At 37.6% G+C, this 72,089-nt stretch overlaps 1 protein-coding gene and 1 pseudogene across 1 annotated transcript; both read left to right on the top strand.

The window, feature by feature from the left end:
• Positions 1-10,126: 10,126 nt before the first annotated feature.
• On the top strand, positions 10,127-15,622 carry LOC140877526 (uncharacterized; annotated as a pseudogene).
• A 1,256-nt stretch (positions 15,623-16,878) lies between these two features.
• LOC140884900 (protein IQ-DOMAIN 6-like) lies at positions 16,879-19,747 on the top strand. Its single transcript, XM_073291785.1, has 5 exons — positions 16,879-17,078; positions 17,543-17,800; positions 18,385-18,582; positions 18,670-18,783; positions 18,882-19,747. Exons 1-5 carry the CDS (start codon positions 17,013-17,015, stop codon positions 19,515-19,517), a joined length of 1,272 nt encoding a protein of 423 aa, XP_073147886.1. The 5' UTR covers positions 16,879-17,012; the 3' UTR covers positions 19,518-19,747.
• Positions 19,748-72,089: the final 52,342 nt, after the last annotated feature.

The raw sequence follows: 72,089 nt of genomic DNA on the forward strand, positions 1-72,089 counted from the left end.
TAAAATGAAAATATTTAGTTCTTATAATTAAAATAGTCTAAACTTTATCTAGGAAATCAATATTTGAGAAATTTGCAATAAATAAAAATAATCAGGATGTTTTTGATAGCACGCACACAATTTTCAGAAATAATCAATCAGAGAATAATGGTCTAGAGGTATAGATTTCACCTGGTTTCAACAACAGTCAATCCTAATTAATTAATCTTCATGAATTTCAGTCAATTAATAGCCAAGAACACTTAAGTTTATTATTTTCCTCTTCCGAGCAACAAATAATGTTTATCAACTACAATTAAATTCCAATATCCCTATTAAGAATTTATCGCAGTGATCTATAACAAAACAATGTTCTTTTTAAAAGTTCTGTTAAAATTATACACTTTCCCGAGCTGTATAAATAATTAACAGTATATTTTCCAATGGTCCTATTCAAAATCCCCTCTCCCGAGCAATGATTTCAAATAAATATAACAAATCAATTATTGATCAAATAATTGAAAAGACAATCAATTCTAGAAAAAACAATTAATCTAGAAACAAAACTCAATTCAATAAAATCAAGAATTCATGAAAATGTCTACACCAGGTTCCATCCGACCTCTAGACTATAAAAAATTAGTTCATAATAAAATTCTGAATAAAACAATAATTCATAAATCCAAACATATTCAGAATAAAATAAAAGTAAGAAATCAAATCCGTCGTCGACGTCGTGTCCGGTCTATCGATCTTCGTCTTCGTTCTTCAATTAAAACTCAAAATTCCTCAGAAAATCACGATCAAAGTATGTTCTCTGATATGTGTGTGTGATTGTGGCGGCTCCTCCTAAATTGGTCTGATAAGAAATCCTTTTATATTGCATGAAAAAGCCCACTCAAAAGCCCAATAAAATAATTATCCGAAATAATAAAACTTTCCAAATAGCAACGGCGCGGGCGCGCCTTAGTTTCGCTGAATCCACTTTCTCACGTCTTCATAATCTTGCGCGTTAGCTCTTAAAGGAGCGCTAAGTTTTAGCGCTGACTTCTTCAATCAAGGCTCAATTAAGAAAAGCCCATTCCTATTCCTTCTCTTCTTTTCTTCTCTTTTCTTCTCTGTACGTTTCTTTCCTTCTTTTCTTTTTTCCTTTCTTTTATTTTCTTCACAAATTCTCATTTTTCATCACTTTTTCAAATAAATTCAATAATCTCCTACAACCACAAAACAACAAAACACCCACATAAATCTGCTCGAAATAAACAATTAACAAATAAAATCATATATAAATTAAGTGTATAAAATACACTTATCACTACCCCAAGAATCAGCACTGTTATTCCAGTCACCGAGAATTTTCTTCCATGAGGCCTCACAATAACAGATTAAATGACCAAGAGGAAGCACCTGAATATCATAGTCAAGTCAAATATTCCTTGATAATTAAAGCCCCACCAGTTAATCAGTCAAGAACTTTTTAATAACTGCAACTGGAGACCAAGAATTTTAACATCAGAAACTAACCACTATCGACTTACCAATCTCAATTGGTTATGAACTTCATGGTCAACTGGACACAAACTAAGTTTGCAGAATTCTAGAAGGGCACCATGTTGTCAAAGAAAAAATAGCATGTGATGGTGACGGCAAACTAAATAAGGTATAATTTTGATAACACCAAAAGGAATTTTACCCGAACATGAAAAATAGATTGAGGCAAATGTGAAAGAGCATATTTCTGAGCCAGTCCTTCCTTCTGGAATCACCTTGTAATAGTTTTCATAGATTTATTTTTTGAGGGAAAGGGAAAAAGATTGAGAGGTAACTTGTCAAATTTGGAAAATGCGAGTAAAGATATTACATGTTTCGATCCCAAGATCTCCTTATCAGATAAAACCCCAGTAAACTTTTTTTTCTAAAACATGAGGCAGTGGCATAAATCTCTCTAAAACTCAAATTCAAGTAACCTACAACCATAAAACATCAAAATCGATCGGGAAACGGCTGAAAAAACGCAACTAATTCCGAAAACAAAAAAGAAAAATGGGAAATTTTCTTATGGAATGGGTATCGAGAGATAGATTGCGATGAGATCTTACCAAATATGTAGTCAACTTAACATTTCCGTCAAAGAGGTGGAGGTGGAAGGCTGGAGATTCAAATCGGCGGAGCTTGGGCTGAAGAAGAAAGCGGATCGCGATTTTTTTTTCTCCAAGGATAAATGTTAGAAAAGCGAAAGGGAAATTAAATCTAAGGTTACCGGTTGTTCTTTTTTACTTCAGCAATTATAATTATAAATTTTATTTTTTAACTTTTTACTTCGTCAAAATTAATATACCGAAGTAAAATGTTACCAAAAATGATTAGTGAAGCCCGTGTTTTTTGAATTCTGAAGTAAAAACTGCGTTTTTACTTCACTAATATTATTACCGAAGTTGATCGTTTCATTTTACTTCGTAAATAATAATTGCCGAAGTAATAGGTGGCGAAGTAAAAAGCCAAAATTCTACTAGTGAAGGCACAACAATGCTACGATTCTGGTAGCGTTTCGTCACTGCCTAGCTCTCGAATACGATGCCCGAAAACCCTAAAGACTAGCTATGAACGAGATAGAGAGACGGGAGGAATGAGTGAAGCTCTTGGCGCCCCTATTTATAGACCTCGATCGAAAAATTCGATCTCTCGTTCGGAGCTTCCGAACGCACTTCGGAACTTCCGATCGTCCTTCCGAACTCTCTCTATTGAACATGTGTCTCTGAGTGGACAATACACTGCTATCGACACAGTTTGCATCTACCGAACTCTAGTTTGGAGCTTTCGAACTCTCTCAAGTCTAATCATCCAATCAAAACCCATACCCAATTTGATTGACCAGAGATCGGAGCTTCCGATCTACAGTTCGATGCTTTCGATCTGCTCGGTACTTCCGATCACCAACACTAGCTTCCGAACTGCTCTTCGGAGCTTCCGAACTGCTCTTCGGAGCTTCCGAACTATCCCAACACTTGGAACCCTAGGAACCATTAGTGGTCATTGTGAATCCAATTTCCAACTCTTTAAACCCAAATGAGAACTATTTAATCATGTTTAGACAATAGATTAACTTAATTGGGAGTCGGGATACTACAAGTTAATTCTAGGAGTTTCATTTGTAGGCAGTCGGGTAAGTCCTAGCTGAATCGGGGTGTTTAATTCAAATTGCTTTTAATACTCAATGTCTTCCAGTGGATCCTTCTAGTGAGGATGAAAGGGTGACGTAGGAGCAGTTGAGTCTCCGAACATACAGAAACAATATATGTGTCACTTACATTCTAGTCGAGAACACTCACTCACTTACATAGTCACTATGGCAATTTGATATTAAATTTAATTTGTTAGTTGAAATCTTTTCGCACATACATATTTGTTGGTCAATTATCATCGACATACGAGAAAGACAAGAGTCCAGTTGCCAATCCAACTGAACTCAATTTAGTAAAAGCAATACCAGTCGACCCACCCCTAGTTTTCGATCCTATCAAGTGGTATCAAAGCGAGGTTCTTTCTCGTCTCTGAAATTTTTTTAAAATTGATGTTTTTTTGAGATCGCCAAGAACTTCTGGTACGACACTTTGGAAAAATGCACTGTCAAGACTATCGAGACATGTTCTACCGATAAGAATATTTGGCACCATTTGATCAAGCTAGGTGATGAGGATAAGAAAACTGAGGAGAACATGAGTCTATTGATTGAACCTACTGAAGAACCATGTTAATCAGATAGTTCTTATAAAAAACCCTACTGCTCAGATAGTTCATCAAGCTCCACTGATGAAGATGAAGATCAAGATTGCTGCTATATGGCTCATGATGATCAGTCTTCCACCAATGAACAAGTGTGCAACCAGAATTATACGAGTGAACATGTATTTAACTATATCTTATGAATTTACACGAGAAGAGTTAGTCAATGAACTAAATGAAATGAATGATGATTACCAAAGACTGTGCTTAGCATTTGAGAAAGTCAAAGCAAAACAAAACAAAGCAAAGCAAAATGATCTTCCAGACATGTCAACTAAATCTAATTGAGAACAACTAGTTGAGAAGATCAGTCTAGATACAGATATTGCCAAGCTCAATACTGAAAATGATAAGATACAATTTGAAAGTAAGCAATTAAAATCAGAAAATCTTAGGATGAACGAACTAATTCAAACTTGGAATAAGTCCTCAGTTTTGTTAAATGAGAGGCAGGAGGCACAAAATCCTGTTGGATACGATATTGGTCTCGACTTTATTAACAATGAATGCATTGCTAAGTCAAGTACTCACCCAAGACTAAGAAGATACAAGAGTAATTATATACACTTTGTAAAATCCAGTTTGTGATATGAAAATGGAGATCCTAACCCTAAAATTGAAAAAAACCAGTTGAAATTTTGAGTTGGGGGAGGAAATGTTGCACTGTATATGTGCTATAGTGTTCTAATGTGAAGCAAAACTAGAATCCTGGGCAGACCAGTCGAGCTAAATATAACTCGATGAATGACAAGCATAATCAGTACTACAACTCCAAGCCTGTTCAGAAAATATACAAACAACTTAATGATGTGGGAAAGGTGAAACAACACTCTGCAACGCATTCATATCATACACATCACCCCCAAACACATCACCCACACACACGGCACAAGACACAAACTTTGTGGAACACATTCGATGGTCGGCCAGTTAACTTGATCAAATTATGGGTTCCTAAAAGACTAATCTATCCTAGACCCACGTAGATATGGGTACTATATCATATTTTTTTTGTTCTTTCAGATGACAGGTACTGAAGAGATAAATAAGATCAGTTTTGGTACTAAGACAAAGGTGAAATAATGATAGCCAGAGACAGAGCAGAGACCGACTGAGCCTGAGATTGAAAAATTTTCAGTCGAAGTAGAATCTGATGCACTGATATTACAGAAGGGCGAGGAACTTTCACAATCTAAGGATGGAAAGGCAGGCCCCTCGAGAACTGAAGCAAAAGTAACAGATGAGGAGATACATGATAAGGAGTCGGATCATGATCTAGACTCTATGCTAGAAAACATTGAGGCTAGTCTCTCCGTTCTTACTGCAAATTTTTTAGCAGTACGGGGAGTCATTCCCTGATTAATGGATCACATCACTAGTCTCTGTGATTTTTTGATAGCTGAAGTTATGAAACTTCAAATCCAAGTCTCTCATCTTTTTAAGTCCATGGACTCTACTACTGTCTCTGTACCACAACTGCTACAATGCCAACAGGAGATTGGCCATAAAGTCGACGTCCTGTCTACTGATGTTCATTCACTGAGAAACACCATGGCTAATAATTTCATATATCTAACAGCTCAGATTGCACCAATATCCAATTTGGTGAAACATATTTCAATTGTATATATTTACCAAAAAATGATCAGTCGATAGGAGGCCATCCAGGCTCGCAAGGTAGATGCGGTTCAAGTTCGAGGAGATCTAGACAAACAAGTGTTAGATTCATCGAAAAAAACATGTATAGATCAATACAACAAATATAGTTTTTCATAGCACGACATCAACAACGCACGCATTTATGCGCGCTGTTAATATTTTGATATCTATAAAAATTCCAGCATGCAAAGCGTGCCCAAAAAGCACGCTGTTAAAATTTTATCAATAGCGTTCCATTTGTAAGCTGTGGATAGCAATAAATAAAATTATTTCCCTCTTTTCAGGCGTGAAATTCCCAAATATCTTCCCTCCTACAATTCCTTCGGCGCCCTTTCTATCTATCGTCTCCCTCAAATCCCCAAATCTCATTCAACAATTAGATTGCATCGGTGCGCTTTCTATCTCAATCTCCCTTCAATCGATTTAGTCTATGAAATTGGCGAGCCTCGTAAATGATTCGTTTAATTTGCAGATTTGTTCTCTTTTCCCTCCTTCCTCCTAGAGGTGCGTACCCATCTGTGATTGAAACTTTGTTTTTTTTTTTTCACCTGGGTAATTCATTGCTCTATTTTCACGATTAGAATGTTATTTTTAAAAGAATTATTATTCGCTGGCAATATGAACGAATCATTATTCTTAATTTGAACGGATCATTATTCTTAATTTCATTTTAGTATGATAATTTCATTTTTGAAATCATACATATATTGTTCTGATACGAAGTTTAGAGAAAAATCATAACAATGATTTATATATATTTGTATATAATAAAAAAATTCCACCTCCGCGCCACTCCTTTGGGTGCTTCCACTCTTTCGTAGGTATCTTTTTTCTCATTTTTCTGTTTTTGATGATGGGTTTAAACAATAGCTTCTTGCGTGATTTCAGTTTTGTTTGTTTTTCGAGCAGCAAATTGGATTTTTGTTGTACTTTTATGTTTACTACCCTGGAACTTTGTTTTCGAGGCCTTTCATATGGAGAGATCAGTGTATATATCTTGTCTTGAAAATCTTAATGAGAATCTTATATCTATTCTATCTATTTGCCTCCATTGATGCAATGCATCATAGTGAGTATATTTATTCATTATTGATAGTTGAAACTAATCCCCTAATATAATGGTAACTTTTACGATGATTTATTGGATGCAGGGGCTTGAGAATTCCTAATGATTTTACAACAGATCATGTGAGGGCATTATATTCGAAATGTTTCTTGGTGATAAATAAGTGATATTGACTATTTATGGGTATATGTCACTTATGCGAATACATGCAAGCTTTTTTCGTGAGTAAATGTAATGATTTAGTAAATTCACTCTAAAGTTTGTAGTCATGTGTTATTTCCTGATTTTTTTTCCTTAAGACGCATTATCTATTGATGCTTTGTGAATATAATATTAGTTGTTGATGCTTCATGACTTTGATTGCTCAATCTTCCTCAAGCTTACATATTCTATTTCAATTCTAAGCCAAATAATATTTGATATATGTTACATATCTGAAATTTTTGGTATTTTACTTCCGTAAAATGAGTTTTACTTCTTTTCTTGGCCTCAACTCTCCAAAACTCTTGATATCTTGGAAGTACTTGAACTTGTCACTCGATTTTTACTCGTAAGTGGGTTGTCAACTCAATGGGTCAAGAGCACATTTTATCTTTTGTTTTCTTCTGATAGAATAGCCTCCAACCATACAGATGAACATAGGGATTTTGTGGTTTTTCGTACAAGTATTGCTCTCGTTCAGTTTGAACCTTAGCTTGACAAAATATTGCATAAGCATAGAGTTAAAAATGCGATGCTCAGTCCTGCTTTGTAAATCTAAGGCTCTTGCTAATTTGATCTGGGCAGTCATCCCAGACCAGTTAATTTAGTTTGAACTTTGCTAGGTTGTTGCCAATTGATGATGGGCTTCATTGAGGCAAATTGATGGATTATACCAAGTACTGTGGGCTGTGAGAATTAATAACTAGGCAGAAAGAAAGCACGACCCTATACCAATAGTACTCTGGAAACCTTTCGTGTTTCACGGGGAGGGTGTCTACGGGGGAGGCTACCTTAGTCTAGAGGTTTTTTAACAGTCACATAAGTGTTTTGTTATTTGACGGTCGGATTCTCTTGTGGAGAGATAGTTTGATACCGGATGGTGCGATTAAATGTACGAAGTCAAAAACTGGTTGGATGAAGTGCAACATTGATGCATCGATTTTCCAAAATTCAAATAGGGTGGGCTATGGTTGTGTGTTCCGTAATTCTAATGGTTGATTTGTGAAGGGCATCTGCGGACAGCTTGTCTACCACTCTCAAGCGGTAATGGCCGAGGCTATGAGTTTTAGAGAAGTGCATAGCTGGATCAAGAAATATTTTCAGATTGTTCGTGTTGTCCTTGAGTCGAATGTGTTGGTAGTAATTCAAGCAATCAAAGGTCGCTTAATGGATAATACATATCTTAAGGATGTGATCACTGATTGCATCTCTAGTTTTAAAGAATTATCGAACGTGTCTTGTCTATTTATTTGGAGGTCAGCGAATTGTGTCCCCCAAATCTTGCTCGAGCTTCCGATTCCATGTCTGGCATCGAAGTGTGGGATAATAATCCTCGTGATTTCATGTGCTCTTTTGATGCGATCATGGATGGCTCGCATGCTGATCAAGTGACTAAGGATCCATTGGAGATACCACGAGGACCAGTTACGAGAGGCTGAGCTCAGAAGTTTAAGGAAGCACTTCAATCTTTGTTGTTGAAGACACAAGAGGGCGTTGGATTTCTTGATATTCAATTTGGAGGAAGTTATAATCTTATTGAGGTCAAAAAAGGTCAAGAAAGTGAAGAAATTGAAGACCCTGCTCGAAGCCAAGGCGTGCCCGCGCCATTATTTTGCGAAGAAGAAGCGCGCCCGCGCCTCATGATCGCGCGCCCGCGCTTACGGATGCCAAATTGACGATGTTTTGCGAGCTCTCGGCGCGCCCGCGCTACCTTATCGCGCACCCGTGCCATTGTCTGCGCAACTTCGGCGCACCCGCACCTCTCTCTAGCGCGCCCGCGCCATGCCCTTTTACATGCACCGAAGGTGTTTGTGTGTGTGTTCGGGATTTTTAATATTTTGGATTTACTTTGTTTATTTTAGGTCTTTTATTCCTACTAGAAAACTTTAGGAGATATCTTTGATATCTTTTTGATTTATTTTGCGTTATCTTTCAATATTTTGGGTTGTAATATAAATACTACAACATTCATTATTTTAATGATAGCTAAGATTTTCAAATTATTGATTATTCAATACAAAAATTCTCTTTAGAATTTTATCAAAACTTTTGCTTTACCCAAAATCAAACTTATCAAAGTTTCATAGCTTTGTGGCGTTTGTCAATCGATTTTCAATTGGGTTGTCAAAGATAGGTTCCTTTGAAGGTCTAATTAAATCTTTGATTGTTTTCTATCGTGAATTCTCTGTTGCTAGTTATAGGTTCAACTAGAGGTGGAGATTCCAAAATCTGTTACTTGTTTCAAAGTCGGGACAACATTATTGAATTCTTTTGTTATCGAATTGAGGTGCGATTCGTTGAAATCGTGTTGCCTTTCATACATAAGATTCATATCATTTGGTATCAAAGCTTAAGGTTTTGACTCAAGTAAGTCGTATCCTTCTTTAATCTATATTCTTTCTTCATTCTTCATTCTTCGTTCATCGTTCGTCGTTCTTCGTTCTTCATCTATTTCATCTCAAATTTCTGTGTCATTCTTTCAAAATTGTTATCCAAGTCTCGTGTCTTGTGCTACAAGTTATAAATTCAAAAAAAAAAAAAAAGAGATTTGAAATTGGTAAAAAAAAAAAAAAAGTAGAGACCGAAAAAGCTTTAAAAAAAAAATATAGAAGAAGCAAGATAACTTGTGGGCAATTTTCGTTCTTGTTCATCCTTGGGTGCAAGTTAAAATTCGAGCATCCATAAATTTCTTCTTCTTGTTTTTTTTTGTCGATCTTCGAGAGTCGATCCTCAAGCGTCTAAAAGTTGTGAACTTGAGAGTTTGATTCACTTTTACACAAAGCAAAAGCCTACATAAATTGAGTGGAAAGAAAAAGAGTGTTGGAGTGATTCGTTTGGAGTGATCTGTGAGAACTTGTGTGAGGAATTTTACTACTAACCTTTTTCTTGCAGGTACCATAAATCCTAATAAAGATGCTAGTGAAAGTGTGAACCAAGGAATTTCCAAGGTTCAAATGGATGTGGTGATGGGTCAATTTACTAGGGTGATGAGGTCGGAGTTGGAACCTCTTCATGAGCGGATGAGTAGATTGGAGGAGAGTAGTGATAGTGGAAAAAAAAATTAAAGATAGGAGGGGGAATAATTTTGAAGGAGATGAGGAGAGTTTTGATGAGAATTGGGATGGATAGAGAGGAGTACATGGGGGTAGACATAGGCGAGAAGCAGTACGAGGAAAACATACGGAGTGCAGTAAGGAGGATGGAAATATTAGTAGTATTAAGATGAAAATTCCAGCGTTTCATGGGAAGTCTGACCCGGAGGCGTATTTGGAATGGGAGAAGCGTGTGGAGTTTGTGTTTGATTGCCATCACTATTCTGACCTTAAGAAAGTGAGGTTGGCAGTGGTTGAGTTTGTAGACTATGCGTTAATTTGGTGGGATCAATTAGTGACCACTAGAAGGAGGTGTGGAGAGCCGCCTATTGAGACGTGGGAGGATATGAAGCGTGTCATGAAGAAGCGGTTTGTGCCTAACTATTATTATCGTGACATGTACAGGCGATTACAAACTCTGAAGCAAGGTCCAAGAAGCGTGGAGGATTACTACAAGGAGTTGGAAATCACGATGATCCGGGCCAACATTGAGGAGGATAATGAAGCTACAATGGCCAGATTTTTGTGCGGTTTGAATAGAGAAATCCAAGATCAAGTGGAGCTTCGCCACTGTTTTGATTTGGATGAGATGGTGCAGACAGCCATGAAGGTGGAGCAGCAGCTCAAGAGGAGAGGAGCTGGTCGACTTCCTACCGGTGGAGGATCGTCAACTCCTTGGCTTCCAAGCGTTGCAAAACGGGAGGACAACAAGTCGGTGTCCAAGCCAAAATTTGACACCAAATTGGAGGCACCAAAACAAGTGGGTAAAGGTACACCTGAAACTACTAATACTCGTTCTAGGGATATTAAATGTTTTAGATGTCAAGGACTTGGTCATATTGCCAGTCAGTGTCCTAATAAAAAAATTATGATTATGAATGCTGGTGGTGAGATTGAATCGGAGAGTGAGGATGAGAAATATGATAGTATGCCTGCGTTGGAGGATCCTGATGAAGAGGGATATGATGCGGTGGTTGGAGAATTGCTAGTGACCAGGAGAGTGTTGAATGTACAACAGAAAGAGGAGGAAGAAACTCAAAGGGAGAATTTATTCCATACTATATGCTTTGTGAATAACAAAGTATGTAGTGTTATTATTGATAGTGAGAGTTGCACTAATGTAGCAAGTTATGAGCTGGTGGAAAAGTTGAGTTTGCCTGTTATAAAGCATCCTAAACCTTATAAATTGCAGTGGTTTAATGATAGCTCGGAGGTGAGAGTGCATAAGCAGGTGGTAGTACCGTTTTCCATTGGTAAATATGTAGATGAAGTGTTGTATGATGTCGTGCCTATGCAAGCTTGTCATATTTTGTTGGATAGGCCGTGGCAATTTGATAGAAAGGTGATACATGACGGTTTTAAAAATCGTTATTCTTTTACCTTGAAAAAGGAGCCTATTGTATTGTTACCGATGACTCCAAAGCAAGTGTTGGAGGACCATTTAAAAAAGAAAAAGAAAGAAGAGGCCGAAAAAAAGAGTGAACAAAAAAGTGAGATGGCCTTAGAAAAAAATATTGAGAGAAAAAAATATGAAAAAACAATTGAGAGGAAATAGGCCGATAAAAAAATAATTATGGCCCAAAAAAATGAGTTGCGAGAGATTTTACATGTGCATACTCCACTTGTGTTGATTTTCTATAAGGATTTTCTCCTTAACACAAGTGATATAGCCGAAAATCTTCCGAGCACTGTTGTTTCTCTTTTGCAGGAATTTGAAGATTTATTTCCGGAGGATTTGCCTCAAGGCTTACCACCTTTGAGGGGGATTGAACATCAAATTGATTTTGTGCCCGGAAGTGCGTTGCCAAACCGTCCAGCGTATAGGAGCAACCCGGAGGAAACAAAAGAGATGCAAAGATAGGTAAGTGAACTTTTAGATAAAGGTTTTGTGCGTGAGTCCATGTCACCGTGTGCTGTGCCTGTTTTGTTAGTTCCTAAGAAAGACGGTTCATGGAGAATGTGTGTGGATTGTAGAGCCATTAATAGCATTACCATCAAGTATAGGCATCCTATTCCTAGACTAGATGATACGTTGGATGAGTTGCATGGTTCTAGCGTCTTTAGTAAAATTGATTTAAAAAGTGGTTACCATCAAATTAGGATGAGAGAAGGTGATGAGTGGAAAACTGCTTTTAAAACCAAATACGGCTTGTATGAGTGGTTGGTTATGCCCTTTGGACTAACTAATGCACCTATCACTTTTATGAGATTGATGAATCATGTATTGCGTGCTTATATTGGAAAATTTGTTGTGGTATATTTTGATGATATCTTGGTATATAGCAAAAATTTGGATGAGCATGTCGAACATTTGAGAATTGTGCTAATCACACTAAAAGCTGAACAATTGTATGCTAACTTGAAGAAGTGTGTGTTTTGTACAAAAGAACTTGTGTTTCTTGGTTTTGTTGTGAGTTCCCAAGGTGTCAGAGTTGATGAGGACAAGGTAAGTGCAATTCGAGATTGGCCAACGCCTACTTCTATTGGTCAAGTTCGAAGTTTTCATGGTCTTGCAAGTTTCTATAGGAGATTTGTGAAAGATTTCAGTACTTTGGCGGCACCTATGACTGTAGTGATCAAGAAGAACGTTCCATTCCATTGGGGCGAGGAGCAAGAGAAGTCTTTTAATATTGTCAAGCATAAATTAATTAATGCTCCTTTACTTGTATTACCTGATTTTACTAACACTTTTGAAATTGAATGTGATGCGTCAGGTGTAGGAATTGGAGGTGTCTTGATGCAAGGTGGGCGACCGATTGCTTACTTCAGTGAGAAGCTTAGTGGGGCATCCTTGAATTATCCTACCTACGACAAGGAGTTTTATGCGTTGGTAAGGGTACTTGAGACATGACAACACTATTTGAGGCCAAAGAAATTTGTGATTCATACGATCATGAATCATTGAAGCATCTCAAAGGACAACAAAATCTAAACAAGTGGCATGCTAAGTGGGTGGCGTTTGTGGAAACTTTTTCCTACGTTATCAAATACAAGCAAGGGAAGGAAAATGTGGTAGCGGATGCTCTATCACGAAGGTATGTACTTTTATCTACTCTAGATTCTAAATTCTTAGGATTTGAGTATGTGAAAGAGTTATATACTAGTGATCTTGATTTTGGTGAGATATATGCGTCATGTTTGCATGGTCCGAAAGATAAATTCTTCATGCATGATGGGTATTTGTTTAAGGAGGATAAGTTATGTATTCCTAAGTCGTCTATTCATGAATTACTTGTGAGGGAATCACATGGGGGTGGCTTAATGGGACATTTTGGAGTGACTAAAACTTATGAAACTTTGCATGAACATTTTTATTGGCCACATATGAAGCATGATGTTGAGAAAATTTGTGAAAGATGTGTGACTTGTAAGAAAGCAAAGTCTAGACAACATCCACATGGTTTGTATACTCCACTTCCCGTTCCTAGTGAACCGTGGGTAGATATCTCTATGGATTTTGTTTTAGGACTACCGAGGTCTAAGAAGGGGAGGGATTCAATTTTTGTTGTGGTTGATAGATTTTCTAAGATGACTCATTTTATTGCTTGTCATAAATCTGATGATGCTTCTCATGTTGCTGAATTGTTCTTTAATGAAATTGTTAGATTGCATGGCATGCCTAGGAGTAATGTGTCTGATAGAGATACTCGTTTCTTGAGCTACTTTTGGAAAACATTATGGTGCAAACTTGGTACTAAACTACTGTTTTCGACTACATGTCATCCTCAAACGAATGGTCAAACTGAAGTTGTTAATAGAACGTTAGGAACTTTGTTGCGTGCTATAATCAAAAAGAATTTGAAGAGTTGGGAATAATGTTTGCCATTTGTTGAGTTTGCATATAATCGTAGTGTGCATTCTACTACAAATTTTTCACCCTTTGAAATTGTGTATGGTTTTAATCCTTTAACCCCATTGGATTTGATGTCTTTGCCTATGAGTGAAAGGGTTAACATGGATGGTAAGAAAAAGGCGGAATTTGTGAGAAATTTGCATGAAAAAGTGAAGGCGAACATTGAGAAAAAGAATTTGCAGTATACAAAGCAAGAAAATAAGGGAAAGAAGAGAGTTGTGTTTGAACCAGGAGATTGGGTGTGGTTGTATTTGAGAAAAGAGCGGTTTCCTGAAAAACGGCGCTCAAAGCTTCTACCTAGAGGCGATGGACCATTTCAAGTATTGGAGCGCATCAACGACAACGCTTACAAATTAGATTTGCCAGGTGAGTATAATGTCAGTGCTACTTTTAATGTTTCTGATTTATCTCCGTTTGATGTAGGTGATGATCAAGATTTGAGGACAAATCCTTTTCAAGAAGGGAAGGATGATGCGATCATGGATGGCTCGCATGCTGATCAAGTGACTAAGGATCCGTTGGAGATACCACGAGGACCGGTTACGAGAGGCCGAGCTCAGAAGTTTAAGGAAGCACTTCAATCTTTGTTGTTGAAGACACAAGAGGGCGTTGGATTTTTTGATATTCAATTTGGAGGAAGTTATAATCTTATTGAGGTCAAAAGAGGTCAAGAAAGTGAAGAAATTGAAGACCCTGCTCGAAGCCAAGGCGCGCCCGCGCCCCAGACTCGCGCGCCCGCGCCATTATTTTGCGAAGAAGATGCGCGCCCGCGCTTACGGATGCCAAATTGACGATGTTTTGCGAGCTCTCGGCGTGCCCGCGCTACCTTATCGCGCGCCCGCGCCATTGTCTGCGCAACTTCGGCGCGCCCGCGCCATGCCCTTTTACATGCACTGAAGGTGTTTGTGTGCGTGTTCGGGATTTTTAATATTTTGGATTTACTTTGTTTATTTTAGGTCTTTTATTCCTACTAGAAAACTTTAGGAGATATCTTTGATATCTTTTTGATTTATTTTGCGTTATCTTTCAATATTTTGGGTTGTAATATAAATACTACAACATTCATTATTTTAATGATAACTAAGATTTTCAAATTATTGATTATTCAATACAAAAATTCTCTTTATAATTTTATCAAAGCTTTTGCTTTACCCAAAATCAAACTTATCAAAGTTTCATAGCTTTGTGGCGTTTGTCAATCGATTTTCAATTGGGTTGTCAAAGATAGGTTCCTTTGAAGGTCTAATTGAATCTTTGATTGTTTTCTATCGTGAATTCTCTGTTGCTAGTTATAGGTTCAACTAGAGGTGGAGATTCCAAAATCTGTTACTTGTTTCAAAGTCGGGACAACATTATTGAATTCTTTTGTTATCGAATTGAGATGTGATTCGTTGAAATCGTGTTGCCTTTCATACATAAGATTCATATCATCTTTGTTACAACATGATTTAATTATTTACTCCGATTAATAAAATTTCAATTTCTCAAAATAAAAAAGTCAAAACAGTCTTTTTCCAGTTTGCGTTTATCAATAACTTATCAAACACAAGTTTCCATTAACTCTTGCACATTATATATTACTTTTAATATCATAAAACTATCTCAAATTAACATTTTTTTTAGAACTCACTCCTGGCCTTGTCAGGATGCTTTGCCATCCCAATAGTGTCTTCAGCATCCGGGGATACAAGGTACTGGTATTATGATCTGAAGGGGAAATACTCAGTGAAACATGGCTATAAGGTGGAAACTGGATTTTATGACCCCCTAGATAATAGCTCAGAACTGCAGTCGAAATCGTGGTGGAAGTTTCTTTGGTCTTTTTCACTTTCGCCAAAAGTCCGAATATTTTGGTGGAGGGCACTGCATAACATTATCCCAACCAGGGGAAATCTAAATCACATCATGTCCCGAATGTTGGAAACTTCCAGGTTTGCAAATTTGACAGTGACTCCACGTGCCATGCTCTTTATTGGTGTCCGGTCATGAAGGCGTGTTGGAAAGAGATGGTTTTTAAACTTTTCCTTCAGCAGGTTTGAAACTTGGACATTTTGGATATGTTTCTATGGATGAAAGAGTCTTTGTGCAAGTGAAACTTTGAACTCTTTGCGATTCGATCTTGGGCATCTTGGCAAGAGAGAATGCAAATCATACATGCATTGGACCGACAGCCCTCTAGGATTTCTGCTGATTGGAGCAGCACCTTGCTACAGGACTTTCATGAAGCACGAGAATCATTGAAGATAGGCCAAACTCATATGATTGCCACCCCCACAGAAACACTGGTGCAGGCCGCCGAGAAACACACTAAGAATGGACGTCGATGTTGCGGTTAATGACATGACTGGAAAGTACTCAATCGGTGGAGTGGTGCGAGATCACGATGGATATATTGTGCTAGATTTTGGACAGAATATTGCCAACCCCTTCGGTCACCTATGCGGAACTCACAACGATTAAAGAGGGCTTGAAGCTGGCGCAGGAACGGAACCTGGTGATACATGAGTTACACACAGATTTTTTTTGGTGGTGCAATCAATCACTAACCCAGAAAAGGATTCAAGTTACATGGATGCCATTGCTTCTGAAATCAGCAATCTTTGCAACTGCCGACAACGAACATTAGTGATTCACAGTCGAGAAACGACGAATGTGGTTGCTCACAATCTTGCTTCTTTTGCTTCTTCTTTCCCCTCCCTCTTTGTTCAAGAGAATGTGATTTTTTTTTTTTTGATTGGTGATTCTTGTAACAGATGACATTTCTTATTTGCAATAAATTAAGTTTCGCTGTAAAAAAAAAAAAAGAAGAGTTTTTTAAAGTCTATTTAATATAGTTTTATAATTTCAGAAATAATTTAAAATCGTATCTTATCCTTCATTACACGTGTGTATCTTTAAAATATATTTCTCTATTATATGTGTGTGAGAAATTTGAACCCACAAATAAATAAATAATTTAATAAACCCCAACAACGACTTACCGTTTCCGCCAAGCCGAAGTTCGAACATTTGAAAAAAAGGGAAGTCCAAAGTAGAATACTATCCGTTACACTCTTTCTTTCTTCCTTCCTTTGTTTGTTTCCCCTCTTTTTTCTGCGACACTTTCCGTTTCTTCTTTATTTCAAAATTTTAAAATTTCAAAATTAAACTCCGATTCAGACAATTAATAAACCTTAATATTTCAAAATTAGACCCCCTCAAATTCCGAGAATCCCATTTGTTCTTTTCATCATCCCTAAGTTTTTGGTATATCCGTCTAATTTTGTCTTCACGTAGCAGAGTTCCAAGATTTTCCGAAGCACTGTCCTTGTAAAAAGCAAGAAAAAATAACAGAGTTGATTTATTTCGTCTGTTTGATCTTTTCTAAGTTGTTCATGAAATGGGTTCTTCAGGGAAGTGGATTAAAGCATTGATTGGTCTCAAGAAGCCCTCTGTAAATGACCCCGTAAGTTTTAAAAATGAAATAGATATACAGTTTTTTCAGCTAGATTATGTTATGTTGTGTTCTATACAGTTTGTGTTTTGATTCATGGGATCTAATTTTTAGAATAACTGGTGCTCGAATAATAAGTTGAAAAATGATTGCTGAGTTTTCCAGCCTATGGAAGACAATGAATATTTGACATTGTTTCACAAATTTGATTTGTATTTGTTTTCTGCACTGTTTACCACATAATCTTATATTCCTATTATTTCGCTTCCCTGCTCATATTTTTGCAGCAAAATTCGGTTCTAGGTGTGATTTGAAATCCTTTCCGATTGTTAGCTTGTGGATTTCTTATATATTGGAGTAGCAGACAAATGTAAAAATAAAAATAAATAAATGTTTTTGCATAAAAATATGAGCTTCTCCGCCAAATCCATTAACACGTCTCAGTTCTTGGATCGAAATCTTATATTTTGTTGCAGGAAAAAGAGAGTGGAAAGGGGAGGAAGTGGAGGCTATGGGGGAATGGATCTGTGGGGTTTGTTGATGCCAGAAAGGGAAGAAAAGGCTGCGGTGGAGCGAGAGAGGCTGAGGGATCAGAGTCTTCTTCCTCATTCGTTATAGATGGGGAAATGGCTGCGGCTGTGGCTGCTTTAGCCAAAGCATCACCCAAAGATTTCATGGTGGTCCGGCGAGAATGGGCTGCTGTTCGAATTCAGACCATTTTCCGAGCTTTTCTTGTAATGATCCCTATTTTACTTAAGTTAATGCTAACATAATCATATGTTCTATGTTTCTTTTTTGCTATTTTGTTTGTGCTTGGGTGTGAGAATGTTTGGTTGGGTTGTAGTGGGTTGGGATTACCCTACCTGAATATTTAGGTTTACGGTTGGGTCATTTCACACGAGTCGAACTCGAGCTCCTCTAAAGTAGTCGAGTGCTCTGGTTCATGCAAGTCACGCTCTAGTGTTCATCAAGCTACTCAAGATTGGTTCAATTGTAGCTTGATTGGAGTCAGACTGTCTAAATTGCCTCATCTTATGAAAGATAAGATGAAACTTATAAATCAAGGACAATAATAATTGAGATTCATTGTTAAGAAATGCGAGCGATATGAAGCTGTCACACAATTTCACTAAAGTTTTTTCTTTAAGATTTATTATTAAGAACTGCTGAAATAATGAAGCTGTTATGCAACTTCACGGAAGTATAATTTCTTGAATTGTGTTGAGAAATAAGCAAAATTCTGCTATTCTGCTAAATTTGTCCTCCCTTCTGGAATTGACATTTTTTGCTAATATACTCTTGAAACAAATGCTTAAAGGCAAGGCGTGCTTTACGGGCCTTGAAAGCATTGGTTAGACTACAAGCTATAGTTCGAGGACGACTGGTAAGAAAGCAAGCCGCCGTAACACTTAGGTGCATGCAGTCACTTGTTCGAGCTCAAGCTCGAGTTAGAGCTCATTGCACTCAATCATCTGCTCAGAATAAACTTAAGGCTGATCCTGTAAAACAAGCAGAGGTACGATATTTCACATCCTATATATCATTATACTTAAATTTATATGCAACTTTCATAATCTTAAAGTCGATGACTCATTGATTGCAGAATGGGTGGTGTGACAGCCGAGGCACAGCTGATGAGGTGAAGTCTAAGATACAGATGAAACAAGAAGGAGCCTTGAAACGGGAAAGGGCGATATCATACGCCTTTTCTCAACGGGTATTGGATACGATCGATAGTTACCAAATTTTAATTTTTTTCCTACTAATTTGTCAATTGGTTTGTCCTGATAAAAACAATGATTTCTTATATCTCAGCAATCAAGGAACAACATGTCATATTCGAGACCTAACAAGACAGCTACCCCAAGTAAAGTGGACAAGAATAGCTCGGGACAGAACTGGTTTGATCGTTGGGGGACAACTAAGCCATGGGATGCCAGGTCCATGGAAGAATTCTATACCGACTCTTCTGACATGACACCGACTTCTAGACGAAATGAAGGCTACTCGGTCACGTCTTTATCAAATTCATCCGACTATGATACCGTGAGGGTACGGCGTAACGTGACAACAAGAATATCATCAAAAATCCCAAGAAGTTGTCAAATTATGCGTTCCTCCTCTGATCCATGCTCTGAGTTTTCCTATGATGAGAGCACGACCTCAAATTCCTCAACTACCACGTCTGGGACGCCTGGCTCAAGTGATACAACTGTAGATCAAAATGGAACCAAGCCAAACTACATGAACATGACCAAGTCCATCAAGGCGAAGCTGAAACCGTGTTCTTATATGTCTCCGTCTCGATCTGTGCAGAGGCATTCGGTTGAAGGGTCACTGCATTGTAGGAAGCCGAGTCCACTTTCGAGGGGGACTGGGAGGAGGAGTGCTGATATTGATCTTTATTCAGTTGATCTATGCAAGGATCTTTACCCGCCAATACTTATTTGATGAGAAATTTAGTGGGACATATTCCATGGAGGGCGAGCAACTGGAATTGTATCCCTCCTCGACTAAATTTTCGGTTTTGTCATTGAAGAATAGCTACTTGATTTAGGTACTTTCGAATGTTTCCTTGATGAGTTCAACAGCTTGTTGCTCTTTTGATTCATAACAATTTCAATGTTGAAGTTCTTATGCACTGAACTTACTATTGTTAGGCATTTTAAAGTTTGTTTTGAGAGTGCACTTTGTGATTTTACTAATCAAGATGTATAAGAAATTACTGGATTTAATTTTTTGATGTATCTGGATGTACTATGTTGTTATAGATAATAGTTGTTGAATATTTCATGTGCTTAAGTTCTTTGCATTACACTTTACGTAATGAAATAGTTCAAATCTGATATCTATTATCAAGCTATTTTCTACATAAAAGCGGTGAATGGAACGGTAATGTTTTTCAATTGTCAAGGGACAACTTGGTCATTTGATTGTGTATAAAAAAATGAGAGGAAGGATTAGTTTTTGCAAAATTTGATTTTGGGGAAGGGATCTTACTGGGAAATTGTTGGAGTATAAATTTAAATTTTTGTGTTTAATAAATAATTAAAAAAATTAAAATACTGAACGAGTAACTCAAGTGGACAAAGATGGAAAACTCATCGGAGTTTCTCAACTGGATAGTTCAGTTCGTAGTGAAAAATCAGACTTAACCTTATTGGATATCTATACGACTGAATTAAGGCGACTGAATTTATCAGAAAAATATTCAACTGAACTTAGCAAAATATTTGAAGACTGAAGTTGACGGCTGAACTCAGTACCTTGACTGAACAACGACTGGATGTTTGTCTTTATCAGTCAAGGGTACTCAACTGAAGACTGGGCATCTGACAGTTATCAAGGAATATTCAAGAAAGTCAGTTACAGTCAACCAGACATTCCCTGAACTATCAGGGTCCGAATTATTTGAATTGCTACCATTTATGGAAAAAGACAAAAAAAACTCCAACAGACGCTGCAACAGTGGTAGTGTATAGGGTTGTACTATCTTCAGATTTGTCTACAAGACTTACAATTCAAGCAATGGAAAATTAATGTAAAGAACGAAAAAAATTGTAAGTATTTATGACCGTTGCATATTGCTGTCTATAATAGGCATGAAGAACATTTTGTGGACCGCTCTCTCGATCTCTCGAACATTCAAGCATTCTAAACTATATGTGATCAAGTCAGACGAGTTACCAAAATCTCAAAGTGTCATACAACTACTTAAACACACTATTTCAAGTTACTCATTCGATCATTAAGGATCTTTGTAGTAGCCCTATTTCTAATTAAGCAAATCAAGTTTCTAAATATGTTTAATTTGTCAAAACGTGGTTAAGGAATCTTCATTTGGGTTTAATGAATTGAAAATCGGATTCCGGCGAACAAAAATTGTAATGACCCTACCTGAATCACCTACTACTTAAGTATGCAAACAAGATAACTTAACCAAATCAAATATAGCGATTAAAAGCGGAACTAAAAACCAGGTTTACAAACTAAAATGACGGAATACAACCGATAAAAACCAAAGATAATAAAACTGTTATACAACCAAGTCGAAGATACTAAATCAAATCCTCTAAACTAATGAAAACTCACAGAAACAACTGTTCTAGCTCTCAACCATGCCTCGACCCACCAGCGTCATACAACCTGAGACATACCCCGTCGAATAGGGTGTCCAAAAACAAAACACTGAACACGAGCGACTACTCTCAATACGATAAGCACAAGTATACAAACCCAGTATGATGCATGCAAATGACTAGGTACTGGTTATCACAAGTCCTGCTCAGTCTAGGCGTCAATGAGTATGTAGTACCATCTGGAGTCAACTCTGCTGGGTACATCCACACTTATCCAGATCACCGTAGCATCAATCCGGCATATCCCGGTGTCAGACAATATAAACAAGAAACATAGGGATGAGCGACCCTACTACAAAGACTATCTCGAAGAAGACTCAACTCAACATGAATATGCACGTGCAACATAATATATCAAAGCAGTAAAACATGTATCATGACATATAAAATGCAAAATATAAGCATGCATACTCGTTGGCTATCTCATTCAGCACTTATGTACCTCACTAATACAGTCCTAGTAGCACAAGTCTAGTGTCCAAGCCTAAAAGCAGATATTTACCATATTACTAATACTGATCTAAAGCATTTACTAAGCTAGTAAATACCCTCTAATACTATTAGGGATCTAGGATTACACCTGCATCCTTAGTCAGCCCTTTGTTGTCGAAAGCCCTAACTCCTGGGCACAACTCTGTTGCGACTATGTAAACACCTCGATAACATCCGAGCCACGACTGGATGTCTAGAAACCTTCACAAACCACCATGAAGGAGAGGGAAAACAAGTGAATTGGAAAGTGAAATGTGAGCCTCACATGTCATATTTATAGGCAACGTTCGAAAGTTCCGATCCCTCGATCGGAAGCTCTGATCTTTGTATGCATGCCACGTTCCAAACTTTCTAGTTCGGAAGCTCCGATCTCTATGCATGTGTCTGCATGTACAAACGCTGGCAACACATCACTAGTGCGCATGGTCTAATATTTGGAAGCTCCGATCTCATGTTCAGAAGATCTGAACCCACCCTTTGCTTTCGACCTCAGTTGCAATGGTTTGGTGCTTCCGAACACACTGTGGAAGGTCCGATCTCTTCAGTGTTTTCGAAGTCTTGATTCCACATTTTTAATCCGATTAATCTCTTGGCTGATTTAGATAGTATCCTGTAATAGCCCGGTTTTATTTTATAAGATTAATTTGCTAATCATGTTTAGATTTAATAAAACATGGTTAAAGGAATTTAATATAATCTAACGGACCAAGGAATTAGATCCAGAATGCCCAAAAAATGCTTAATGGGTTCATTGGGCTCGGGGCAGTTCAGAGGATCTGAACAAGATCGGAGCCAACGATGGAGTTCGAAAGTTACGAGGCAGATCGGAGCGTCCGAACGTAGATCGAAGCATTCGAACTCAGTGCCATGCACGTGGCCATAAGGCTTGAACACGTAGCTGCATGCAAGGGATCAAAGCCTCCAAATTGGGATCGGAGCGTCCGATCTTACCCGATCGGAACATAGTACTCTTGCACGGATCAGAGCATCCGATCAATGCCTATAAATAGGGATCCGAGGGTTCTCATTTCTTGCTCATTTCTCACCTCTCTTTGGCCCATGTTAGCTCAATTTTAAGAGCTTTTGGGTACTCTTATTTTAAGAGTTGGAGTAGGTAGTACTTTTTATATTACAGATAGTGTCCGTAGTAGTGGACAGGAGTCGGAGCTCTGACGAGGTGTCCAGGGGTCATAGCAAGGGTGTTCCCAAGCTCTGGGGCATTCGACATCAGCGGGCTGACGACGAACAAATGTATAGCTTTGGCTCCTTATAGAAAATATAGAGTATGCTATAGTTTAATTAAGGATTTTACAGCATGTTAGGTGATGTTTGGCATGTTAGCTAATGCTTAGTTATTATGTATTTGTAATGCTGTATGGTAGGCTTGGAACCTAGATGGGAGTGTGAGACCTCGTTTCTAAACAACTAATATCAGACAACAAGCGATAAGTAATCAAGAACCCAATAAATATTATTATTTTTTTTAAAGGAGGCTCGCGCGCCCGCGCTGACATCAGCGCGCCCGCGCCTACGTCCCGCAAATCCCAGTGCGCCCGCGCCAAGGGAAGCGCGCCCGCGCTCATATCTCGCAAAGAGGCCGCGCGCCCGCTCCAAAGGAAGCGCGCCCGCGCCGTCCCCTCGCCCAGAAAAGTTAAGGCATTGTAATAAACTCAAACAAAACCTAAACACTTGCATTAAGAGTATTTGACATTCCAATAACAATACAAGAAAGGTTTAGGGAAGAGCAACATTCAATTCGATAGCACCTACATCGTTTCTTGCTTACAAAACATATACGAGAAGTTCGAATGACTAAACATGATCGTAAAACATAACTAGGTTGACATGCTGATTCGACTTCTAAACGAGTCTCACTTCTATCTCTTGCTCTGGACGCTAGCCAGGTCTATGCTGACTTGATCCTGCCCTTCCTGTTGCCAAGTACACATACAAAACAAAGCAACAGCCGGATAACCGGTGAGAATGATAATCCCAGTAAAAGCAACATATCAAGTAATGAATATACAACATACTGTCAAACCACATATTCAAGTCGAAGTTAATGATATGCATGTCTTTAAAACCAGGATATCAATTCTGATAAACAAGGAAGTATTGCTCTGCTTTTGGGATCCCGAGGATGAGATCACGTAACGACTCACCGACTCTCCCAATCGAGGTGGTTCCACGTATCCCACTCCTCTAGACTTTGAGCAACCATAATGAGTATGCTAGCACTAGGCGAAATACTACAACCTAGGCCACTCAATCATAGTTCCCAAACGTCTAACAAAAAGGGCGGTTCTGCCCGCTGAAATCAAAGTAGGCTCAAGATGAATGCATAACAGAAACATAAACATGAGCCACATAACAAAAACTCAATCAATCAACAAATACAAGTTCCACATGCTAGAACAAGTATCAATGCAATATGTGATTTAAAAAGGGGAAACTCGAGAACCAACAGTCCCGAGTATGCTATCCCGCTACGATGACTGCTTTTACCTTTCAATGCAGTAGTTCCAACTCTGGATAAGCTACAACAAAAGGTTTAATCAACAACTAAACAATCCACAACAAAGGCAACGGTTCAAGGTAATCTCTTTACCGTTCTTCGTCCAATTCTCGACGACCAAATGCTGCTAACATAGGGCTTGACAACTCCAAACGAATCTGTTCAGATACAATCAAAGATCAATTACCATGATCGACTTACAAGCCAAGTTCAACAACTTCAAAAACGGTTCAAATCTCCAAAACTCAAACCGACGGCATAACGGCTATAACTGAACAAACCGACAACGCAGACATCAGTTCAATAGCGATATAACCTCATAAAATTCTAAGACAACCAAAACAAAGCAAACCCATCAATCTCAAAATCCACATTTTCGAAAATGGCTTCCAAAATTCATAACAAATCCGAACGTCGCTCTAATTCAAAACCGACAGAAATAAACGATCAGAACTCTGTAGAGAACAACATACTCAAATCTCAAACGATTCTAACAACATCCAAAAACTAGAATGTATCCGATCGTAGAAAAACTTACGATAAAACGGAGCTCTCGCTGCAGTGATCGCTAAACTGCCTTCAGAAATAAATTCCAACGGCCGGATCGTGCTCGGACTGGAATCCCAAAGCTTGGAAAAGCTTGGAGGCGTGAGAATGGAGGGAGACGGCTTGGAGGGGATGAAGAAGACTTTGTCAACCAATTTCTAAGAGTAGATAATATATAAAATACACAATTTGCGTTTTAGTCCCTGAAAAATCCAATTTTTGCAAAAAGGACCCTGATCAAAATCGAGTCGGCTCGTGAACTCTGTAATCTCCGATTAACTCAAATAAACTCATTTAAGATAAAAATGGGGCGTTACAATTCTCCCCCACTAAGAAGAGATTTCGTCCTCGAAATCAACAAGAACCACAACTCAAGCTAGAATAAAGAACTAAAGACAGTAAGAAGAACTCACGTCAACTGAGTAACTCTGGAAAACGCTGTCTCATGTCAGATTCTGTCTCCCAAGTCGCTTCTGCCGTGACGGCTCCACTGCACTTTCACCAACGGAATCAACTTGGTTCTGAGTTGCTTCTCCTTCCGATCAAGGATCTGAATCGGTCGCTCAAAGTAGCTCAGGGTCTCGTCTAACTCGGCTTCGTCAGGCTGAAGGATATGAGAAATATCTGGTTGATACTTTCGCAGCATAGAGACTTGAAAAACGTCGTGAATACCAGATAAAGACGGAGGAAGTGCAAGTCTGTAGGCAAGATCGCCTATCTTCTCGAGAATCTCGTACGGCCCGATGAATCTCGGAGATAACTTCCCTCTTTTACCGAATCTGACAGTGCCTCTGAAAGGTGAAATCTTCAGAAAGACTCGGTCTCCCTGATCAAAGCTCAGAGGTCTACGCCTGACATTCGCTTACTTCGCCTGTCTATCTTGAGCTGACTTCATTCTGGTCTGAATGATCTTAACCTGCTCTGCCATATCTCTAAGCATCTCCGGTCCCAAATCTGGTGACTCGAATAAATCATCCCAAAACAACGGAGATCGACACTTCTTACCATACAAAGCCTCAAAAGGCGCCATACCGATACTCGCTTGGAAGCTGTTGTTGTAAGAAAACTCGACAAGAGGCAAAGAATCCTGCCAACTAGTGCCAAAGTCTAGCACTACCGCTCGCAGCATATCCTCTAACGTCTGGATAGTCCACTCTGACTGTCCATCGGTCTGAGGATGATAAGCTGTACTCAGGTGCAATCGAGTACCAAGTGCCCCCTGAAGACTGTGCCAGAAGTGAGAAGTGAATCTAGGATCTCTATCTAAAACGATCGACTTCGGCACACCATGCAGTCTCACAACATTGCTAACATACAACTCAGCCATCTGATCATGACGATACGTCATCCTGTACGGAATAAAACACGCAGACTTCGTCAATTGGTCGATCACTACCCAAATGGCATCGCATCCTCGAACGGATCGTGGTAGCTTCGTGACGAAATCCATGGAAAGGTGATCCCACTTCCATTCAGGAACAGATAAACTGTGCAACAGACCTCCTGGTCGCTTCCGTTCTGCTTTCACCTGTTGACAATTCAAACACCGAGATACAAACCTCGCTACGTCGCTCTTCATTCTCTTCCACCAGAACTGGTTCTTCAGATCGTTGTACATCTTACGACCTCCCGGATGAATACTGAACCGACTGCAATGAGCCTCTCGGAGAATACGCTGTCTCAACTCCGGAACATCAGGCACAACAAGACGGTTATTCACAAACAAGACTTCATCTCTAACCTGGAATTCAGACTGATGTCCAGATCTGACTTTCCCTACTGAAACCTGAATGCTCGGCTCAGACTTCTGTGCTTCTCTGATTGCAATAAACAACTCCGGTTTGGCTTGAATAGCAAACACTCTGATAGTCTCCCTATCTGTTTCAAACTCTAAACTAGAAGTGCAACAATCATCGATCAACTGAGAAGCACCAATAGTAGAAAGAGATAAAGAACAAAGCTTTCGGCTCAACGCATCTGCAACTGCATTCGACTTCCCCGGATAATACTTGATCTCACAGTCGAAATCTTTCAACAGATCTAACTACCTTCTCTGTCTCATATTCAGCTCTGCCTGAGAAAACAAGTACTTAAGACTCTTATGATCAGAAAAGATCTCGAAGGACTCACCATAAAGATATTGACGCCAGATCTTCAGAGCAAAGACGATCGCAGCTAGTTCAAGATCATGAACCGGATAACGAGTCTCGTGCGGTTTCAGCTGTCTCGATGCATACGCTACCACATGCTTATGCTGCATAAGAACACAACCCAAGCCTCGGTTAGAAGCATCACAATAGACTGTGAAACCTACAGTACCCTTCGGAATAGAAAGAATTGGAGCACTGGTCAGTCTCCTCTTCAGATCAACAAAGCTAGCCTCACAATCTACAGTCCAGACAAAAGGCACATTCTTCTGAGTTAGCTGAGTAATAGGCTTGGCAATAGACGAGAAACCCTCGATGAAACGACGGTAATAACCAGCTAAACCCATGAAGCTTCGGATCTCCGGCACTAAAGTAGGTCTAGGCCAATTCATAACCGCTTCAATCTTGCTAGGATCGACAGAAATCCCATCTTCAGAAATAATATGACCGAGAAAGACAACTCGATCTAACCAGAATTCACACTTAGACAGCTTGGCAAACAACTGCTCAGCTCGTAAAATCTGGAGTACGTTCCTCAAGTGCTCTGCATGGTCAGTACGGTTCTTCGAGTAGATAAGAATATCATCGATAAAGATAATGACGAACTCATCTAAAAAACGCTGAAAGATACGGTTCATCAAACCCATAAAAACCGCTGGAGCGTTAGTCAAACCGAACGGCATGACTATAAACTCAAAATGACCATACCTCGTTCTGAATGCGGTCTTAGGAATGTCTTCCTCTCGCACTCTCAACTGGTGATAACCTGACCTCATATCAATCTTAGAGTAGACAGAAGAACCCTGCAGTTGATCAAAAAGGTCATCTATTCGGGGTAAAGGATACCTGTTCTTAACTGTAGCCTGATTCAATTGGCGGTAGTCGATACAGAGCCGCATAGAACCATCCTTCTTCCGAACGAATAGAACAGGAGCACCCCAAGGCGACACACTAGGTCTGATGTATCCCTTGGCAATTAAATCCTCAAGCTGCTCCTTCAACTCTCTCAATTCAACAAGTGCCATACGATAAGGAGCTTTTGAAATAGGTTGAGTACCTGGCACTAAGTCAATGCTGAATTCAACCTCTCGAATGGGTGGCAATCCAGGAACATCTTCCGGAAACACATCAGCAAAATCTCTAACCACTGGTAAGTCAACCAAAGCTGGGCTAGATTTCAGTACATCAACCGCATAAACCAAAAATCCTTCTGCACCTCTCTGTAACAAACGAGTCATAGATAACACTGAAACCAAAGGAATTCTAGATCGAGAACCCTTACCAAAGAATTTCCACTCGTCTGCCATTTCAAGTCTGAACCTGACAACTTTCAGAAAACAATCAACTGTTGCCCTGTACTTGGTCAAAGCATCTATACCGACAATACAATCAAAATCTGACAACCCAAGCACAATACAGTCGAATTCTAACAAATTCCCCTCGAAACAAAGTTCACAGTTCCTGACTAGTCGGACAGAAACAATTCCTCCACCCAAAGGTGAAGTAACAGCTACTACTGTAGGCAACAATTCAGTTGGCAAAGCATGCAATAACACATATTTCTCAGAGATAAAGGAATGGGAAGCACCTGTATCTATCAAGACATGAGCAGAATGACCGAAAATCGAACAGTTACCTGCTATGACATCGTCAGGTGCTGCCTGAGCCTGATCCTCTGTCAATGCAAAGACTCGTGCTTGCTGTCTCGGAGGCTGATTTGCACTAGAGCTACCTCCCTGTCTGTTCTGCTGTTGCTGGGGTTGGAAAGAGTGCACTGCCGATGACTGCCTCTCCGGCTGAGCTGCAGGTCTAGACGAACTCCCACTCTGAGCTCTATCTCTATTACGTTGAGGGCACACTTTAGAGAAGTGTCCCGGTTGCTGACATGTGTTACAATTGCCGAAGACTCCCACACACTGATCCGGTGAGTGTCTTCCTCCACACTTGCTACAGTACAAGGATGATGACCCAAAACTCGGTCCTGAACCGAATTGCTTCGAACCACTGGAACTGGACGAACTGTTCCCCTGTCTCTTGAACTGTTTACCTCTTGCCTTGTACTGATCCTTTCTGTTTCCCCCACTGCTTCCACCTTCATACCTCTGCTGCTGGTTCTGATGTTGAGGTGGCTGATTCTGGTACTGAGATGGTTGGTTCTGATACTGCCTCTGCTGCTGAGGTGCCCCCTGATTACCTCTTTGCCTCCACAAGCCTGCTTCTGCTCCCTTTGCGTAATTCATGCCATCCGCAAAGTTGCTAGGCCTGTTGGTGTTAACCAACGTGAAGACATCGGGGTTCAACCCGTTGATGAACTGATCTGCCTTAGTTTCTTCATCTCCGGCAATTAGCGGTGCAAAACGCAACAGACTATCGAACTTAGCCACGTACTCTTCAATGTTCAGATTCCCTTGCCTCAGATTTGCAAACTCTGCTCCCTTATCCTTACGATACGAGATAGGGAAAAACCGCTTATAAAACTCAGATTTAAAAAGAGTCCAAGTAACCTCTGTACCTCTACTCTCAAATGCTTTCTTTGTCATGATCCACCAGCTCTTAGCACCACCACGCAGCTGATGAATTACTAACCTGATTCGGCGGTCATCTGTGTAGTCAATGGAATCAAACAACTGATCCATATCATTCAACCAACTCTCACAGTCAACTGGATTTTTTCTGAACCCATCAACAATGGCGGATTGAACGACTGAAACCTCTTCAGCAAGGTTTCCATAGGAGTCGCTGAAGCATCCAACTGATCAACCTCAGTGCTAGCTTGCTCAGTCGCAGGGATAACTGGTGGTGTGTTTCTGTTTATCACTCGACGAGGACCCATCTGATAATCAAAGGTTAGGACACGAGATATCTCAATCGCTACAATCAGTGCCCTTACAACCGCTTGGAATACCGGATACCAGTCGGTAACAGAAACAGTCATATCTCAAGTAGATCATGCTTTATAAATTAAATCACATAACCATGTAATTCAATAATTCTCAATAATAAATCATGCTCGCATGGAACTAAGTACACAGTTAAAATAATTCAAACACATGCGAGGATTCAATACACGCAGACTTGATCTACCCGCTCACTCTAGTTCGACCAAGAATCTTAAGGTCTCTGATACCACTTAATGTGAGACCTCGTTTCTAAACAACTAATATCAGACAACAAGCGATAAGTAATCAAGAACCCAATAAATAAATATATATTTTTTTTAAAGGAGGCTCGCGCGCCCGCGCTGACATCAGCGCGCCCATGCCAAGGGAAGCGCGCCCGCGCTCATATCTCGCAAAGAGGCCGCGCGCCCGCTCCAAAGGAAGCGCGCCCGCGCCGTCCCCTCGCCCAGAAAAGTTAAGACGCTGTAATAAACTCAAACAAAACCTAAACACTTGCATTAAGAGTATTTGACATTCCAATAACAGTACAAGAAAGGTTTAGGGAAGAGAAACATTCAATTCGATAGCACCTACATCGTTTCTTGCTTACAAAACATATACGAGAAGTTCGAATGACTAAACATGATCGTAAAACATAACTAGGTTGACATGCTGATTCGACTTCTAAATGAGTCTCACTTCTATCTCTTGCTCTGGACGCTAGCCAGGTCTATGCTAACTTGATCCTGCCCTTCCTGTTGCCAAGTACACATACAAAACAAAGCAACAGCCGGATAACCGGTGAGAATGATAATCCCAGTAAAAGCAACATATCAAGTAATGAATATACAACATACTGTCAAACCACATATTCAAGTCGAAGTTAATGATATGCATGTCTTTAAAACCAGGATATCAATTCTGATAAACAAGGAAGTATTGCTCTGCTTTTGGGATCCCGAGGATGAGATCACGTAACGACTCACCGACTCTCCCAATCGATGTGGTTCCACGTATCCCACTTCTCTAGACTTTGAGCAACCATAATGAGTATGCTAGCACTAGGCGAAATACTACAACCTAGGTCACTCAATCATAGTTCCCAAACGTCTAACAAAAAGGGCGGTTCTGCCCGCTGAAATCAAAGTAGGCTCAAGATGAATGCATAACAGAAACATAAACATGAGCCACATAACAAAAACTCAATCAATCAACAAATACAAGTTCCACATGCTAGAACAAGTATCAATGCAATATGTGATTTAAAAAGGGGAAACTCGAGAACCAACAGTCCCGAGTATGCTATCCCGCTACGATGACTGCTTTTACCTTTCAATGCAGTAGTTCCAACTCTGGATAAGCTACAACAAAAGGTTTAATCAACAACTAAACAATCCACAACAAAGGCAACGGTTCAAGGTAATCTCTTTACCGTTCTTCGTCCAATTCTCGACGACCAAATGCTGCTAACACAGGGCTTGACAACTCCAAACGAATCTGTTCAGATACAATCAAAGATCAATTATCATGATCGACTTACAAGCCAAGTTCAACAACTTCAAAAATGGTTCAAATCTCCAAAACTCAAACCGACGGCATAACGGCTATAACTGAACAAACCGACAATGCAGACATCAGTTCAATAGCGATATAACCTCATAAAATTCTAAGACAACCAAAACAAAGCAAACCCATCAATCTCAAAATCCACATTTTCGAAAATGGCTTCCAAAATTCATAACAAATCCGAACGTCGCTCTAATTCAAAACCGACAGAAATAAACGATCAGAACTCTGTAGAAAACAACATAATCGAATCTCAAACGATTCTAACAACATCCAAAAACTAGAATGTATCCGATCGTAGAAAAACTTACGATAAAACGGAGCTCTCGCTGCAGTGATCGCTAAACTGCCTTCAGAAATAAATTCCAACGGTCGGATCGTGCTCGGACTGGAATCCCAAAGCTTGGAAAAGCTTGGAGGCGTGAGAATGGAGGGAGATGGCTTGGAGGGGATGAAGAAGACTTTGTCAACCAATTTCTAAGAGTAGATAATATATAAAATCCACAATTTGCGTTTTAGTCCCTAAAAAATCCAATTTTTGCAAAAAGGACCCTGATCAAAATCGAGTCGGCTCGTGAACTCTGTAATCTCCGATTAACTCAAATAAACTCATTTAAGATAAAAATGGGGCGTTACAGGGAGCTTCTAAGATCTGCCTTAAGAAAGGTACGATAGTACTGCTTGAGATACTCTAACTAAGTATGCATGTATTATGTGTTGCATTGTTTATATGATTTATATGGCATGATATTATTTGCATATATTATGATACGTTATTATGATGCATGCATGATCATCTTGAGCTTGTATCCTTGTGATATCCTGTAGTAGGGTGTTTACCCTATCCTGTCAGTGGATGGTTGGACACATGGACTTGTGTCAGGTCACCACCAGTTGGGTATATAGGCCACCTCATGAAGCGACGACACAACGTGCTATACACCCAGGGCCCAAGTCTGTTCGTGATCAGATATTCTTGACCTTGTGTTTTGGTACCCGTACACTTGCATTCATGCACATATTATATACGTATACTCATACTCTCGTATTGAGCGTTTTATGCTCACATCCTCATATTGTTGTTTTTGGACACCCCATTCGACAAAACAGTTGCAGGTAGTTTTCCTAGAGGTCTGGTGTAATGCCTCGAAATTATTTCATTTTAATCCGAGAATATTTAATTTAAGAATATTAGAATTTAAAAATATTCTCGGATTAAAATTAAATAATTTTGGGGCTTTACATCTGGAGTTTAGGTGGTGACCAAGGCAGGATTGTGGGGTCTGCCAATAGATTTTACCATATTGGTATTAGTTATTTTAGTTTCTGCATTTTATCTCTGATTACGATTATTTAATGTTTAATGGCATGCCTAAGTTTCTGATTAGTAGGTGATCACGATGCGGGTCACTAAATTTATGATATCAGAGCATGCAAAAAGATTCTTTGGGACTTAGTAATGACGTTTGGGTTATCCTTATAGATTACAAGTCAGATTCAATGACGAAAGCAGTATCAGGAGTTGGAATAGCATGATACCTAAGCTTTTCTAAGATCGTCATTTCCAAGGTTGGCATCAGAGTTTCGTATTATGTGGATCCCAGCAGGATGTAGCTGGAAGAGAAGATTCAGTTTTCAGTGCCAGTCACTTCTCAGGATTGGTTGGAGCGCATGGTGTATAACTACCCATTAGGCTTTAACCAAAGAAAGACTCTCCATAAGTAGTTGGAGATATTGTCAAAAGATCCAGCCAAGAGAATGCCTCATGAAGCTTTGGGCATCTCTAGTAGGATAAATCTTTTAGATCTTGCGAGGAAGAAGGTCTGCTGACATGCCTGCATTGATGCTTTTGTGTGTAGCAGATAGGAAACTTCAAGTTCATGATTAGTAGACGGAATGAAAGAATTCCACAAGAGTTTAAATACTGCATTAAGTTTTTTTGTAAATAGTATTTCAGTTGTAAGCATTTGAATCAGATGTATTAATGATTCTAGACATTTTTATGTATCAGTTATCATTTTATTGTACATCTTCCGATGTAATTGGATGTAGTTGTTTATTACTTGGGATTGTAAAAAATATTGTTTAGAACCTAGGTTAGTGGTTCAAGTATTGTAATTGTAATCTTTGGAATTATCTTGATTATATTGAATAAAGAATCAGACATTTGTTTAAACATGTGTATACTTAGGATTAAATTATGCATGTTTTCAGTTGAATAGTTCTAGATGTATTTCCTAGAATATTCTATCGAGACACACTGTTTGCCAAGGATGATGTGTTTTCATCAGGAGCACGATGATGAATTATAGCAAGTGATGTGGATTGTGTGGATAAATGACTAGACGGAGAGGAAGAGCGACCCCATGTTTGTATTACTCCGGGAGCCTTTCGTGCTTCAGAGAGTGTCTGGAAGCTTTTCTTGCTTCAGATGGTTATTTAGGGGGAGGCTACCTCAGTCTGGTGTTTTGTAACAGCCGCAATAGGGGTATAGATATTCAATATTTGGATTCTCTTGTGAAGATTTAATTGACAACGAAATTTTGTATCCAATGAAATTAGTTATCGTCTGACTTCGTCAAAGATTGAGAATTTATGTTGACAAAACAGTCTTGAAAGTGATTTTCATTGACAAGTAATCATTCTGAGCAGATAGGTTTTTCGATTTGGATTTTAGGATTTAATTCCAGTTGTGAATCAGTATTCACTGGATTGATTTGTCAGATGTTTGCAGACTCGGGATTTTAATTGTGCTTCTTTTCAGATGAATTAATCATAGGAGTTTTCCTAAAACCAGTAATGGGACTTTGACCCGGATAGGGATGATGCTTTGTTGTAGTAACCCAGAACCCATTTTAAGATAATAATATGTTAAACATGATTAAAGGTTGGTAATTAATCAATTTCGGAGTGTTATTGGACTTCGGAAGAGAATTTGGGCTTTTTGACTTTGGGCCAGATCGAAAGCTCCGAACCCAGATCGGAAGCTCCAATCCCAGCCACTTCGGAAGCTCAGTGGAAGCACTGAGATCAGAAGCTCCAATCCTGGAACGGACGTTCCGATCTCCGGCTGCCAGCTTTACCCGATGACTCAGCCACGAGTTTTGACAAGTGTTGATCGGAGGCGAGATCGGAAGCTCCGATCATCGGATCGGACGTTCCGATCCCGGCGTGTCATGCATGCAAGGCGTGAGCTGAATCGGAAGCTCCGATCCCGAGATCGGTGGTTCCGATCCTGGCCGGGAATTTTGCCTATAAATAGGGCTTGTCTGATTTCATTTGAATTACGAATTCCCGAGTTTATTTCTTCAGTTATATAGTATGAGATATACACTTGAGGGCCCTATCGGTTATAATAGAGGTTCTGGAATAACCAAGGTGTGGTTATAGTCATCCGGGACTAGCGACTCCAAAGGGCTATCTACGGACGAAGGTATGGTCCGGGAATCTATTTAAGTTTTGGGAGTACTTATTAGCTTAGTTAAGTCTTATAGAACTAGTGTAGTGATATGGTGAACTTTTGAATATTGGCTTGGAACCTAGGATCCTACTATACTTGAACTATCCTAGAGGTACGTACACATTGACTGAGATTGCCAGCGAGTATACATGTTTATATGTTGCATTTATTTGGAATTATTATATGGCATGATATATGATTTACCGCTTTCTATATTTATATGTCATGTGCATATACACGTTGAGCCTATACCTTGTTATACCTGACTATAGAGCCGCTCAGATCTATACACGATAGTCTGTCACTGAGAGTACCGCGACGGCGGGGGCATTTATGTCTGTCTACTCTGGTGTACTAGAAGAGTGTGGTTGCACCCAGAGGTTGATCCGTGCGGTGGCAGCACTCATGTGGCGCCGGTACTGAGCATGACTTTTCAGATGACCCTTTACCAGTCATCATGTTGCATGCATCATATTTATACGTGTACTCATGTTTATGTACTGGGCATTAGTGCTCACGTCCTAGTTGTTCTCTTGAACACCCTATTCCATGGGGCAGGTCGCAGGATGGACGGAGCCGGTAGTTTGAGGCAGGACTATGGAGCCGGAGCTTTTGAGGAGTTAATTATACAGCAGGATTCGATATATCTGTATAATATTTACTTTTAAGTATTTCGATATGGTTGTATCACTACTGATGAATAAGCTTGACACTTTTATACCAAGCTGATATGTAATTTATGGTTAAGTTTCCGCACGTTTTTACTCTGTTAAGTATTTTGCTGTATTAAGTTTAATGCATGCTATTAGTTGCCAGTTAGTAGGTGATTCCATGCAGTGTCACTACATTTTTGGTACCAGAGCATGCATAGATTTTGGGATTAGTACTTGGGATTTAGTTTAGTCTTGCGTAATTCTTGCGCTTTTGGGATTTTAATGTGCAATTCTTTTCAGGATATGGCTGATGAGAGTCACGGTAGTGTTGGCCAGGGAGGTGGTCATCATCATCGTCATCACCGCCATCATAATGATCAACATCGTCATCATGAGGGTAGACGTCGCTACTCTATTAATAAATTCATGCAAGTAGGACCAAAACCCTTGGTGGGAGGCGAGAATCCTGAACAAGCTAGGAGCTGGATGTCTAAACTCGAGAGTACTTTCCGAGAATTCAAGTGCACTGAGGAGCAGAAACTGGAAGTTCTAGAATTCGTTCTAGAGGATCGAGCACGTTTTTGGTGGGATTCCAAAGTTGCTCAGGCACGTACTGAGAGAGGACAGGTGACTTGGGGAGATTTCTGTCAGCAGTTCCAGAAACTGTATTTTCCTCCAGCTGTTCGCCAAGCACGATCAATGGAGTTGCTTACTCTGAGGCAAGGATCAATTACTATTGATCAATATCAGCAACGATTTCTTGATATGCTACCTTTCAGTCCTCATATTAATGAGAGTGATGCATCGAAGTATGATCTTTTTCTACAAGGTCTGAACCAAGATATCTACTCACAGGTTGTTGTCTGTGATGACCCAGTATCTTATGAGACTTTGGTGAACCGTTGCTGTCTTGTGGAGACCAGTAACAGGCGAGCACAGTTGATGATGCCAGCACAGCCTAGTGGATCTTTTGAGCCTCGAGCTCAATCTGTTGTGCAATCTGGACCTACTTCTTCTTCTACTCCTACTACTTCATCTGGGTCTCGTGGTTCACGAGGTATGTTCCGTTTTGGGAAGAAGAAGAAGAAGGAGGAGGAGTTTTGTAGCCATTGTGGAGGAAAGCATCGTGCAGCTTCATGTCGGAGAGCTACTGGTGCTTGTTATATTTGCGGTCAGCAGGGACATCTGCGGAGAGATTGTCCTCAGCGCATGGGTTCTGCTAGTGGATCGGGATCACAGGTTGGATCTCAGGCGTCTACTTTTCCACGATAGCAGCCAGCACCACAGAGTTCTTCTGGTTACCGTCCCCAGACTCAAGGGCAGGTATTTTCTTTGTCTCAAGAACAAGCTACTGAGGGAAGCGATCGCATGTTGGCAGGTAACTTTTTGTTATGTGGTATTCCTGCACTTGTCTTAATTGATACTGGAGCATCGCATTCCTTTATTTCTAGTTGCTTTGTTAAGAGACATAGATTACCTTATGTATCATTAGATATAGATTTAGTTGTATCTACTCCGCTGGAGCAGGAGATAGTAACTAAGCGTCTAGTGATGGGTTGCCTTCTAGAGTTTGAGGGTAATACGTTATCGGCTAATTTGATGATATTAGCGATGGCAGATTTTGACTGTATTTTGGGAATAGATATGCTGACTTTGTATCATGCTACTGTGGATTTTTATCAGTGTCTGGTACAGTTTCATCCTGCTGAGGGTGATAGCTGGTACTTTTATGGTGAGGGTGCAAGACCTTCGATGCCACTTGTTTCGGCTCTGAAGGCATGTCATGTCTTAGAGTCAGGTGGGGAGGGCTACCTCATCTATGAAGTTGATATGTCCATGAGTAGTACGGGTATTGATCAGTTACCGGTAGTCAGTGAGTTTCCTGAAGTATTCCCTGATGAGATTCCTGGTTTTTCTCCGGTGCGAGAGGTTGAATTTGGTATTGATTTAGTACCAGGAACTACGCCTATATCCCGAGCGCCTTATCGTCTAGCACCTTCAGAGATGAGGGAATTGAAACAGTAGTTACAGGATCTGCTTGATAAGGGATATATTCGTCCGAGTGTTTCTCCGTGGAGAGCACCTGTTTTGTTCTTCAAGAAGAAAGATGGATCGATGCGATTGTGTATTGATTACAGGCAGTTGAATCGTGTCACCATCAAGAATAAGTATCCTTTGCCGTGGATTGATGATCTGTTCGATCAACTACAGGGTACTTCTGTTTACTCCAAGATAGATATGAGATCTGGATACCACCAGATGCGGGTACGAGACTCAGATATTTCTACGACTGCTTTCAGGACCAGATACGAGCATTATGAATTTTTGCTGATGCCATTCGGTTTGACGAATGCACCGGCAGTCTTTATGAATCTGATGAATCAGGTATTTCGAGAATATCTGGATAGATTTGTCATCGTCTTCATTGATGATATTCTTGTCTATTCTCATGACAAGAATGAGCATGCACAGCATTTGAGGATTGTTTTACAGACGTTACGAGATAAGCAGCTGTATGCGAAATTGAGCAAGTGTGAATTCTGGCTTGATCGGGTAGTGTTTCTCGGTCATGTGATTTCTAATGAAGGGATATCTGTTGATCCTAGTAAGATAGAGGCAGTGCTGAACTAGTCTTTTCCGACGACGGTTGCTGAGATTCGTAGTTTCTTGGGTCTAGCTGGATATTACCGTCGGTTCATCGAGAATTTTGCACAGTTGGCCAGGCCTTTGACACAGCTTACATGGAAAGATGTTGCCTTCATATGGTCCTCGGATTGTGAGGAGTCATTTCATGAGCTGCATGTACATCTTACTATTGCACCTGTGCTAGCTCTACCTTCTGGATCAGGAAGTTATGTTGTCTATACTGATGCCTCTGGTCAGGGGTTAGGATGTGTTCTGACACAGCATGGACATGTCATTGCCTATGCTTCTCGACAGTTGAAGACGCATGAGAGTAATTATCCAGTACATGATCTCTAGTTAGTCGCCATTGTATGTGCACTCAAGATCTGGAGGCATTATCTTTATGGCGAGAAATTTGAGATATTCACGGATCACAAGAGTTTGAAGTATTTATTCACTCAGGCGGAGTTGAATATGCAACAGAGACGCTGGATGGATCTTTTGAAGGATTATGATTGTGAAATCAAATATCATCTAGGTTCTGCTAATCTTACTGCTGATGCCTTGAGTCGGCAGGTGAGACTTTCTGCACTTCAGACTAGTGAAGTATCTCATATGATTCAAGAGTGTTGTTCATTGAGTTTTACGCTCAAGCACAAGAAAGGGAGGAATGAGATTCGTTTGTATACTATTCTATCTGAGCCAGCATTGTATTCTCGAATAAGAGATGTTCAGATATCTGATGTTAAGACTCAGCGTTTGCCATGTCTTGCCAATGGAGTTAATACATCTGGATTCCATTTTCAGGCAGATGGTTTATTGTGCCATCTAATCGAGTGGTTGTACCTAATGTTGCGGAGCTCAGGAACGATATTCTATCTCAAGCTCACAGGAGTCGATTATCAGTTCATCTTGGAAGCATGAAAATGTATAAGGACTTGCGAGCTAGATTCTGGTGGAAAGGGATGAAGAGGAGTGTGTATCAATTTGTTTCAAGATGTTTGGTTTGTCAACAGGTCAAGGCTGAACATCGACGACCAGATAGATTACTGCAGAATCTTGAGATTCCCGAATGGAAGTGGGAGCACGTAACTATGGATTTTGTTACCCACTTACCTATGACTTCACTTCAGTGTGATGCTATCTGGGTCGTTGTTGACCGTTTGACAAAATCAGCACACTTTATTCCTTATAACCGGGAGTATTCTAATGATTGCATGGCACGTTTATACATCCAGGAGATAGTGCGATTGCATGGGATTCCAGTGAGCATAGTCAGTGATAGAGACCCGCGATTTACCTCACGTTTCTGGGGTAGTTTTCAGGAGGCGTTGGGTACCACTCTGAGTTTGAGCACTGCATATCATCCGAAGACTGACGGAAAGTCAGAGCGGACGATTCGTACTTTGGAGGATATGCTACATTCTTCTGTCATGGATTTTGGCTTATCTTGGCAGGATCAGTTACCTTTGATCGAATTTGCCTACAATAACAGTTATCATCGTATTATTGATATGGCACCTTTCGAGGCATTGTACGGTCGACGGTGTCGTACTCCGTTATTCTGGGATGAAGTCGGGGAACGACAAGTCGAGGGTCCTGAATTGGTGCAGCAGATTGTAGACAAGGTAGATTTGATCAAGCATAGGATCAAAGTTGCTCAAGATAGACAAGCCAGTTATGCTAATATTCGTCGCAGGCCACTTCAGTTTGAGCCTGGTGAATATGTGTTTCTACGAGTATCACCTTTCAGGAAGGTGATGAGATTTGGCGTGAAAGGCAAGTTGTCTCCTCGTTTTATTGGACCTTTCCAGATACTGGAAAAGATCGGAGATGTTGCATATCGTTTGGCTTTACCGCCAAATATTTCCAGTATACATAATGTTTTTCATGTGTTGTTACTTCGACAGTATATAGCTGATGAATCTCATGTGATTCAGTCTACTGATATTCAGCTAGAGCCAGATCTGTCTTTTGTTGAACGACCAATCCGTATCTTAGACAAAAAGGAGAAAGTTCTTCGGAACAAGACTATACCACTTGTGATGGTACAGTGGCAGCGCCGAGGCGTTGAAGAAGCAACTTGGGAAACTGAGAGTCGTATGCAAGCAGAATATCCTGAGTTGTTTGCTTTGTATTTTTGATTACCATGTAGTTGTAATTACAGTTGTTGTAATAAAACGTGGTTTGATATTTCATATTATTATCTTGAATTGTCTTTAGATGTTATTTCGCGGACGAAATATCTAAAGGTGGGGAGAATGTAGTAACCCAGAACCCATTTTAAGATAATAATATGTTAAACATGATTAAAGGTTGGTAATTAATCAATTTCGGAGTGTTATTGGACTTCGGAAGAGAATTTGGGCTTTTTGACTTTTGGCCGGATCGGAAGCTCCAATCCCAGCCACTTCGGAAGCTCAGCGGAAGCACCGAGATCGGAAGCTCCGATCCTGGAATGGACGTTTCGATCTCCGGCTGCCAGCTTTACCCGATGACTCAGCCACGAGTTTTGACAAGTGTTGATCGGAGGCGAGATCGGAAGCTCCAATCGTCGGATCGGACGTTCCGATCCCGGCGTGTCATGCATGCAAGGCATGAGCTGTATCGGAAGCTCCGATCCCGAGATCAGTGGTTCCGATCCTGGCCGGGAATTTTTCCTATAAATAGGGCTTGTCTGATTTCATTTGAATTACGAATTCCCAATTTTCTTTCTTCAGTTATATAGTGTGAGATATACACTTGAGGGCCCTATCGGTTATAATAGAGGTTCTGGAATAACCAAGGTGTGGTTATAGTCATCCGGGACTAGCAACTTCAAAGGGCTATCTACGGACGAAGGTATGGTCTGGGAATCTATTTAAGTTTTGGGAGTACTTATTAGCTTAGTTAAGGCTTATAGAACTTGTGTAGTGATACGGTGAACTTTTGAATATAGACTTGGAACCTAGGATCCTACTATACTTGAACTAGCCTAGAGGTACGTACACATTGACTGAGATTGCCAGCGAGTATACATGTTTATATGTTGCATTTATTTGGCATTATTATATGGCATGATATATGATTTACCGCTTTCTATATTCATATGTCATGTGCATATACACGTTGAGCCTATACCTTGTTATACCTGACTATAGAGTCGCTCAGCTCTATACTCGACAGTCTGTCACTAAGAGTACCGCGACGGCGGGGGCATTTATGTCTGTCTACTCTGGTGTACTAGACGAGTGTGGTTGCACCCAGAGGTTGATCCGTGCGGTGGCAGCACTCATGTGGTGCCGGTACTGATCATGACTTTTCAGATGATCCTTTACCAGTCATCATGTTGCATGCATCATATTTATATGTGTACTCATGTTTATGTACTGGGCGTTAGCGCTCACGTCCTAGTTGTTCTCTTGGACACCCTATTCCATGGGGCAGGTCGCAGGATGGACGGAGCCGGTAGTTCGAGGAAGGACTAGGGAGCCGGAGCTTTTGAGGAGTTAATTATACAGCAGGATTCCATGGGGCAGGTCGCAGGATGGACGAAGCCTGTAGTTCGAGGCAGGACTAGGGAGCCAAAGCTTTTGAGGAGTTAATTATACAGCAGGATTCGATATAGCTGTATAATATTTACTTTTAAGTATTTCGATATGGTTGTATCACTACTGATGAATAAGCTTGACACTTTTATACTAAGCTGATATGTAATTTATGGTTATGTTTCCGCACGTTTTTACTCTGTTAAGTATTTTGCTGTATTAAGTTTAATGCATGCTATTAGTTGCCAGTTAGTAGGTGATTCCATGCAGGGTCACTACATTTGTAATGATAGATTTCATTAGAGACTAAAATGTGAGTTATATCAGGTACCGATGACTGTGCTAGAATATCCGAGATGGGAAGGGAAGCGCGACCTATGCCAGTGTTCTCTGGAAGGATTGCTTCAGATAGGCTATTGGGGGAGGCTACTTCATTCTTAATTGCGCGGTCTTAACAAATAATATAACCATGAGAAGGATGTTCAGCGATAGTTGGAATCCTTTGGATTTGGTTTGTGTACTGGATAGTGCCAAGGAATTTGAATTGATATTGTCTGATTCTGTCAGAAATAGCAATGTTAAGTTCAATGTGAACCTTGTAAATCCAAGTGTTAGGAATTAGCAGACTTATGGCAACGAGATCAGAGTTGTTGATCGAGCCATGTAAATTATCAATGATCACTAGATTATCATCTGACTTCGTCAGAGATATGGAATGAGATTTCCATGATAACAGAGATACTCCAAGTTAGAGGATGCTCATTTGAGTTGGGATTAGTTCAAGGATTGTTGAGTAATTTTATTGTCTATGGTTTGGACAAGAATAGTTTGGAGGTAAATCCAGATTGGTGCAGTCTTTGTGCCAGTGACTACTTTCGGAGATAAAGATGAGTGAACTCGTGGGAATTATGTTATCATAAGAATTTTGGGTTCCGGTAATTCTTGTTAAACAGAATCATCGAGATCATTGGTTGTTGATCAATTATGAGAGATTATGGGAAATTGAGAATTTGTGATTAATAGACTTAACTGATTGATCCTTTTGGACTAAGTATGAGCTATGATGGATCAAAGATTATGGATGTGATTGCTAATAGGGGTGAGCATTCGGTTAAAACCAAACCGACCGTACTGAATTAGCAAAAATCGAATAAACCGAAATTTTTTTCAAGAAAACCGAACCGACCGAATTTTTCAATAGGACCGAACAAACCGAACCAAATTAAATTAGATTATTTCGGTCGGTCAAGAAAATAACCGAGATTTTTGGAAAAAAATTAAAATATGCATACAATGTGCATCATCTTCCCCAATCCAATTAAAAAGTAAACTTAGTGGTGACACAAAATTCAACGATTATCAATTGCAAGCAGAAAGTTATCAATTGCAAGCCAAAAGCAACTGGAACCCGTTGAAATTAAAATTCCAGAATCAGAACAACAAATAAAATTAAAGCCTATGGATTCTCAGAAACCAAAAAAAAAACAATGAACCCCGATCTACGATTCAAATGTGAACTACCGAGTACCGACTAAGAAATGTATTATTTACCTAACTGCGTCCTTGTAGGAAACGTTTTTACAAAGATTAGTGATTTTTCATTGCTGATTATTCGAACATCTGAAATCATTCTTCGAAATTTGAATCGCGGCTGCAGTGAATTAGGGCAGAGCGCAGAAGAAGCAAAACTCTGGAGAATGAAAATAGATTTTGTTGATAGTTTGGGTTAAAAAAAACAGCCCATATATGATAAATTGGGCCGAGATGATATCATGTAAAATATGTAATATAGCCCATATATAACTTAAATACAATATATTATAACAATTTGGTTATTTCAGTTAAACCGAATTGTGCAAAATCAAAATTGTAACCGAACCTATTTAACCGATTTTTTATATTTTCAAAACCGAATTACCGAATTTCCGAATACTATCGGTTCGATTGGTTTTTTTGGTTTAACCGAATAGTTTCACACCCCTAATTGCTAAGTCTAATCAGTATCGATTGAAATATATTCAGAGTTTCTTAGTGATTAGGGGAATTTTCAGAAATAAGCTAGTTCAACTTTTGGGTTTCCTTCTGCTCAAGAAGAGTTGAAAAGAAGTTTTACTTCTAATTTATCCGTGGCAGATACAGATGTTGTAACCCAGTAATGGGGGAGGTGAATGTTATTTTGTAGAAAGAATGATTTGAATGGTTCATTGTTTGGTGATTAGAAACTGAACTGAACAGTTGTTAATCTTTGAGGAAAAACTTATAAAATGGGTATAGTACTCTGGTATCAGTCCTCAGGAATGTTTTTGTAGTATTTTCGGGATTTCATTGTCAGAAATTGATCTAGAAAGTGTTTGAATTTCAATGGGTACTAACAGGATAGCATCAAATATTTAGACATGGCAAAATGACAGCAGCTGAGATATAAAGTTACCAGGTCTAGCGCGATTGTTGTCACTGATTTTTCGGAATATCTATTAGATGCGTTAGGCCATTGATGTATCTGATTCGATGGTATCGAGTCAGGGGTTAGCTAGATTGTATTGATTTGAAAACTTCTCAAAGGAGAGATGAAACAGTTTTGTTCATCTAGTGGCACAAGTCAGAATTAAGCAAAAAATTATTATTATCCATGATAGGATAATTAATATTATTGATTTGAGCATTATCTCAAGTTATGAGATACATGTCAATATTCGACTCAGATTATAACTATCAAGAATTTTGTTAATCGAATTTTAAATCAATAGAATAAATATTGATATTTCCAAGAAGAGAACCTGAGGGGTTCTAAAATCAGGAATTGTGGAAAAAAACGTTGTCACATGTGTTATGAAAAAGTGTTGGTCATCAGTAGGAGAATCCTTTTGGTGTACAAAGACTTGTTTACTTAGTTTTGGTGGAAAGATATGAAACACTTTGGGTATCAGTGTGTTTCCTAGTATTGGGTATGTAAACAGATTTAGACTGAACATGGACAACCTGGAAGTTTGTATCATAGTTATCGATTCATGAGTGGAAATTAGAGTTATCATGATGGACTTTGTGACCCATTTGCTAGTATTCTCGAGGAACTATGATACTATCAGGGTTGTGATGTATCGACTCACCAAGTCAGCATGTTTTGTTTCATGTAATAGAGACTTCACTTTTGACAGTAATGATTGATTACACATTCAAAAAATTGCGAGTCTTCATGGCATACCAGTAAGAATTGTCAAGGAATGGGATTCCAGATGTATTTCCAGATTCTGGGGGAGTTTTCAACATGATAAGGGTACTACTCTTGGCTTGAGTGCTGCTTATCATCCGAAGACTGATGACTAGATGGAATGCACAATTCGTACTCTTGGATATACGTTACGAGTGTGATCTTTGAATTTTGGTCCAGCTTGACAAGATCAGTTGTCACTGATTGATTTTGCGTACAAAAACAGTTTTCACAGCAGTAATGGTATGACACCATTTGAGGCATTGTACAGACAATGCTGTTGTACTTCACTCTTCTGGGAGAAGTGGGGGAAACGAGTCAAACGGTAGGTTGAAGGACTAGAATTAATTCAACAAAAGGTTGATATAGTTGATTTACCAGGAAGATATCTCTAGAGTTTATTGGTCCAATTGGAATTTTGGAAAGTAAACAAGATATAGTACAGATTAACATTGCCGCTTTATGGGCCTAGTATCCATGATGTGTTCCATGTATCACTGTGGTAATGATTTATATTACTTGATTCTTTCATTTTGCAATCATCTAAGGTACATTGGATACAGTTTTGACATTTGCAATCACCTCCTGAAGCGACGGCACATCGTGCTATATACCAAGGGCCCAAGTCTGTTCTTGATCATATATTCTTGACCTTGTGTCTTGGTACCCGTACACTTGCATTCATGCACATATTATATACGTATACTGGTATTAGTTATTTTAGTTTCCGTAGTTTATCTTTGATTATGATTCTTTAGTGTTTAATTGCATGCCTAAGTTTCTGATTATTAGGTGATCACGGTGCGGGTCACTACATATCCCTTAATCATGTTTAACCATTAAGCTCATAAAATAGGGTACGAGATACTACATTCTCCCCAACTTAATAAATTTCGTCCACAAAATTAAACTTGAGGATACTAAAATCAAAGTGGTCAAAGGTATTTATTACAACTGAACATCTTACAAGTACAAGTGATGAAATAAAAAAGATGATACATCTCTCAAAAGAACTCAGGATTCTCCGAATGCATACGACTCTCTAGCTTCCAAGCCGCTTTCTCGGTGCCTCGACGCTGCCGTTGCACCATGATTAGGGTATGCTCTTGTTGCGAAGTACTTTCTCTTTCTTACCAATGATCCTTAGGGGTCTCTCCACTTATAACAAATCCTGATCTAACTGAACCTCTGTCAGACGCAACACATGAGACTCATCCACGATGTATTTTCTAAGTAAGGATACGTGGGACACATCATGGATGCTGGAAAGATAGGGAGACAAATATAAATGATAGTGAAACATCCTAAAACTCCTACTGAATTTTTATTTTTTTTTAACAAAACTCTCTGATAATAAAATAATGAATATAAATATACATATATATATCATACATAAAAATAATTTTACTTAATTTAAAATACATAAACACAATAAATACAATAAAAGTACACACATTCAATTAAATACTTAAAATTAATTAATAAATAATCATTTATAAATATTCCATAATAAAATTCCTAAATTCCATGCATATACTGAAAATCTATAATAATAAAACATATGCGGAAATAAACTTTCTAGTCTCAACATAAAATTCATCTTAGAGCAATGGTCACGGGTTCTAGCTGTCTGGATACTCATACGCCCTCGCTGCCAGTCGGGAATACATTATCCTTATTGACAATTTGCTCACCTGCACCATTTAAATCTAGTGAGCCTAGAGGCTCAGCACGTTCTATCCTTACATAACAAAATGAAACCACACACAAGCACACATCATATAAAATACGTGAATAATAATTATATGTGCATGATCTTAAAATTATATGCATATAAACATAAATAAATAATCATACTTCTAAATCATCATGCTATAACATAATTCATCATACTTTATAATTTTCGTTAAAATAACATATCATGATTTCTTAGTTCTCAACAGGTCGTATCCATGTCGGTGGCATCATACTGAGCGATTGATCAATCTATAAACCAACGTACGCGGCGGTGGGGTTTCCACCTCTGTGCTGCCAGTTCACCAGCCCTCTCAGCTGGATCCATAAGCTCATCATACTTATACATCATTAGGAAGGTCACCGGGCCCAAGTATCCCGACCTCTAACCACATCACTTTCCACCTTCACTTCAACTTCCATAAAAATAAATTTTTCTTAACATACATTTAAACTTATCATAAAAATTCTTACATGATGCATGAACTTAAAAAAATCTCATTTATTTCTTTATTTCATGAAAATTTGTCCGTAAATATATATTTAATTTATTTTCTTAAAAATCATACTTATATATCTAATAAAAATGCATGCATGAATTAAATATATATTTACGGACATTTATTTTTCCAAGAACTTGTTCGAGCTGCTGACCACTAAACTTAAACTCAAAAATTCTTAGACTGGACTAAAAATCCAAAAGCCCAACCTGGCCTAGCCCATTAAGCTTCATGGGCCCCCAAGCCCATGAAAAACTAATGGGCTCACTTAAAATATAATTTAAGTTCATTATCTAATTAACTTAAAATTAAATTAATAAATTTTACTATTTAACCATTAATTATAAACTAGACCGATAAAATTATTAAACCCGACTCAACTTAACCCAATAATTCTCATGGATCACACGGCCCATGACAAATTAGTGGGCTCACTTTCATAGTTATTAAAGACCATTAAATTAGTCTAATTAATTAATTTAATCAAGCTCAACTCTTTAATTTACTAACTTAAACTCTTAATTAATTAAAATAAAATATCCAAGCCTAATTAATAAAAATCTAGACCCGGACTAAAATTAATTTGTCCCATCAAGATGTGACCCGACCCGGACCCGGACCCGGACCCAAGACCCATGCCCGGCCCGCCTAAAAAAAACCCATAACCCAAAATTAAAGAAAAAGAACCCAATTTCCCAAACCCATCACACGTACAGACTCATCCCATGAATTCTTTACTCTTGGCCATGTAGCAGCAGGCTTTATGGCCTGCTGCCGGCCAGCTCCGGCCACCGACTGGCCGGAGCTCCACCGCCCAGAAGTAGCCCACGCCTGGGCGGTTCCAACGAGCCATGCCTCGCTTTGAACCGATACCTATACAGCCATAGCGAACCACGTTTCCGGGAATCCCGAAACTGCCGCGCAGCCTGTGCAGTCCACAATCCGTGGACTTTCTGACCAGCTCCGGCCACTACCGGCCGGAGCTCCAACACCTGGACCACCCCAGGGTCCAGACAAAACCTTAGGACTAGGCCTTACTCGATCCAAGACCCAGCATGAAGAGCCCGATCCCTTCTCCTCCAACCGATTTGCGCAGGTTGCTTCCTGGACACAGCCCACGTCCAGCCTTGTTCCAGCTTAATTCAAGACCCAACCACCCTCCTAAACTGACCCTAAGGAACCCTCCTAGACCCAAGAACCAATTGGCAGCAGACTCGATCAAGCCATGAACAGAAATATCATCAAACTTGAGTCATCTTACTCAAAACGTGAAACATGCATGAACAATAAAAAGTCTCCTTCGAAACTGAAAAACGCATGCATTAACAGATCAATCATGTAAAAATCAGTGTACTACGATTTAAACGGTGAGCAAGAAGGGATTCGAAACGTGCCTTGTTGAAGATTTGGACCAAAACAAAGAAATCAACGCGTATCGGGCTCGCCGGGACGAACGACTTGAAAATCCTTGCCGAAAAATCTCAAGAAAATTGTATGTGATGCGTTCTTGACGATGGAAAATTTTCTGAAGATTTATGGAGGCGGCTAAAAGAGTTTTGTTGTGAGATAGGGATAGAGTTTTAGGGAGAATAATTTAGGTTAAATCTTTAATATAATGATGCTTAGGATAATAACTAATTATTGTATTAATAAAATAAATTTAAAAACTCTTAATCATCATAAATAATCTGATTCATAACCTTAAATCCCGAAATATAAAATAATTGGATTTTTAAAGCTTGATAAAATTCATTAAAATGACTTATTTTGGGTAAAAACGGACAATTAAATATTTATATATATAAATACCATAATTTTCTTAAAATCTTACCTTAAAATAATATTTTAAGGCTCCTAAAAATTTCATAAAATATTTTGGGTGAAAACTAACATCTCGTCCATCCACGGTCCCGCCTACGCGATCATAAAATAAACTTTCTCAAATAAATTCATAAATAACATCATACCGATTTAAATGCCGAAACAATATTTAAAACATTCCAATAAATCACATAATTCACATAATAACATATAAAATTAATTTAACACATTTTCACATTATTTTAAAATTATTAAATCTCATAGTTATGCATGCGGATTTACGTAGCAAATTTCCGGACGTTACAATTCTCTCCCCCTTAAGTGGAATTTCGTCCTCGAAATTTGATTTAACTTAGTCGTCTAATAACACATGACTAAAATTTTTCAAAATTAATTTTCAAACTTAAATCCCAAAAACATAATTTAATTTATATATCTAAAATTCAACTTAAATCTCAAAAAAAAAATTCTAACGTGTCAAACTTAAATCTAAAATCATAACTTAATCTACAAATCTAAGTGTCAAACTTACGTCTCATAAATTATCAAACTTAATTTTCTAAACATATATCATTCTAGTCATCCTGGTGTGTAACGCGTCTCAGAAGCATACTCTAATTTCCATAAATTCTCTACGTAACTGCATTGCATAACTAAGTATTTTTAACTTTAATACTGTCATAACTTAAAATTCTCATTTTCATAAATCATTAAAACAAAAATCATGTGTCCCATGCATAAAACATAATTTAAAACATTTAAAACTTACAGACTGGCAGTGCGGCTTCTGAGCTCCGTGTAGCAGGCTAGTTACCCTCCAAGGACCATGGCTCTGATACCAAATGAAACATCCTAAAACTCCTACTGAATTTTTATTTTTTTTTTAACAAAACTCTCTGATAATAAAATAATGAATATAAATATATATATGCCCATACATATATATATCATACATAAAAATAATTTTACTTAATTTAAAATACATAAACACAATAAATACAATAAAAGTACACACATTCAATTAAATACTTAAAATTAATTACTAAATAATCATTTATAAATATTACATAATAAAATTCCTAAATTCCATGCATATACTGAAAATCTATAATAATAAAACATATGCGGAAATAAACGTTCTAGTCTCAACATAAAATTCATCTTAGAGCAATGGTCACGGGTTCTAGCTGCCTGGATACTCATACGCCCTCGCTGCCAGTCGGGAACACATTATCCTTATTGACAATTTTCTCACCTACACCATTTAAATCTAGTGAGCCTAGAGGCTCAGCACGTTCTATCCTTACATAACAAAATGAAACCACACACAAGCACACATCATATAAAATACGTGAATAATAATTATATGTGCATGATCTTAAAATTATATGCATATAAACATAAATAAATAATCATACTTCTAAATCATCATGCTATAACATAATTCATCATACTTTATAATTTTCATTAAAATAACATATCATGATTTCTTAGTTCTCAACAGATCGTATCCATGTCGGTGTCATCATACTGAGCGATTGATCAATCTATAAACCAACGTACGCGGCGGTGGGGTTTTCACCTCTGTGCTGCCAGTTCACCAGCCCTCTCAGCTGGATCCATAAGCTCATCATACTTATACATCATTAGGAAGGTCACCGGGCCCAAGTATCCCGGCCTCCAACCACATCACTTTCCACCTTCACTTCAACTTCCATAAAAATATATTTTTCTTAACATACATTTAAACTTATCATAAAAATTCTTACATGATGCATGAACCTAAAAAAATCTCATTTATTTCTTTATTTCATGAAAATTTGTCCGTAAATATATATTTAATTTATTTTCTTAAAAATCATACTTATATATCTAATAAAAATGCATGCATGAATTAAATATATATTTACGGACATTTATTTTTCCAAGGACTTGTTCGAGCTGCTGACCACTAGACTTAAACTCAAAAATTCTTAGACTGGACTAAAAATCCAAAAGCCCAACCTGACCTGGCCCATTAAGCTTCATGGGCCCCCAAGCCCATGAGAAACTAAGGGGCTCACTTAAAATATAATTTAAGTCCATTATCTAATTAACTTAAAATTAAATTAATAAATTTTACTATTTAACCATTAATTATAAACTAGACCGATAAAATTATTAAACCCGACTCAACTTGGCCCAATAGTTCTCATGGATCACACGGCCCATGACAAATTAGTGGGCTCACTTTCATAGTTATTAAAGACCATTAAATTAGTCTAATTAATTAATTTAATCAAGCCCAACTCTTTAATTTACTAACTTAAACTCTTAATTAATTAAAATAAAATATCCAAGCCTAATTAATAAAAATCTAGACCCGGACTAAAATTAATTTGTCCCATCAAGATGTGACCCGACCCGGACCCGAACCCAAGACCCATGCCCGGCCCGCCTAAAAAAAACCCATAACCCAAAATTAGAGAAAAAGAACCCAATTTCCCAAACCCATCACACGTACAGACTCCCCCCATGAATTCTTTACTCTTGGCCATGTAGTAGCAGGCTTAATGGCCTGCTGCCGGCCAGCTCCGGCCACCGACCGGCCGGAGCTCCACCGCCCAGACGTAGCCCACGCCTGGGCGGTTCCAACGAGCCATGCCTCGCTTTGAACCGATACCTATACAGCCATAGCGAACCACGTTTCCGGGAATCCCGAAACTGTCGTGCAGCCTGTGCACTCGCACTCCACAATCCGTGGACTTTCTGACCAGCTCCGGCCACTACCGGCCGGAGCTCCAACACCTGGACCACCCCAGGGTCCAGACACAACCTTAGGACTAGGCCTTACTCGATCCAAGACCCAGCATGAAGAGCCCAATCCCTTCTCCTCCAATCGATTTGCGCAGGTTGCTTCCTGGACACAGCCCACGTCCAGCCTTGTTCCAGCTTAATTCAAGACCCGATCACCCTCCTAAACTGACCCTAAGGAACCCTCCTCGACCCAAGAACCAATTGGCAGCAGACTCAATCAAGCCATGAACAGAAATATCATCAAACTTGAGTCATCTTACTCAAAAACGTGAAACATGCATGAACAATAAAAAGTCTCCTTCGAAACTGAAAAACGCATGCATTAACAGATCAATCATGTAAAAATCAGTGTACTACGATTTAAACGGTGAGCAAGAAGGGATTCGAAACGTGCCTTGTTGAAGATTTGGACCAAAACAAAGAAATCAACGCGTATCGGGCTCGCCGGGACGAACGACTTGAAAATCCTTGCCGAAAAATCTCAAGAAAATTGTCTGTGATGCGTTCTTGACGATGGAAAATTTTCTGAAGATTTATGGAGGCGGCTAAAAGAGTTTTGGCGTGAGATAAGGATAGAGTTTTAGGGAGAATAATTTAGGTTAAATCTTTAATATAATGATGCTTAGGATAATAACTAATTATTGTATTAATAAAATAAATTTAAAAACTCTTAATCATCATAAATAATCTGATTTATAACCTTAAATCCCGAAATATAAAATAATTGGATTTTTAAAGCTTGATAAAAGTCATTAAAATGACTTATTTTGGGTAAAAACGGACAATTAAATATTTATATATATAAATACCATAATTTTCTTAAAATCTTACCTTAAAATAATATTTTAAGGCTCTTAAAAATCTCATAAAATATTTTGGGTGAAAACTAAAATCTCGTCCGTCCACGGTCCCGCCTATGCGATCATAAAATAAACTTTCTCAAATAAATTCATAAATAACATCATACCGATTTAAATGCCGAAACAATATTTAAAACATTCCAATAAATCACATAATTCACATAATAACATATAAAATTAATTTAACACATTTTCACATTATTTTAAAATTATTAAATCTCCTAGTTATGCATGCGGATTTACGTAGCAAATTTCCGGACGTTACAGATAGGCTACATCCCCAACCTTCTCGAGAATATCAAACGACCCTATGAACCTCGCCGATAACTTACCCTTCAATCCGAACCTCATCACCTTTGGGAAGGGTGAAACTCTCAGAAAAACGTGTTCACCAAGCTGAAACTGTAGAGGTCTAAGCTGCGTGTTGGCATAATTGGCCTGCAAATCCTGAGAGGCTCTAACTCTCTGTCTTGGTGATATACTGGACTAACTCTGGTCCCTCAACTTAACGCTCGCCAACCTCGTCCCAAAATAACGGTGTGCGACATCGACGACCGTACAAAGCATCTAAAGGTTTCATGCCAATACTACGATGGTAGTTGTTATTATATGAAAACACAACTAAGGGGCAAATGATCCTGCCAGACTGGCTTGTGGAAGCTCTGAGCATGTCGTCAAGGGTGCGAATCGTTTGCTCCGATTGACCATCAACCTCCGGATGATAAGTTGTACTCAAACTCAGAGAAGTACCCAAGGAATACTGGAAACTATCCCAAAACCTAGAGGTAAACCTCGGATCTGTGTCACTGACAATACTCAACGGGATCCCATGCTGGCAGACAATCTTCTGAACTTAGAGTCACATCATCTGATCAAAAGTGAAGTCTCGATTTTATGAAAAAAAGTGTACAGTCTTAGATAACCGGTCTACAACTACTCAAATCGCGTCACAGTTTCTCGAAGACAACGACAAGTGGGTAACAAAGTCGATCATCATGTGCTCCCACTTTGACTCGGGAATCTCTAAGCTCTCAAGCAACCCTTGGGGTCTTCTAAACTCTGCCTTGACTTTCTGACAAACAAGGCATCACGACACAAACTGGTAAACGTCGCGCTTCAAAACTTTCCACCATAATCTCGTCCGTAGATCCTTGTACATCTTCATGATGCCTGGGTGAACAGAGAATCTACAATGATGAGCCTGAGAAAATGTAATGACCCGCTACGGAATCACCTACTAACAGAGACTTAAGCGTGCAATTAAAACTTAAACAACAATAATCATAGACAACTGCATAACTTAAATCAAAACTAACCCGACAGAATACAACCGGTAAATAACTGCAACCCGAAATAATATACAACCCAATCGAAAAACTCAAAGCACAAGAGATCAATCCTAACTAGCTCTGCTGGAACCAACTGAGCCCAAAACTCCCTGGTCTCCAACTACACAAGGGTCCCCGAACTTGAGAAACCTGCTACTATCCCATTGAATGGGGTGTCCAAGGAAAATACACAGATGTGAGTGATACAACGCTCAAAACAAAGGTACGAGTATACACATACTATGAATTCAAATGCAAATGAATGGGTGCCAAAAACCTATTATTGTAAGAATCACTACTCAGTCTGAAGGCGCCATGGTATGTAGCAAGGTGGGCCGTCGCATCAGGAGGTAGCTCGGATACCATAAACCATGGACATAACCGGACCCAAATCCATGGCATCCATCCACAAAATATCATGGGGCTGAGCGACCCCTCTACTGGTAATATCAAGGTATAAGATCAACGTGATAATGCATGTAGCAGTAATAACTGTGGCATAATCGATGCACATTAAACAATGCCATATAATCATGCAAACATAAACATGCATACTCAACCCGGATATCTAGGATAGTACAGACCTACCTCAAATACATCGACTCAAGGAACCTAGCCACTCGGTTACTCACGTCCAAGTCTATAAGTAGATAATCATCATATCACTTATCGCTTACTAAAAACCTTAACTAGACTAATAGTTACTCAAAAAAACTAATCAGAGTCTAGAAATATACCTACATCTGTCGTTATCCCTTTGATGGTGATGGCCTCAAAACATAGGCACAACTCCGCTACGATCCCGGTAGCATCTCGCTATCATCCGACCTCCAAAACGACGCCTAAAAATAGTAAGAACCCACTAGTAAAACAATGGAGAGAGAGTTCGAGGAGAGAAATGAGCAAGGAATAATGAGCTCTCGGCCCCTATTTATAGACCACGATTGAAACGTTCGATCTTCAGTTTGGACCTTCCGATCGCACTTTGGAACTTTCGATCATCCTTTCGAACTTCTTCCTCCGAACGCATGTCCTTTTATGGGACAACTCAGCTGTCGACAGAATTTGGACCTACCGAACTATGGGATCCGAGCTTCCAAACTCTAACTTGTCCAATCAAGTCAAGTCATCAATAAGAAAGCCCATATCTGCCTGTGGGGGAAACTTTTGGATCTTCCGAACTGCCCGGAGCTACCGAACTCAATTTTATATTTCGAAGGGATCGTAACCACCAAACTATTTCTAGCTCAAGTTCGGACCTTCCAAACTGCTTGAACACTTGGAACCCTTTGGACCATTTTCGAATTTCCTGAATTCAATTTTCTACTAAATAATCTCATCCGAGATTTTTTTAATCATTGTTTAACCATTCTAAATATTCTTATATATTTAATCGCTTATTTCCGGAATCGGGTTACTACAGACAAGATCTCGTCTCTCAACTTCGGGTAATATGCAAAGTAAAATTCAGATTTTCTATTAGTGTTTATTACATAATTTTTATTCTAACATCTCCTTTCAATGATTTAATAGGACACACATTGAGGAGCTTAAACAAACAGATCGTCGTTTCTAAAGTAATGAAACATTGTTACAAAAGTGACATATGGAAACATTTGCTCAATGGTTATCAAAACATAATCCTAGTAACTCTTCAGCCGAATTCAATGACTAGCACATGGTCTGAAAAAACATGTTACATCTTACATGGGTTATATTATAAATGGACATCGGTTCCACACAATTGATGTTGGAAGGTTGACACAAGAAAGTGGTGTTTCAATTGAAGCCGATACTGTTTTTCACTCTAGTGGTAATGATTATTCACATACAGTAGTAAGACGATACTATGGAGTTATACGAGATATTATTTTACTGGACTAATATTCTTTCAAAGTACCTGTTTTTAGGTTTTATTGGGCCAATCCTGGAACTGGTATAAAAATAGAGTATGGTTTTATATTTTTCAACTTACACCAAGGATTAAGAACCTTTGAATGAGATCCTTTCATTTTAGCATCACAAGCAAAGCAAGTATTCTAGTCTAGGGATAATGATAAATCGAATTGGTATGTGTTGCTAAAATCTCCGTCTCAGGGTACTCAAAGCAAGAATGTGTTGGACGAGGATTCATATACGTCATCAACACCTTTTGATGTATTCCAACTTGAGATTAACATTACTGAAACAGATCCATAGCCAATGAATGAGTGTGAGGGAATTGATGTGATTGAGACATGATTCGAATTTTTAGATGTAAAAATTATATTAATTTGGATTGATTCAAGTTATTTTTCTGCAATATATTTTTTTTTCTTGTTTTATTTTTCAGTGATGCATACTATCATATTATATGTTTGATCGGTTCATTACATAGCCTTTAACAAATGAGAAAAATGGGAAAAAAACGCAGCAAATCATCTGTAGATGAAATTCATGTGACATTTATTCTATTTTAAATCTTGGTTTATTTAAAAATAGTAAACTTGTACATTTCAATATCTTCTTTTGATTTTTTTATAGGAAAATATAGCTAACGGGTTCACTAAAAATGAACTATAATAATTCACCTATTTCATCACAAGATTTGCATGGTAAAGAACCAATTGATGATGGAAAAGATGATAAGAAAAAGGGAAGGGGTCCATCAAAGTTAAAAATTTTCAGTGCCGGCCAACACAAGTGCAAAGAGTTGGAGCGTAATGAGTTCGGACAAGCGATTAGAGATAATTCAGTGAAGTATGCACTTTTCTAGGTTGCATGGTAAAAGAATTTTTTCCTTACACATTAGATGGGAATTGTATAGAAGAAGAAGTGAAAGAAAAAAATGTTGAGCTGTCTTCAAGTAATATCTTTAGTCACTAAATTTTCAATACTATAAGAAAATGGAGACATATTTTTTGTGTTTTAATGTATAGATGCATTTTAAATTTGAGGATTTGAAAAAAAAATCAATATTTCAAACCAAATTGTGGTGCGATAGAAAGTCTAAAATGCAAATACTTCTACGAGAGGTTAATGCAGGTCGAGTGCCTTCAAGAGATCTGTCTTTTGAGGCCCGAATTTATGGACTAAAATCAGTGGACTTGTTTGTAAAGAAGATATTATCACCTACCTTTCACGTAAGCATTTATTTCTGGGATTCCTAGTGCTGCTAGAATATTTGAGTCCATAGCTAAAATAAATTTGAATGTTTAGTATTGTAGATGATAGTTCGCTTTTCATTGTTTTGTGTTGTAAATTATAATATACTGTATTGTTACTGATAGTCTACTGTTTACAATGACATTGAAAAAGTTGAAGTGTGAATGTATTGTCGTTGTTGTAGCTGATAAGTTGAAGTGTGGCTGTTTTGCGTGAAGTGTTACTTTTTTTTCTACTATAGTGAGACTATTTTGTGGCATTGAAAAAAACTTGAAGCGTGGTTGTTTTGGGTGGCTGTTTTGTGTGAAGTGTTACTGTTTTTTCTACTGTAGTGTGATTGTTTTGTGGAATTGAAAAACTTGAAGTGTGACTATATTGTGTGAACGGCTTTGTTTGGATTAACTGTTTTGTACTGCATAAAGTATACAGAAGAAAATTATCACAATTAGAATTCATCCAAGCTTCTTTTTTCCTTCTGCGTCATCATTTTTTAGTTTTTTATGGATTCAAAGACATGGTTTTGGTTGTTAATTTTGTAGTTCAGTGTAGTCTAAAGTTCTATTTTATGGAAATGACATACATATTTAGAATGCATACATGTTATTGAATAAATAATCTGTTTTGTTAGTAATGATTTAAAATTCATATAGATCATAGAATAATGTGACTTTTATATGTCACAGTGGTAAATAAATATCAGAATAAGCCTTTAGATAGTTTGCATTATCTAATTTAGAATTCTTACAAATTATTGAAGCTTGCAAACATTGGTAAAAGCTAGTAGTATAATTTTGAAATTCTGATTGAGCTGGTCAAACACAAAGTTGGATGATTATTTAAATTAAATATTTGTCTTCTTTTTTTAAAATAAATTTATTGTTCTAATGTTATTTTATACATTTATCAGTATGTTTGGAATAGGATTATAGACTTTAATAATGGGTACTTGGTGCTATGAAATTTTTAGATTTCAATTGCAAGTGTATTTGTTTGTAATATCTATAATAATGTATTCATGGTTTCTTTGTTAAAGCTCAGGAAAAGAGTGCTAAATTTAGAGTAATGAGGGTAAAGAAAAATCACATTCACACAATGAGCATGAGAGCTTATGCTCGTTTGGCTCACATTATGGTAAATATTATTTTTAATTTTTTTATTTAAATAATATTGATACATCTTTTTACTTTTGTTTATAACGATTATATATATATATATATTTAAGGAAAAACAACAGAGACAAAAATTACAAGATCTCAAGTATGAATTGACAATGTCACAAGAAAAAAAATGGAGAACCTAGTAGTCAAGTTGTTGGAGAGAAAATGATAATAAAATTACCTCTTTTTTGTATTTAGAAGGCCACAAGAAAAAAAGGACAAACTAAATTCTCATAAATTATATTTATTATTTGCATAAATAAATAGAAGAATACCCATCTGAATCTCAAAATACAACAAACATTGCTGAAGATGCAATTATCATTGTGTTCGGTAAGGAAGCTCGAGGTAGAGTACGAGGAATGAGATTTGGAGTTACACCTTCTTTGGTTGGAGCTTCTGTGCAACAAAATTAAACTGTTAAACAACTTCAAAGTATGGTGAATAACCTTCAACAAGAAATGCAAGAAATGAGACAAGTAATGAGCCAAAAAATGATGCAAGAAATGAGGTCCATATTTTTACAAAGTATGGGTCAACAAAATCATCAAGAACAAGTTAGTAATTAAAAAACATATATAGAAAATTTTTGGTATTTACAATTAAGTTCTTGGATTATCATGATGACATCATTTGAAATGATTTTTTTTTGTAAAATTAGGTTGTTAGTGGTGACATTGGTAGCAGTATTGGGATGGAGTTGATAGCGGTAGCGTTATCAACATTAGTGTCAAAAAGTTGTGGTTTTGATAATGTTAACAAACATCTAGATATCGATCAGGTAACTACAAACTATGTCTTTCTAAACCATAAAATTTTACAAAAATAAGCATGATAATTAGAATTAATTACTTTTTATTTTTATTTACAGTCAAATTTGAAAAATGTGAATCGTGGAGATGTCTGTGTTAATACTAAATGTAATCTTATCCATTAGTGTGTTGATGGATTAGTTATTGCAAAAAATCAAATTGCATCTAAAGATCCAAACGCGAAAGTGCATCACGTTGTTCTTGGTGGATATTATTGGAAAGTTTGGGTTGACAAGATTTTGGTGGAGAAGCTGGACTTAATTCGACCAAATGATGAAATGCATTTTCTCGATGATGCAATAGGAAGTACAATCGCATGGTTATCAAAATTTATAGACTTGTGCGATTGATTAAATTCTGTTGATTTGTGGGAAATGAAAGTACAATAATTGTTATGTGAGATATTTTGTGCAATATTTTTTGTATTTTGTTCTTTGGGTGTTGAGACAATATTTTGTACACAATTTTTTTGTGAAGATCTGATTTTGTTTTTGTTTTAATGGATGGAAAATTTCATTTAGTTCTTCATTTTAATTTTTGTGTTGTTTAATTTTTTTGGAATCATATTTTAAGGCTATCCACAATTAATATTGTGTGTCACCAATAGCTTTTTCACAGTTTCTAATAATGTTTATTTTTTTTCTTGTGTGCATGTGTGTGCTGCCAATAATATTTTTGTCGTGTGCATTGAGAGTCGTCAATTGTAGTCTCAATGGTATGCAATGCAGGCAGCCGATTGTTTTTCCACGGCATTCAAGGCGTGCTATAGATTGTAGTTTCAAAGGCGTGCAGTGCGGGATGCAGATTGTTTTTCCGCGACTTGCAGTGCAAGCTGCCAATTGTTTTTCCGTGGCGTTCAAGGCGTGTTGTCGATTGTATTTTCCGCAGCGCTCAAGGCGCGCTGTCGATTGTATTTTCTCCAGCATTTCTCGCGCACGTGCTATCAATGACCTTTGACATTCAACAGTCCATATCTTTGTAGCCTTTCATGAGCATTGTAGAAAGCCAATTTGTGTGTTGCGGATAATCATGATGCAATAATTTTTCGCTAGAATGCTGTCTGTCAAGTCAACATAGTCACATGCATTAATTTTCATTCATTTGGGGGATTGTTGGAAAAATGTGTTGTGTAGTACTCATTTAGAATCGATAAATAATTCGAACAAGTTGCGTAACGAATGAATTATATATGGCGAATAGAATTCGTAAGAAAACTTTTTATCTACTACCAAATAAGGTGAATGAGAAATTAATTTATATTAGTTCTAATTTTATCGGGTTGAATTACAAGGTAAAAAAAAGGAAGAAGTAATATCACACGGCAAAATATGAAATGGGCGAGTCATATATATATATGGATGAAATTGGGTTGCACCATTTTATGATGAAGTGTATCAATTCATTAAGGTTCCGCTTGGATAGAAGTATTTCAAATCCATGGATTTCAAATGCATTTTTTTTATTTAGAGAAGTAGCACCACAAACATCAAATCCACCTCTTTTATGTTTACTAGTAAGTGTGACGTGCGTTGCACGTGAGATATACCATGGTAACATTAATTTTTTTAGGCTAATGAAAATTAGATATTTATATAGACTTAATTTTTTTAAACAAAAGCTTCATTCTACTTGCAAGTGAGATACATAATGTTTGGAATATATATATTTTTTAAAACAAAAGCTTCATTCTACTTGCAAGTGAGATACATAATGTTTGGAATATAGATACTTATATAGATTTATTTGGGAAAGCAAAAGATTAATTCTCCATTGAGAAATTTCAATATTGAAAAGCATAATGTTCATTCTAAACTCTTGATATTAAAAAAATTATAAATTTTTCTCCTGTTTAATTTTCACTTTTGGGACCATTCCTTGTTTTGTTTCAAATTCTTCATCATTCAATTAAAATCATCAATCTTCTCATCATTTTCAATCTCTATGATATCTATTTTGGAGGAGGACTGACTTAGATTTTTTTTCGCGGTTTTTCCATTTTCTTCATGCTTTTTAATATATTTTTGGAAAAATAGTTTTTTTGTCCATTAACTTGTTTATTTTTTGGTTTTGGTTCATTAACTTTTAATATTTGGTTTTGGTACACTAACTTTTAGTTTAGGCTATTTTGGTCCAAATGTTGATGTGATACCGGAAAATGCTGACGTGACGTCGAGAAAATATAATGTGGTACCGGAAAATGCTGACTTGTCAAGCTGTCACGTCAGCAATTGGACCTAAATCACCGAAAATTTAAAGTTAGTGTACCAAAATCCAAAAATGGACAAATTAATGGACAAAAAAGTTTTTTATTAAATATTTTTTAAAGGAATGCTATCAGTTTGGTCTATTTTAATCTAATTTATTTACGATCTTTAACTCAATTGTTAGCCTTGTATATTTATATTTATCACATTAACCAATTTCTTCCATAGACACATATCAATCTCATTTATCATTACGTGTTAATTATTTTATCAAGCTTAATTTTGAATGCACTATCTAAATTAGTTAAGAACTTATGTTATTAAGAATAATACACTTGATCTAGTATTGCTGTTCAATATATTTTTCGAACAACCCAAATCGAATCGCATTGTACCTAAATTTGCAATTTATTTAAGAAAACCGCGATTAAAAAATAAATCTTAGACCGAATCGCATTATATCATGATGTGGTGCCAATTTTTTTATAAAACCACATCGACTGCACCCTTTATTTAATTATTATTTTATATCTTATGATTATTAAATATATAAATAAGAGATTGCTAATTTACTAATTATATATATTTTAAAAAAAGAATACATCAGTTTGGTCTATTTTAACCAATTTTTTTATGATCTGTAACTAAATTGTTGTACCTTATATATATATATATATATATATATATATATATATATATATATATATATATATATATAAATTTTCAGCTGCTCAACCATATTTTTCCACTTGGTCCGCGACCACTAAAATCCAGTAGTGGGTTTTAGTGATGCGAAAAAAAAAACCACTAAAACCCACTACCGGGTTTTAGTAGTCGCGGACCAAGTGGGGAAGCTGAAAATTTCTCTCTCTCTCTCTCTCTCTCTCTCTCTCTCTCTCTATATATATATATATATATATATATATATATATATATATATCATACACATTAAATATTTTTATAATGCTTAATTTTGAATGTACTATTTAAAATTAAGATCTCAAATACAAATTTGACACAATAATTCAAAGACGTACAAATCACAATGTGGATACAATTAATTAGTTAACACACAAAAAGTTAAATAAAACACAGGTTTACGTTATTTATTTAACACAATAAATAAAAATGATAAGAGGACATTCTTCCATAGACACACACATCAATCTCATCTATCACTACACCTTAATTATTTTTATAATGCTTAATTTTGAATGCACTATTTAAAATTGAGATCTCAAACACAAATTTGACACAATAATTTAAAGACAAAACACCTCATTACATGACACGGTGCCAAATTTTCTTATAAAACCCCATCGATCACACCTCTTATTTAATTATTATTTTATATTTTATAATTTTTAATTAGATTTACATCTATTTAGTATTTCATGCCATATTTATATTTATTAATTACTAAATATATAAATAAGATATTGCTAATTTACTAATTATATAATTTTTTAAAAAAAGTATTATCAGTTTGATCTATTTTAACTTAATTTATTTATGATCTTCATTAATCGTTAGCCATTATATTTTATATATCTATCATATTAAGAAATTTATTCCATAGACACACATATGAATTTCATGTTTCACTACCTGTTAATTATTTTTATCATGCTTAATTTTGAATGCATTATCTAAAATTAAGATCTCAAACACAAATTTGACACAATAATTTAAAGACATACAAATCACAAATTGATACAATGAATCAGTTAACACACAAAAAGATAAATAAAACACTGATTTAAATTATTTATTTCACACAATAAATGAAAAAGATAATAGGACAACACAAATATAACACAATTACATATGTATACACATAAAATGGACATTAATATAAGGACATAATTATAAGAGGACAACACAAATTTAACACAATTACAATATGAATATAAGGGTAAAATGAACATAATTACAACACATATTTAATTTATTTATTTAACACAATAAATGAAGAAGATATACAAACTCAACACAATTACAATATAAATATAAGGGCAAAATGGACATTACACAATTCAACTCATCATTTTTAATAGAATATAAGATATGGTAATTCATGGTAGTTAGGATGAATTTTAAATTTATCTAATAAAGTGGTGATTTAGAATCCTTTTTAATCCATCTAAGTAATGTGTAAATAATTAAGTTATAAATTCACTACAACAAATATGCTAATTAACAACACTAAAAAGACAACGGTTTTATACACAAACTGTTGTCTTTTGGCCTTTAACAATGGTTTTTACAAAAACCGTTGTCGTTGACCGTATTTTTAATAAAAACGACAACGGTTTTTAAAAATCCGTTGTCTTATATTGTTCAAAGACAACGGTTTTTAAAAACCGTTGTCAATGAGCGGGTTTTTTATGATCTACGAAAATGGTTTTAATTAACCGTTGTCTATGAGAGTTTTTTTGAAGGTCTAAGACAATCTGTTGTCGTTGTTATTTATTTATTTATTTATTTATTTATTTATTTTTAATATTTTAAAAAATATAATACTATTTTAAAAAATATAATACATATAATAACCCATAGTACTACACGCCTGCCTTAAGAAGAAACGAGAGAAACCCAATCCCTAGCCAAACCCTTCGCCCCCTTCAACCCAGCTCACCTCCGGCACCGATCGATCGCCGAAAAATGGTTGTCCGACCTCTTTGCATCTAGCCCAAGCCTTGGCAACGCCAATCGTGACTTCAATCGTGAGTTTAAAGCTTGGATCGGAGCTTCAGTGTCGCGACTTTCACTGTGTAAGTTTCGTTGCTTTCTTCTCTTGCTTCGGGCTCATGCTTCGTGGTATTTTTAGTAGATGTTGAGGGTCTAGATTTATTTTTGTTTGGGTTTTCGGTGAATGTCGAGAAAAGGGTGAAAAACGAGACTGTGTTTTGTGTTTTTTTTTTCGGGTTCTTTCATTAGCTCATCTGTTTGGGCTTAATTTTTTTTTGGGTTCCTTCTTGTTTGGGCACCTCCGAATGTCGAAATGTTCATAGCATAGACGAAGCACATAATATTTGTTCTTTACTCTCATTGAAAATAAGCCAAAAAACTCAGATAAAGAAGCGACACTGAGAATAAGATGTAGTTGTCGTTTATGATTCTCTAGGGTTTCCAAATATTTCCCCGAGGCAGTCACAATTTCAATCTACCGTGAGCATTTTCTGAATTTTGTGTGATGAAATGAAATAATTTTAATACGGATTTCTTGCATAACTGTTTTTGATTTGTTTTGTTAGCAGGAATTTACAGCGAATCGAGCTACCTCGTTGAGTATATCTACAATAAAGCTGAATCTTTATGTAAGTATGAATAATCAACTTTGGCATTATGCTTATCATGTTTTTTTTTATATTAGTTTAGCGATGGTGTTATCTTATTCCTCGTTTGTGCATCTGAAATTCGAGGATGGTTTTACTGCCTAAAATTATGGCTGTTTGTTTATTAGTTTAATCTGCATATGGATTTGCAATGTATTCGACAGAGGCTTTTGCATGGACCTTTTTTTTCCTTGCATAGTTGATTGGATACTGTACGAAATAAAGGTGGCTTATTGGTTTTTATTTTGGTATATTAAATTTAGAAAGTTTTTGCTGTCAAATTTAAACAATATTCTCTTTTATATATTAAATTTAGAATTTTTTGCTGTCAAATTTAAACAATATACTCTTTTATATCTAGATTTTGGCAAGTCTTGTTTGAATTCGTTTAATTTGATTTTTTTTTCCTTTTTGTTAAATATCTATGCTAGTGAGGATATATGTATGTGCATGGGCCTCTGTATGCCTTTCCTTGGTTAGAAAATCATGTTTTGTTGATGAATCCATGGCCAAAGGCTTGTAATTTTCCGATGACTTGAATCCTTTGTCTTTTTTCCCCATTCTTATTTATATGATATTTTTTTAATTCTGTTGTGTGACATTGGATGTGTTTTTGTGTTCATAAATGATTCTTTTGATTCCTGCCAAAGTCTAGAAACAATCCAGACTGCTTAATGGAGAACCTGTTTGGAAAAATTCCCTTTTCTTCTTTTGGTAGTACCCTGGAATTTATACGTGTTTAGGTTATGGTCATGGACATAGACATTTTTTGCTGTTTTTATTGATGACTATCGGGTTTCAACTGATCTGGTTTGACCCTATTTATTTTCCTTTATCTTGTTTGGATACCCTTTTTTTTTTAAACATAATATCGAGAATTGGTTTATTAGTTGGCACTGTTTAGGGGGTATCTTATGACATTGTCATTCCTTTATGGAGGAGACAGTTTGGTCTATAGCAAGTATTCTGTCTGTTGAATGGTGTACTAGTGGATTTTGTTACGAGAATGAAGTATTTTTTTTTAATGATGTGAGTTTTGTAAGAAAATAGATGTGTGGGAAAAACTAAATTTTAAAATGAGTTTATTGTGTGAACACTCCATTGATGTTTATTTTCCATTTGTTGTAAATGTTAGAGCTTAGAGGAAAACCCACTGAAGCTATACGAGGTGGAAGGTATTTATCAGTGCCTAGATTTTAATACTGTTGTGACTTCTTTGGCCTGAGCCTGATATCATTGCACATGGTTCAAGTGTCAAACAGGTTAGATTTTACGATGATGATGTTCGCTATTGGAAACATTGGCGTAATCGTTCTGCTGCTGCTGAAGCTCCATCAGCTGTCAATAATCTAACTTCAGCTTTCAATTCCCCTGCACCATCCACAAAAGGACGTGATTTTCTTGTCATATGCTGTGAGAACAAAGCTATTTTTCTATATTTGGTGACAATGCGTGGCCGTGATGTGCCAAAGCAAGATTTAGATAACAGATCTCTTCTATGGTATGTGTTGAATCTTTATGTTTCTAAGATATGTTCTGATTTTTACATTTGATGGTTTGCTAGCTGTCATTAACAAATCATTTATATTTCGAATGCAACAGTACTCAAGGTATCCATGAAAGAAAAAGGTGGAAATATTTGCATAAAATAGCGATTATTTCCAGCTGTGTTAGATAACTTCTTGAAAGAGTGGGTGCCCGGTTAGCCAACTTGTGGCTAAGGGCTTTTGTGACTCTATGTATAAACAATCTTTTGTTTAATATAATTTACACTTTTATAATGGCATTGACTTTATCTTTCTTCATAATGTTATATTATAATATACTATTGTTGTTTTGATAAAGACCTTGAATATACTATAGTGTATGTAAGATGTGGTAGCACATGGGGATGGCTATCATGAAACACATCTTATAGTCACTGTATATTCTAAACAGTTCCTAGTCAATTGAGCCGTCCGTAAATAAGGATAAGGATCGCTCGAGATTGAGACTAGCATTTGCGATGCCGAGTACCACGTTTCATTGGTATGGAACATAGAGATGTTCAAAGCATGCAAATTGATATTCATATGATGAATGATCGAACTACCCTATTCGGACTTTCCAAGTGGTTATCACTTATCGAGTGGATAAAGTCCGCGGTTTTGTTTGTACACCATTAGTCCTTATTACTTGAAACATCATTGAGACTCTATATGCTAGTACTGAACTTTGACTCATTTACCGTCTCTATTGGGGTCATCAGGTGTCGGGATTGGGTACAGTTATGACACATATAGAAGTCGATGCTTTGTTGCCAAGGATTCACCACATACTTGCGAGTGTGGATATCCTATGCGATCTGAGGAGATATTAGTGTGACGAATCTCTGGCCAGAGTACATGATGTGTTTTAGGTTACTTGGTGTTCCTAGTAACACATGCGATGTCACTAATAGATCTCCAAGATGTTATGCATAGTTATCGAATCTCGAACGACTCTCGATGCACCAATGGTTGTTGATTCGATCGGGATATTTGGTTGAAGGGACCGTACTGTACGCTAACCAAAATCTACTGGTTCTTGCAGGCACTATCAGTAATACCTAGGGAATCATGGGGCGATGTTGCTAGGCGCTCTTACCATGATTCGATGGGTAAGTCGGAAATTGTTGTTCCGAGTCACAAGAAGTTTTGAGCCCACGGCTAGCTGTATTCCTGAACCATTGAGGGTTACACAAGTAATGGATTACTAAAACCCCGTAGAGATAGTTAAATTTAAAGAGTTAAATTTAATGAAAGAGAAGTTGGACTTCTTAATTAAAAGGTAGTGGGATTTCCTAAAATGACATAGGGATGGGCATTTTTGGAAATCACTGAATTCGGATTCAGAAAATTATCTTGACTCTAAAAGATGTAGAAATGGTTTCTGTGCACATTGGTAAAATCAGTTTATCAATCGGAGTCACGATGAATTTTATATTAATTTCTAGAACAACGGGCTTGGCTTGTTGGGCTTAAGTTATGGATTGTGGGCTTTAAGGAGTTAGAGTCCTGATACAATTATAACTAGAAATTATCTATAAATAGAGGTGTTGGGTTCAAAAATTACACATATTGAATACTGCAATTTTCTAAATTCACTCTATATTATTCAAGAGGTTTTTCGAAAATTCCTCTGTCCCTTTTGGAGAAAATTCGACTTGTGATTTTTGTGAAAAATTACAATTCGAATTAACAGATCATATCTTTTTATTCTCTACGTAAAACTTCTGATTGATTTCTAGTGCAGTCAATCAGAGGGTTTCTGTTTTTCATTCGTGGACCTAATTCCGGAGTTAGATCGTGACTGTCATCGGTTCCCGGGATTTACAAGAAGAGCAGATTAAATTCTGTTGGAGTCCACAATCAAGCCTTTGCTTGACGAGGTAAAAATTTAACTGTGTTTTTATTTTTACTTGAACAAATTTAATCGTAAAAGTTTTGATACCCATATATGGAATCGTTCCATATAATAAAATAAAAATTTTAAACTTCCGCTGCACCGGGTATCAATTCTTAATTAATCTGAACACGTTTTCCAACAGTGGTATCAGAGCCAGGTTGCTCAGATCAAACGATTAAACTAATCGATTGTACAAAATTTTTAAACCTCGGTTTTTAAAACAAAACGAAAATTTTAAAATTAAATTTAACGGATTGGCAGTGAGTCCATCGCTGCCCAGGGCAGCGATCGTCGCTACCCAAGGGGCAGCGACGGGCTGCCCTGCCCGGGCCCCTCTTTAGGGCGCGGGCTGCGCGGGATTGTCCCGGGCAGCCCGGAAAAATTATTTTTAATTTTTAATTAAAATTTTAATTTTTTTTTTTGAAATTCTAGTTTTTGATCCGATCGAAAATTGTTTTTGATTGGTTCACGAGGCATCGGATCGAATTGTTCGAGTCCGAAAATTTTAAAATTGATTTTTGGATAAATTTGAATTTTTGAAAAATTTATAAATTTTATCCGTTAAATTAAATTTTATAAAATTAATTATTTTGGTACAATTGATGATAAGATATGATCTTATGGTTGGATAAGATAAAATATGATTTTATCTTTTAAACTATGATGTCTTTGCATGTTTATCCAATTATTTAATTATTGAATTAATTATTGGATAAAAGATGATCGATTGCCATGACCAATGTTTTAGGTGTATGTTAGGTAATTTACATTTGTCTTATTGTTGTTGGATTTTATTAATGGGCTTGGTTTATAGCCCAATATGATTGTCATATGTAATAAAAGTGGGCCTGGTTTATGGCCCGTTCTCACCCCTAAATTGTATCCCATATTTGTCATCGAAAATTTATTGTAAATTTATTAGACTTAGTGGGAGACAAAGATTTGAAGAAATGGTGGGCCCAGCAGACAATGAAGACCGAAGAAATGTAAATTGGAAGCTCAATGTAATAGGATTGCATTGCATACTTGCATATCACCTAGGATTGGACTTAGACTCGTGATTGGCAACCACGGGTCGATTAGTTAATGGGATCGATCATCCTTAAATAATATATGATATTATTGATGTATGCATGTTTAGACTAAATTGTATGAATCCCGCAAGCATACATAAATTGCATGATGAGACAAATTTTCAAAATTAAAAATCCCTCATTTTAAATATGATTTAAAATTGATATCAAGATTAATAAAAAGGGAATTTAAATATTGTTTAAATATTCTTACCTTCCATCAACGATCAATGTATGAGATGCTACCCGCGGATATGGTCCGGCTCATATTATTGGGGGGGCCCGTTCGTCGGAAAGTTGTACATTGGATCGACACATGTTGTAAGTTGGGTGGAACTCCCATGGGATTGGCTCATATTATTGGGGATCCACATGGAGACCGTCCATCACAACTTAATATTGATGGGTTATCTTGACATGTCACAATAAACGGCGTCATATTATTGGGCCCTTATTGGACATGAGGTAAAAACATGGGGGTTACTTTGGAAGTAATTGGGCTCTAACTTTTGAAAATTATGGTTGGCTGATATTATTCGGGATCATGATTTGTCAATTGGACTCCATGTTCTCACTAAGGAAAACAGTTTCCCGTTTTCACTAGAGGGTAGTGAAATCGTTAAAATAGTGGGAGTGTAATTCATAAAATTAAAATTCGCCATATTTTATGTCTTAGTAAATTAATTAAATAATCATTGATTATTGTCTGTTTCCTTTTCAGTATACTATTACAATGACTTCTCGTAATCCACTGTTTTCAATTCTCGAACAAAACAAATTGACTGGCGCAAACTATACGGAATGGTTCCGTAAGTTGAAAATTATTCTTACTTCGGAAAAAGCTTTCTACGTGTTAGAGAAGCCGCCTCCGAAGGAAGCCCCGGCTAATACAAGTCCGGAAGAGTTGGCCAAACTTGATTTATGGTGGGACCATGATATCAAGGCCAAATGCTACATGCAGGCTTCGATGTCTGATGAGCTTCAAAGGAGATTCGAGGATACCGTGAATGCTGGTGACATTCACAAGAACCTCAAGGAACTCTTTGGAGCTCAGTCAAGGTCGGAGAGATATGCCACCGTCAGAGAGCTCATGACGAGCCACATGCGAGATGGGACTTCGGTCCGTGAGCATGGGGTGCGCATGATTGGGCTCATTGAAAAGTTGGTAACACTCGACTTGACTTTGGAGCATGAACTTAGCGCGGACTTGTTGTTTCTATCACTTCCTTCATCGTTTGATGGTTTTGTGATGAACTTCAATATGAACAAGATAGAGGCCACCCTTGAAGAGATGATCAATATGCTTGTCACATATGAAGCCACACTAAAGAAGGATAAACCGGTACTCTTGGTTGGCTCCTCTTCTAACTCTAAGAAAGGACCAAGTGGAAAGGGTAAGAAACGTTCTGCCCCGCCCAAGAATATTGTACCAAATAAGAAGGGAAAGGCCAAGGCTTCAATTGGGATAAAAGATGAAAACGTTTGCCATTACTGCAAGAAACCCGGTCATTGGAAACGTAACTGCAAGGAATACCTCGAACAGTTGCGAACTGCAAAGGGTATGTTTTATATTGAAATAAATGTTTCGCTTAATACTTCTTCTTGGGTATTGGATACCGGATGTGGATCTCACATTTGCAATGATTTGCAGGTGATGACAAGAAGTCGTAAGCTAAGGATGGGTGAGACCCATCTAAGGCTCGGGAATGGTTCTAGAGTCGAAGCCAAAGCTATAGGAGACATTTATTTAGTTTTGCAGAACAATTTTAAGTTATTTTTGAGAGATGTTTTATATGTTCCGGATTTGGTCAAAAACATTATATCTATTTCTATGCTTGATAGAGATGGTTTTTCTTCCAATTTTGTGAATGAGATTTGCAATATTTACAAGAATGAATGTTTGATTGGAAATGGACAACTTGAAAACGATCTATATAGCTTAAAATTAAAAGACGTTCCAATTAATTATGTTGATAAACTGGTAACAACAATTAAAAGGAAAAACGATAGTCAAAACCCGGCAAACCTTTGGCATGCTAGGCTAGGTCATATTTCCTCAAGGAGGATGAACAAGCTAGTGGGAGAGGACATGTTTGATATGTCTGATATTAACTCTCTACCTACTTGTGAGTCCTGCCTAAAGGGAAAAATGACTAAATCTCCTTTCAAAGGGAAACCTGAGCGTAGTCAAAATCTATTGGATTTGATCCATACAGATGTTTGCGGTCCATTTAGGATTGGTACTAAATATGGCAACACCTACTTCATTACCTTTACCGATGATCATTCTAGGTATGGGTATTTATATTTACTAAAGTATAAGTCTGAAGCATTTGAAAGGTTCAAAGAATTCAAGGCTGAAATAGAAAACAAACTAGGTAAAAGTATTAAGGCACTTCGATCGGATCGAGGTGGAGAATACTTAAGTACTGAGTTTTTGGACTATCTAAAAGAGAATGAGATTCTCTCTCAGTGGACTCCTTCGATGACACCTCAGCTGAATGGTGTTTTGGAGCGTCGCAATCGAACTTTGTTGGACATGGTTCGATCTATGATGAGCTTCACTGAGCTTCCACCTTCGTTTTGGGGCTACGCGCTTGAAACGGCGGTATTGTTGTTAAACAATGTCCACACTAAAGCAGTAGATAAAACACCATACGAGTTATGGAATGGCAAAGCTCCTAAGTATTCGTACTTGAGGATTTGGGGATGTCCTGGTTATGTGAAGCAGACAGTGGGAGATAAGTTGGATAGTCGATCCACCTTATGTTATTTTGTAGGGTATCCGAAGAATTCAATCGGATATTATTTCTATCATCCTGCTGAAACAAAAGTGTTTGTTTCAAGGAATGCTACCTTCTTGGAGAAGGAGTTCTTATTGGATAAGAAAGGCAAGATGATGGAACTCAAAGAAATTCGAGAAGAACCCGAGATACAAAATAGCGATCCTACACCTCAAGAATCATCACAAGACACGCCTATTACTAGGAGATCCGAGAGGACTTCTAGGCCTCCTATTAGATATGGTCTTCTTCTTGAAGGGGATCAAAGTGAACCCGACATTGGATGTGAT

This window comes from Henckelia pumila, chromosome 2 (genome assembly GCF_033568475.1).
Source record: "Henckelia pumila isolate YLH828 chromosome 2, ASM3356847v2, whole genome shotgun sequence".
In the NCBI taxonomy this organism is placed as follows: domain Eukaryota; kingdom Viridiplantae; phylum Streptophyta; class Magnoliopsida; order Lamiales; family Gesneriaceae; genus Henckelia; species Henckelia pumila.

Excerpts from the sequence above, each read along its gene's own strand:
- LOC140884900 (XM_073291785.1), top strand. The coding sequence starts at position 17,013 with ATGGGTTCTTCAGGGAAGTGGATTAAAGCATTGATTGGTCTCAAGAAG. Across the intron at positions 17,079-17,542 it reads AGCCCTCTGTAAATGACCCC|GAAAAAGAGAGTGGAAAGGG; the intron begins GTAAGTTTTAAA and ends ATTTTGTTGCAG. Across the intron at positions 18,784-18,881 it reads CATACGCCTTTTCTCAACGG|CAATCAAGGAACAACATGTC; the intron begins GTATTGGATACG and ends CTTATATCTCAG.